Source organism: Lolium perenne, chromosome 6 (assembly GCF_019359855.2).
Source record: "Lolium perenne isolate Kyuss_39 chromosome 6, Kyuss_2.0, whole genome shotgun sequence".
Classification (NCBI taxonomy): domain Eukaryota; kingdom Viridiplantae; phylum Streptophyta; class Magnoliopsida; order Poales; family Poaceae; genus Lolium; species Lolium perenne.
This window is the reverse complement of record NC_067249.2, coordinates 263,053,302-263,125,390: the sequence shown is the minus strand read 5'-3', so window position 1 is coordinate 263,125,390 and position 72,089 is coordinate 263,053,302. Positions and strand designations below refer to the sequence as shown.

Below are 72,089 nucleotides of genomic sequence, written 5' to 3'. Positions count from 1 at the left end.
CCAGTGGCAGCGGTGGAGGGACCAAGAAGGTGTGATGATGGCGATGCTAGGGAAGAAGACTACTAGCTCGGGTAGGGCCTTGACCACTATCTTGTCCCTGTGGGCGTTGGTGGTGTAGCGGATGGAGAAGTCACACAAAAGGGGGCCCCATTTTTAGGGTGAAAATATTTGACAAAAGGACTGTTTTTTAGAGTGCTGAGAGTAAGGTTATTTAGTTTTGCTGTACTGGCAGGCCTTAACGGTCCAGTCGGTCCATCTAGTACGGTTAAATTGGGCTCTCTTTCAAAATGGGCTTGGTTAGAAAGGAGCGGAACTGTAATACTGGGACCGACATTAGGTGGGCTAGAAAGCAGTGCTGTGGGAACGATGGTCTGAACTCTGAAGGACCAATCTCGACGATCGAGATTTTTTTTCCTTTTGACATTGCCAGACGAAACCCAACTGTCTAGGATGTAAATGGTACGGATAATTTGCGCTCTGAATCCGCATCCACATCCATTTTTGAGGATATGGTATGCATTTTTAGAAATTCGCCGGATATGGATACGGATGTGGATAGTGATTAAGCGGATATCCGGCGGATATGGTAGAGGATATGGTATTGATACTATCCGATGGATACGGATTATCCGTCATTTTTTACGGATTTTCCGAGGTCTACAGAGAGGATAATCCGAGAAAATTAGCCCAATCATAAATATTTAGACAATATAGTTAGTTCATCGGCCAAAATATGTATGCTATTAGTACGCAATTTGCTTTGTTGTACGAAATAGTGTGTACATATAGCTATATTATATAATTACAAACATATTTTACATAAAAAAGCATACTTCTATTTTTCTATGTGTATATTTTCTTAATAATCCGCTTCCGATCCGAGTTCGGTCCGAATCCGCTCCATATCCGTAATCCGATATAATCCGCATCCGACCATTACCCGCTCCGATCCGAATCCGTTATAAAAATATGATAAAGGATATGGTAAGAGCAATATCCGATCCGATCCGATCCTTCCATGCCTCGATGGCAACAACCATCCTGTAAACACGAGTGCCAACTGTGCAATTCCAATTCCATCCATGCAGACAGAAAGAGTTTCTCTTGTCGGTTACACCAATTTTGCATACCTCAGTCATGGGTTTGATGCCAGGTACTACTATAATTGATTTAGCCACAGTTTGAAGTTCCTCCAGATCTAACGAGGACAGCTACTTAGTTAGCTTCCAAGATCGGACAACTACTACACTAGTATTTTCTTCACGGAGTCAATCGGATTAGGATTAATCTAGTGGTACTATTTCTTAAGCCTGACATCGATATTAATATATTCAAAAAAATCCTAAGCCTGACTGGCTGACCAGTTCAGTAAGCTTGACTATCCAGTAGGAGTACATACGCCCCATGTGGCCTACTCGCACAAACAAACAAGCTGGTCCTTGCACGCATGTGGAATGAAGCAAGCTCAAGTTGTTTAAACAGTACTAGTACCTGTAACTGTTATCTTCATCACGATCTTAGAGAAATCTTGGTGGATATAGGCAGCGATAAAGACTGATGGAGAAAAGAGATGTTTGGTTTCAATTGGTTGCAGTGGTTTGGAGACGACGTGCTCAAGTGATACGTGAGTGAGCGCGACGGACGAGACGGCGACAATGGTGTCACCGCTCGCCGGGAGCGCGATGGCCGGCCTTGGCCCGGCGTACACCGACGCCCATGACGTGTTGCTAGTAGATCTCTGCGTAAAAGCCTCGAGATGGACTGTTGGTTTGTCCACCAGCGGTGGCTTGTTGGACCTGGTTGATTTGCAACTCCCATCTCTGTCATGGTTTTCTAGGCTCCATTGCTAACTGCTAAAATATCAGACGCAGAACACGGATATCATGCGGATAAGATACGAGGAATGTGACGCGTCGACGTCAAATCCCTGTGCCCGGCCGGAAGTCTTGGTCATACACAATTCCTCGCAAAAGAAAAAAAAACCTTGTGCATACACTTTCACAGAGGCTACACGCATGTGGTGCCAGTGATGAAAACGCTCACCCGAAGTGCAGAACAATAACATGGAGTTGCCCGGTGACGAACCGGAAACTCCTAGTTGAACCGCGCGGCACGTGAACTGGCCGCATCGACGGCTGACAGCGCCGTGAGATTCGGGCATAGAGTAGTAATGGGCAGCGTATACACACATTGATACTATCAGAGCAGAGGAACAGGACCCGGAAGAGCAAGTAGCAATACGTTATAGACATCTCCAAGCCGGCCATTGCGCTCCTCCTACCGTGGCCGTCAGTGTCCGTCGCACTCACTCATGTAATCACTTCAGCTCGTCGTCGCCTCCGAATTACTGGAACCAATTAAAACCAAACATGTCCTTTCTCCATCAGTCGTTATCACGGCCTAGATCGACTAAGATTTCTCAAAGGCGAAAGGTTGGGATTAAGAAAACAAATAGTGGTATGGTTCAAACAACTCGATCGAGCTTGCTTCATTCCACATGCGTGCAAGGACCAGCTTGTTTGTTTGTGCGAGTACGCGCCTTGAGCCCCGGCCCCGGCACGCAAGGGTTTATCTCAGCAGACACATGGCCACATGAGGGTAGTAATATAGTACCAGTGCATAGTCAAGCTTACTGAACTAGTCAGCCAGTCAGGCTTAAGAAATACAGTGCTAGATTTGTTTTAAAGAAAGGTGAAAATGCATTACTCCGTGAACAAATCAATTACAGTAGTCCCTCCGTCTCAAAAGCTATGTTGCAGTGTCTAAGTTCAAATGTAATGTTAAGAACTTTAGATATATCTAAATTTAGATGAATTTTGTATATTCTTTTTGGGGCGGAGGAAGTACTAGATTAAGTCTAATCTTTTTTTACTCCGTGGGTAAAATACCAGTAGTAGTCCGATCTTGGAAGCTAGCTAGCTATCCTCGATAGATCTGGAGGAGCTTCCATTATAGTAGCACCTGGCATCTAACCCATGACTAAGGTCTACAAAATCGGTGTAACTGACAGAGAAACTATTTCTTTCTGTATCGATGAAACTGGAATTGTGCAGTTGGCATTGCCACCAAGGCATGGAAGGAAGCTGTATATATGTATGGAAAGGATATTTTTGGCGGTAGTAGCAATGGTGCTTGCTTCTCCCGATCGGTCGCTTGTTCTGTGGAACTGAGAACAGATGCATCATTGTTCAGAAAAAAGAAGATGGTTCATATTTGAGCTGGACACTAGAAAGTTGAGGCCAAAGCTAACCAGGCCATAGAAATTCCATGGGGAACAATAGGCAGTTCATCACCGAGAGTGAATATATAGAACCGGGCGGCATGTGAGCTGGGATATCTGGCCGGCCGCTGTCCATCGCGTTATGCAGCGAAATCATTGATGAGATTTCATTGTACTCAGCTCCCAGGTCGAATACAGAGGCGCGACGGCCGTAAATTGTGTGGTCCTTGTTTAGAGTGGCAGGGAAATGATAGATGGACGGGGCCTTTAGCAGGTCGGACGACCGTGCATGTCAGATGGTAAGAAAAAGTGTTTAGTGGGGTGGCTAGATCATAGGCATTTTTAATTGGGTGACGTAAAGCGGATGCCAAAATCGATCAGCTGCCGTTTGCGTCGGTCCATGGATACCGAAATAGTTATCAGGCTAAGATTATCCATTTGCATTGGAGGCAGCCCCAGAATGCCGACGCATTTTGTCCGACGAGACCAGCATGTTATATATTTGGAAAGTAGAGGGAAAAAAATTTCATCATGGTAGACACGATTGAGATATTCATATTTATAAGTAGAATCGAGGTTTTGAAATTAGTGCAACATGTTGAAATAAATTAAACATACAAACTGCGAAAAGTTATGTGCAAACTAATTTCTAAACTAGGTACTTCTTCACGAAGGCGCTTCCCGCGTCTTCTTCTTCTTCTTCTTCTTCTTCATAAAGGCGCTTCCTGCTGGTCATCTCCTCGGAAGAGCTACTAGCGGTCGACGCGTCACACGAGCTTGTGTCCCTCTCCGACGAGCAGTCATTGGTGTCTTCGTCGTTGTCCGTGCATGCATGCTACGCCTCGACAGCGTCTTCGCCTTCGCCCAGACCCTTGCCTCCTTCTTTGCCTCGGTCGCCTCCTCCGCCTCCAGTCGTTTCCACCTTGCATCTTCACCATCTTCCTTTTCCTCCTCCTCGTCCTGGCAGTCGTCGGAGCCGGCATCCCCCTCCTCATCCCAGCCGTCGTCGGCGATGGCCTCCCCCTCCTCCTCCTGGCCGTCTATCGGCGAGGAGCTACAGCTGCTCGGCGTGGCAGTTCTATCACACCAACGACGCCATCCCAGCGGCTTTCCCTCGATATCGGTGTCCAATGGCAAAGATAGGTTGCTCATAGCTCAGTCCTAGAGATGAATGGCGCAGGCGGGTTGGAAATCCTTAGCATCTATATAAGTATATCACCTCTAAAGTCCGTTAGTTAGAGTATCTCCAACAAACGTGTTAAAACGAGTCGCGCGGTCCAGTTTAGCGTGCCCGTGCATAAAAATGTCGATCTAGCAGACGCGCTGCGCACTAAATGTTTTCCAACACGCGAAATTGCGTCCCAACGCGATGTATATTTGGCGCACGCGGTACCGCGCGCGGTAAAGGAAAAGGCGGGAGCGCGAAAGGCAACCGCCCGACCATTCCCCTCATGTGCTCTTGATTTCGCCCTCTCTCGCTCACGCTCCTGCGATTCACCGGCGATGGCAAGCCGCTCCGTTCCTCTTCCGCCGAATTTTGCTGGCGTAGAAACCAATAAGTCAATTCCGTCGGCCGCAGCTTCTCCCGTGGTTGTGACGGCGAACCCTAGATCCGCGCTGGTGCAGAACCTGTTCATTGTTTGTGTTCATATGGTTGCATGTTGTATTTTATTAAGCGTCAAAATCTTGCCGCGCGCTCTGTGTTTTACCGCGCCGGGTGAAGCACTTGACCACAACGTGCTAAATTTTCCAGTGCCTCGTGAAACGACGTTGTATAATTTTTTTTAGCGTGCAGCGTTACCACGTGTCTGTTTGAGATGCTCTTATGGCTTTAACAATGTACCTTTCCCAGATTTGGACATGTTTCAAATCATGCAATGATGCAAACAACACCCAATGGAGTGCAATTTTCCTTTTTTTATAAAGAATTTGATCCATTTTACAGTGTATACTTTCAGCTGAATTACATGCCGCAAGTTGGATCCTTCGGATGAATGCAGTGTGCAAGACTGGTGGAGAAGGCGGAGACAAAAGCTCGTTGTGCTCCTGGCCAGTCGTTGAAAAGGCAACGATGGTAAAAACTCCAGAATCCATCAATGGTCATTTATTTCTGATGTGTGCAGCCGTGCAATCAGTGTATGTCTGCCGTGAACCATCTTCCGGGTCCTGTTCCTCTGCTCTGATAGTATCAATGTGTGTATACGCTGCCCATTACTACTCTATGCCCGAATCTCACGGCGCTGTCAGCCGTCGATGCGGCCAGTTCACGTGCCGCGCGGTTCAACTAGGAGTTTCCGCTAGTACTTTTTTTTTGACAGCTCAACGGTGGGGCAAAAACCCCACCTGAAGTAAACTTTATTTCATTTCAGCCAACCGAACAAGTGTCTTACAACAAGGGGAAAATACAGGAGGGCGGGGGCAGCTCGGCGCAGCGAGCAGAAGAAGAGAAGCAGACACACACGCACCCAGGAAGGGGGTCACAGGACGCTAGTACGGAGACGGGCGAGCCAGGATTCAACTGGCTGCCGCGAGAGGCGGCGGGGCAGACGATGCAGCCACGGCTCACAGTGTTCGGATAGCAGCTTGGCTAGATGGCGAGCGCGCAGCCAGACATCGTCGAAAACCTTGCGATTCCGGCTTTTCCACACCACCCAGAGTATAAGCAGCACAAGCGTGTGCCGGACAGGTGGCGCCAATTCCTGGAGCGGGGCAGCGAGTGCAGCACAAACGCCCTCTAGGTCGTGCGCCACACCAGCAGCCGGTGACGTGGGTATTACCCTTCGAGTAACCGACGTTGCCCTATCCTGTATTGACCAACTGGAGGCCCATGAAGACACCTGAAGGCTAGATGGGCCACTAGGCCGGCGCATCAGAAGATTCCTTGACAGGCAAGACAAGGAAGCGAACAAACAAGGAAAGATTGGATCTAAAACTACTGTAAACTTAGTCGTCCTCGGTTAGGACCCTTGAGACCTGGCCTCCTATATAAAGGCCAGGAGAGGGGCTGCCGAGGGACACGAACAATCTTAGCAACCTTAGCCAGGAAAAGCTTAGAGCTAGGCAACCCTAGCAACATCAATCTCGACTAGATCTCAGCCGAAGTATTCGGCACCCCATTGTAACCTGTTTTCATCATAATCAAAGAACAGACAGGCAGGACGTAAGGGTTTTACCTCATCGAGGGCCCCGAACCTGGGTAAATCGCTCTCCCCGCTTGTCTGTGAACCGATGTCTCGTGTCAGCCTACAGGATTCCATCAACCCTAAGCCCCTATCGGTGGGCATTGGCGAGGAGTACCCTCGACAATTGGCGCCGTCTGTGGGAACCCTGTTGACACAAGGCAAGGCACCGGCAGATCCGATCATGGCATCGGCAGCTTCACCGGCAAATCCGCCGGCAACGTTGCCAGCAACTTCATCAGCAACTTCGTCAGCACCATCGTCGCCCATCCTGGGAAGCTCGATTCGATTCGGCTCCTACGATTTTACTCCACACAGCGATTCCTCCCGTTCGAACTTTTCAAATCTACAAGGGAACATGGAGATGACCTTCGGCAGCGTCCACTACAACGTCAATGCAGAAGGAATCCTACGATTGCTGGAATCCCCCGCCTCTGAATCGATGAGTTCTAGCGCACCATCATCACCCGATCTGTCGACTGGACTGACAGGATCGACGTGCTCACCCGCACCTTCGACTCCCCGCTCGGTGTCCTCCATGTCGGTAGGGTCCGACGACCCCACGTCTTCGGAATTAACCTCGTACTACTGCCTGAACTGCGACACTAGACACGGGCTGGGATCGAGCGACACGCCGTTCATCTGCAACGCCCAGTATTCATCGGGAGAGGACAGTATCGACAGCACCATTCAGGGAATCACCCGAAGACCGGCACACCATCAGGTTTATGTCGCCAATAACACGGGAAACACAAGGCGTAGAGGTGACGAGGATCATACCCCCCGTTCTAGTAGAAGGGCGAGTTTTGAGAACAGCGCCAGCAACCGCGACAGCGATTACACCATCGCGGATGAGGAGTGGGCAGCAGCAAGGGCAGCAGTACTCAACAACACGTCGCTCCCTGCGGGAACTTCGGTTGGAACCCTCAATGCTTACCGCTCCATACTAGAGAAGAATCGGGAGCACCTTTCAAAAGAGCAAGCCTCCCTCGAGAGACGCTTATCTGCAGCGGATAGATCCAGCGAACGACGAAGGGGCTCACAAGGGAGTGCCTCCCGAAACACTCAGGGAGCAGGCAAGCACCGGTCAAGGATATCGAGGCTTTCGGAAGATGACGCCAGAGAGATAACATCGAATCTGACTAAATCCTTTGTGACCACGGATACTGCGGGCATGCCACGGCCGAAAACCGTTGCAGGAGCAACGGCCAACCTCGCCGCTTACCTCATCAATCAGCGCCCCGAAGGATCTATGGCTCAAGCTCACCGAGGTGCCCTCGAAAGTCTCGCGATATTGGGGAACAACCTAGTCCCGCAAAAGGAAAGGACTATGGTCCAAGGTAGTGGGTCAAAACATCACGCGAGAGACGCTCGGGACGAGATCACCCAGAGCAGGGTCGACAAAGCAAGACGGCGACGCGCCACCAGGAAAGACGACGACAGCGATTCTTCGGATGAAGACCAGGAGTACGACGGCGAACTCAGGGGAGCCGATTGTTTAAGTTACAAGATACGCGAAGCAATGCCGCCCAAAAAGTTTAAGCCTACCCCTACTGACGCTGCCAAATATGATGGGCAGCAAGAGCCAAGATCCTGGATAGATGACTACCTGCAGACAGTGATCCTGCACAAAGGAAACCAGATAGCGGCAATGCAATGCTTACAGCTTTACTTGAAGGACTCGGCACGAGCCTGGCTACGGGGGCTGCCGAAAGGTTCTGTCAAATCATGGGACGACCTAGTAGACGCCTTCGTTGCCAATTTCCAAGCAACATACAAGAGGCCCGTCGGGATCGAAGAGCTACGGAACTGTCGGCAGAAGCCGAAGGAGTCAATGCGTTCATACATCGGGAGATTCACGAAGCTCCTCAACGCCGCCGAAGACGTATCTGTCGACAGAGCAATCGACGCTTTCAACGACGGCGTTCAGCGGGAAAGTTACATAGAAGAACTCGGGCGCAAAAAGCCAAAAACCATAACCAAGCTAATGGAAATCGCCAACAGCTGGGCTGATGGTGAGGATAACGTACGAAGGCCACGGCAGCGTAGTGATGACGAAGACGATGACCAGCCGAAGCACGACTCGGGTGGCCGAAGGGATCGTCACAAGAGAAGGAAAAACCGCAACTACGATGACAACAATCTGGTAGCCGCAGGGTATTCCGATCGGCAGGACGATCGAGACGACATGCACGATGGTAACCGGAACAACTCTGGGAACCGTGGTAACTATAAACCACGACAGCAGAGAACTCCCGAACTACCTTATGCCGAACAGGTCAACGCCCCCTGTTACCTACATTCGTATGTCGATTCCAAAGATGGCAAGACGAAGTCAAGTCACCTGCTCAGGGACTGTCGGCAGTTCCTTGACATGCACAAACTTATCCAGCAGTCAGCCCAGCAACAGCTACCACCACCACCCCCACCTCCACCGAAGCATCAAGTCCAGCAAGCTCAACCCCATCAACCCAACGAGGCGTTTCCACCACCACGTGGGCAGATGAGCATGATCCACAGGACAGGTGTTTCAAAAAGGGAGATGAAGAAGCTCACCCGAGAGATCAACTTGGCAGAAAGCATCATGGCAAATATCCCTGAATACGTCGACTGGTCTTCTCAGAACATTACGTTTAGTCGAGCAGATCACCCGATGACCATACCAAAAGCAGGACACGCCGCCCTGGTAGTCGAAGCACAGATTGGGGGGTTCAAGATGAGCAAAGTCTTCATGGATGGTGGAAGCGGACTAAACCTGATATTCGTCGACACAATCAGAAGCATGGGGATCACCATGAGTATGCTGGAAGAAACAGACACCTGCTTCCACGGGATCCTTCCAACTGCACCGGGCTACTCTCTTGGCAAAGTCTACCTGAATGTTATCTTCGGTAGAGCCGACAATTTCAGGAAGGAAAAAATCGAGTTTGAAGTGGTGAACTGGGAGTCACAGTATCACGCTATACTCGGGAGACCAGCGTATGCCAAGTTCATGGCTGTGCCACATTATGCATACCTCAAGCTGAAAATGCCTGGGAACAATGGGACAAACATCACAGTCTATGGAAGTTTTTCACGCTCAGACAATTGTGATCGCGACTTTCAGAGGATTGCTGCAAAGTTCGGGCCACAGCGAGAAATCATCGACCTTCCGCCCAAGCTGTCTTTACGAAAGATCAAGGAAGAAAAAGATGGCCGGGAAATAAAGAAAAAGCCAGCCGCTCTCGCCCTTAAAGCTTCGGCAGCAGAAGCTTCGGCAGCAAAGGGTTCGGCAGTTGATGGCACAGAAGGTTTAGGAGAAAGCAAGACGCTGGCAACCACCGCTCAAACCCTTGATGAAACCAGCAACGCTGCAGCAATCACTAACGCGGAGAAGAAGCCAGAAGAAGAGAAGAACCCCTTCCTTGACTGAGCAGTTTACCAGCCTTTACTTTCTTTTTTTCCCTTCATTATAAACAGGGCCTTCCTCTTTTCGCCCTCTAGCATCGTGCTTACCTTATTAATAAGAACTTAAAGCTTCGATTCTTGTTAAGCATTGCAGTAACTACAAGCCCCATCACTATGCAAACATAGTACAGGGCGGAAGATCGTGCTCCAAAAAGCCTCTACGAGTGCTAAAATGACGTCACCTTTCCCTCTGCTTCAGATGCCTCTACGAGTGCCGTATAAAGCAAGAGTTTGGAAAAACTTACACACAACCCACGCTCGATATTTCACTTATGGAAATATCAGAGAGCAACGGGTTCATCGGCAGAACCATTACACCCGAAAAATTCGGGAATGACTGTCGAAACTTACAAACGGTTGAAACCAAAGTTGCGCATACAACAGGTTTAGCAAAACCTGCAACACGAGCTGATCACTCATAATGATTTGCTAACCAACTAGTACTCATACATCCAACGGGCAATTAAGCTTCGCTCCTTTAAATATTTGCCAACGGCATGGTAAAAGTACACATTCATGTACCAACCAGATAAGAAGTTTTTGGCCCAAAAAACCCGAACACCCGGATGAATTAGCCAATACAATTTACAAAAGTAACTTTACACCTTTACATCACCCTTGCGGGGTTTCCTTTTCCTCAGGTACCTTTGACATCTCCTCAAGCCTGTCGACAATTACATGAGCAGGAGCTAAAACCTTCGGGTACAGCTCCTCGAAATCACCAGCTGCGTTGGCAATAGATAGCAAGCAAGCTGAAGGATAACAAGCAAGCACAAGGGCAAGCGTACATTTGGCCCCTGCAAAGACTTGAGATCTTACTAGCTCCCGAACCTTCTTGGCACTTCCAAATTCAGACATCAAAGTCAAAAGGGTAGGGGGAACTGCATTGAGAGGAAACATTGTTTTCCAAACTATCCTCATGGCCTTGTAGCACTTGTCGAAGAACTGGTGGACCTGTTGCACTCGATCTTGAAATTTGACGACGGCCGAAGCCTTCGAGTGTTCCCGCCAGAAAATCTCTTCGGATGAGGAAAGCTGAGTCAAAGCATGCACCCGCTCGTGTATCCGCTTGTTCTCTTCCGCAGGATTCAACGCTATGACTGCCAAAAGAATTAGTAAAAGACTCAGATAAGAAGTTGCTAGCAAGCAGGCAAAGGGATCAAGAAACTTACAGTTTAAACTTTCGGTAGCCTTATGCAGCTCGCCAAGAATGTACCGTTCCACGTTGGCTGCAATCTCGCTCTTTTTATTAACGATGGCAGCTAAGGCATAAGTGCTGCGTAAATCCTTCTCCATCTGTGTCATCCGGTCTTTCATGCGCTGGATCCGATCGCTTTCAGGAAGCGCACCCAACGAATCGTCTGCAAACGAGGGTACTGGGAAGACCTGCAAAAAGTACTGGTTATAAAGAAGTGATGGATATGGTACAGCCCAACGTCCAAAATAACTCCCATCGGGAGAAGTGCAAGAAAGTGATATCATAGCAAAAGTGTGCCTACAACAATGCTAGTACGGAGTTTATTACAAAGCATGAGTTTGGCGGCAGAGCAATGTTTTGCATCAGCTCAAGGCACAAGTTTGTTACAAGAATCAAGAAAGCTGAGTTTGAGTCGATGAACTAGGGCCAGTCGACGATTTCCTTGATGAAACTAGTTCAAGAAGCTGACGGGCACAAGTAAGAGCAGACGCCTTAAAGGTGCTCAAATCAACAGGCTGTCCGTCTTGCCCTTTTGGAAGCCCCTTAGTCATTTCCTCGATGTCACCCTTAAAGCCGTAACCCATCATGAGCTGGAAGGCAAGGACAGCACCAAAAGTGCGCGATGTACGCTTGAATACCTCGATGACCTCCTTGGTGTCAACCGCGAAGGTATCGATCAACTGTCCCAGGGTCTTCTCTTGCTTGATCTTGGGGAAGATCATCGAGTGCATCCGCGCCAGAGCACCTTTCCCCTTCACGAGAAGCTCTTGAGTAAGCTGGTGAGAAGCGAGAATCGTTGACACAGCATTCGCTGGGGAGTTATTTGGAACTCTTTCCAGGGCATCGACAGGAATGTTTGCTGCCCCTGCAATAGGAAGGAAGGAAAAAATTCAGTCATTGACAAAAAGTTTAAATCCATAAGAACGTCACCCGACAAAAGTATGTTAGAGATTACCAAGCAAGGCCAAAGAAGATTGACGAAGGACTTCATCCTTTTCGGCTGCTCGAGCCTCAGCCGCCAGCCTGGATGCTTCTTCCTCCTTCAGCTTCCCTTTCAGTCTGGCCAGCTCCTCCTTCGGAGAATCAATCTCTTGGCGAGCCGCGGCAGCTATCTTGACTGCGCCATCCAGTTTTGAGGAGGAAGATTCGACTTCTTCTTGTAGCCGAACTTTGTCAGCTTCTAGAGAAGTGAATTGGGAGGCGAAAACCTCCAGAGAGGAGATAACGCCACGCAGGTCCTTAAAGAGAGAAAGAAAAACAATTAAACAGGGCACGCTCCAAGGAATTTGTATTAAGATCAGAAGAGGACTTACAGAAAAAGGAGCCGCATGATGGCGGTTGGAGAAATATCCTTCCCTTTGGAAAGGGAAGACGCAGTCAATGCTTGAGCCATGGGGGCAGCCTTAGGAGCCGAAGCTTTGGAAGCCACCACGACCGGCGAAACAGCATCAGATTTGGCCTTTTTAGGAGGAGGCTCGATAAAGCCCTCGTCACTGCAAAAGTAACAGTCGACTGTGATTATAACAGGAGTATGGAAGGTAAAAAAGGCACAGTATAACTTTCAGAAAGGAATTACTTACATGTCGAAGAGATCATCTTCATCGGCAAAGCCGCCGGTTGATCTCTTCGCAGGAGAAGCTCTGACCCCATCCACAGCTGCATCAACAAAAGTATCACGATCAGTGTCGACGTTACGCACTGATCCATCTGCGATACAAGTATTATCGGCTGAGGAGGGAAGATCAGCGCGGGCAACTTCAAGATTCATTGGACCATTATATTCATCCTCTAAACCTGTTTGATCGATGGTGTGGAAATCTACTGGGATTGAGGAGCCTTTCCCCTCAGAGGTATCACCCGGTGAATCACGTGTATTTTCAGAAGCTATAGGGATCTGGCAAAGAAGAATGACAAGTAAGAACAAAGGTAATCATGTCGGCTAAACAAGGAGCTATAATAGAGATGTGAAAAAAGGAAAATACCCCTGATGGTGGATGATCAACGTCAAGGGGAGCATAAGAAGAGATCAGCGGAATAGAATCTTCCTGGTTGAAGGAAGTAAGACGACGAACTTCGTCAAGCAACTCTTTTTCTGATAGATCAGCAGCATTGATCCTGGTCTCATCCTTTGGACCTGAGTACAACCACATCGGGTGAACTCTGGCCATGACTGGCTGGATTCGGCGCTTCAGGAAAACTGCTGCCACCTCGGTACCAATCATAGTTTGGCCGTCGGCCTCTTTGATTCGAAGAAATTTGGCAAACAATTCTTCGGCTGAGGCCCTTTCGTCGGCTGATAGGATGTTCTTCCAAGAGTCCTTGGGCTTGGCTTCAGTAACGTCGGCATAGCAGGGGAGTCGACATTCGGGTGACGAGGAATCTTTAACGTAAAACCATTTCAACCTCCATCCTTGCACAGACTCTCTCATTGGAAAATTAAAGTAATTAACTTCTGAGCGAGCAACAAAACCTACTCCTCCGGTGACAAAGTACCCATTACTACTGCTGTATCTTTTCACATAGAAGATCTTCTTCCACAGCCCGAAATGAGGTTCAATACCCAAAAATGCCTCGCAAAGGGTGATGAACACAGCAACATGGAGGATTGAGTTGGGGGTAAGTTGCCACAATTGGATTTCATACGTCCGCAAGAGATGGAGGAGGAATCCATGAGTGGGGAGTGAAAGGCCTCGGTGAAGAAAAGATAAGAACATCACAGAAAATCCAGCAGGAGGATCAGGCCGAGAGATCGCACCTGGAAGGATCACATCTCCCGCGTCGGAGGATATCAATCCTAAGCTTCGAGACCTCTTTTCGTCGCGCTTGGTGACGGTTGAAGCTACCCAGTCACCAGGTTTAGCCATTGAGCCCGACGGCGCTGGCGGCGCCGGAGCTGGGGGAGGGCCGTTTGGAGCGCTCCCCTTCGGAAGAGAAGAGGAGGACTTGGCAGTGGCACCTCCGCTGGTGGAGCTAGCAGCGGTGGCGGTATTCTTCTTCTTCACCATTGCGAGATCTGGGGAAGATTGAAACTGTGGCGGCGGCGCAACAATGGCGAAAGAAGGAAGAAGAGGGAGAATGAGGAGATGCTGCGGGAACCGTGGAGAAAATTGAGAATTTTTTGTCCCTTGGAGATTTTAAGGAAAAGTTGAAGTAAGCACGTGGCGCTTGAGGAAGGGAAGGAGCTGACGGCCCACTACGCCCACGATCGCGCGAAGATCGAGGAGCCACCTCGGTCGTTACGCGTATAGTGGTCAAACCCTAAAACACTGATTGAGCAGGGCTAGGGCTAGCTCTTCATGATGCGCCCGTCAAATCAGCCTGCAACAGTTACACGTCAGCAATGACGTCATAATTTGGAAGCATTCGAAGGAAACATAAAAAGTTATCGGATGAAGGATTTGAGTCCACGCACGGATTGCAAGCATCCGAACCTGGACTCGGGGGCTACTCCCATCGGGAGCGCTGACGCGCACCCGATAAAAAGGAAGACTCGACAGAATAAGCGGTCGAAGGAAAAAAGGACTGAGTCTGCTCTCGGTTATAAGCGATTACACCTAGACACTCCCATCGGGAGTGCATGATGTACATCCAATAAAAGGTCGCATGATGTACATCCAATAAAAGTTTTTTGTACTCCAGGATCATGCCCGGGGACTTGATTCTGTGTAGAGTAACGTTGTTTTGCCATCAGGCAGTTAACCAACAAAAGTTGGGCACGTTACTCATTATCCTTTGCGTAAAGAAAATGTATCGAATGGCCTACGAAGACCTGCGAAAAACTCGGCAGAGGAGAGTATTCGAGTAGTACAACTTGAGTCTACGCACAGATTGCAAGCATCTGTACCTAGACTCGGGGGCTACTCCCATCGGGAGCGCTGACGCGCACCCGATAAAAAGAAGATGGAGCAGAATCAAGATGAACAAGAACAATGAAAGAGAAGAATATCATGAGAGGACATGCATTAGTCTCTACCCGAATTATCTTCGGCTAGACACTCGGGGGCTACTGACGTGGGTATTACCCTTCGAGTAACCGACGTTGCCCTATCCTGTATTGACCAACTGGAGGCCCATGAAGACACCTGAAGGCTAGATGGGCCACTAGGCCGGCGCATCAGAAGATTCCTTGACAGGCAAGACAAGGAAGCGAACAAACAAGGAAAGATTGGATCTAAAACTACTGTAAACTTAGTCGTCCTCGGTTAGGACCCTTGAGACCTGGCCTCCTATATAAAGGCCAGGAGAGGGGCTGCCGAGGGACACGAACAATCTTAGCAACCTTAGCCAGGAAAAGCTTAGAGCTAGGCAACCCTAGCAACATCAATCTCGACTAGATCTCAGCCGAAGTATTCGGCACCCCATTGTAACCTGTTTTCATCATAATCAAAGAACAGACAGGCAGGACGTAAGGGTTTTACCTCATCGAGGGCCCCGAACCTGGGTAAATCGCTCTCCCCGCTTGTCTGTGAACCGATGTCTCGTGTCAGCCTACAGGATTCCATCAACCCTAAGCCCCTATCGGTGGGCATTGGCGAGGAGTACCCTCGACAGCCGGAGCCTCGACGAGAGCAAATAGGGGCTCAAGCCGCACGCACCGAGCAAAGAGGTGAGCCAGGTCCTCGTCGGCGTCGCAGAAGGGGCAGCGGGGTGAGGGGAGGCACCCGTGCCGGTGCAGGAGCGCGCGCGTCCTTGTGTTTCCATGATGCGCGATCCAGAAGAAGACGCGGACCTTTAGAGGAGCAAAATTCTCCCAGTTGAAATCGGACAGCGGCAACGCCACGCCGGAGGTGCACATGATGCGGTACGCGGCCGCCGTGGAGAACGCCGCGCCATGATGTCTACGCCCCCCTCCTTTTCCTGTAGACAGTGTTGGGCCTCCAAGAGCAGAGGTTTGTAGAACAGCAGCAAGTTTTCCCTTAAGTGGATCACCCAAGGTTTATCGAACTCAGGGAGGAAGAGGTCAAAGATATCCCTCTCATGCAACCCTGCAACCACAAAGCAAGAAGTCTCTTGTGTCCCCAACACACCAAATAGGTGTACTAGTTCGGCGAAGAGATAGTGAAATACAGGTGGTATGAATATATATGAGCAGTAGCAACGGTGCCAGAAAATAGCTTGCTGGCGTGTAGTTGATGGTGGTAGTATTGCAGCAGTAGTAACGATAAAAACAAGAAACAAGCAGCGATAGCAGTATTTAGGAACAAGGCCTAGGGATTACACTTTCACTAGTGGACACTCTCAACATTGATCACATAACAGAATAGATAAATGCATACTCTACACTCTTGTTGGATGATGAACACATTGCGTAGGATTACACAAACCCTCAATGCCGGAGTTAACAAGCTCCACAATTCAATGTTCATATTTAAATAACCTTAGAGTGCATGAAAGATCAATTCGACTAAACCAAGTACTAGCATAGCATGCACACTGTCACCTTCATGCTATGTAGGAGGAATAATACACATCAATACTATCATAGCAATAGTTAACTTCATAATCTACAAGAGATCATAATCATAGCATAAACCAAGTACTAACACGGATGCACACACTGTCACCATTACACCGTGCAGGAGGAATAAAACTACTTTAATAACATTGCTAAAGTAGCACATAGATAAATTGTGATACAAACACATTGCAATCATAAAGAGATATAAATAAGCACTTCACTATGCCATTCATAACAGTGAATAAGTATTCTGTGAAATATAGCCTAAGAGACCCACACGGTGCACACACTGTCACCTTTACACACGTGGGACAAGGAGTCTCCGGAGATCACATAAGTAAAATTCACTTGACTAGCATAACGACATCTAGATTACAAGCATCATCATATGAATCTCAATCATGTAAGGCAGCTCATGAGATTATTGTATTGAAGTACATAGGAGAGAGATGAACCACATAGCTACCGGTACAGCCCCGAGCCTCGATGGAGAACTACTCCCCCCTCATGGGAGCAGCAGCGGTGATGAAGATGGCGGTGGAGATGGCAGCGGTGTCGATGGAGAAGCCTTCCGGGGGCACTTCCCCGTTCCGGCGGCGTGCCGGAACAGAGACTCCTGTCCCCCAGATCTTGGCTTCGCGATGGCGGCAGCTCTGGAAGGTTTCTCGTACCGTGGCTTTTCCGTCTCGAGGTTTTAGGTCGAGGGCCCTTAAATAGGCGAAGAGGCAGCGTCAGAAGGTCGAAGGGGCGACGACACTATAGGGCGGCGCGGCCAGGGCCTGGGCCGCGCCGGCCTATGGTCTGGGGGCCCAGTGCCCCCTCCGGTCCTTCTCGTGTGTTACGGATGCTTCCGGGCAAAATAGGAACACAGGCGTTGATTTCGTCCGATTCCGAGAATATTTCGTTACTAGGATTTCTGAAACCAAAAACAGCAGAAAACAGGAACTGGCACTTCGGCATCTTGTTAATAGGTTAGTTCCAGAAAATGCACGAATATGACATAAAGTGTGCATAAAACATGTAGATATCATCAATAATGTGGCATGGAACATAAGAAATTATCGATACGTCGGAGACGTATCAGCATCCCCAAGCTTAGTTTCTGCTCGTCCCGAGCAGGTAAACGATAAACAAAGATAATTTCTGGAGTGACATGCCATCATAAACTTGATCATATTGTAAACATATGTAATGAATGCAGCAATCCAAGACAATGGTAATGACATGAGTAAACAACTGAATCATAAAGCAAAGACTTTTCATGAATAGTACTTTCAAGACAAGCATCAATAAGTCTTGCATAAGAGTTAACTCATAAAGCAATAATTCATAGTAAAAGCATTGAAGCAACACTAAGGAAGATTAAGTTTCAGCGGTTGCTTTCAACTTGTAACATGTATATCTCATGGATATTGTCATCATAGAGTAATATAATAAGTGCAATATGCAAGTATGTAGGAATCAATGCACAGTTCACACAAGTGTTTGCTTCTTGAGATGGAGAGAAATAGGTGAACTGACTCAACATTGAAAGTAAAAGAATTGTCCTCCATAGAGGAAAAGCATCGATTGCTATATTTGTGCTAGAGCTTTGATTTTGAAAACATGAAACAATTTTGTCAACGGTAGTAATAAAGCATATGAGTTATGTAAATTATATCTTACAAGTTGCAAGCCTCATGCATAGTATACTAATAGTGCCCGCACCTTGTCCTAATTAGCTTGGACTACCGGATCATCACAATGCACATGTTTTAACCAAGTGTCACAAAGGGGTACCTCTATGCCGCCTGTACAAAGGTCTAAGGAGAAAGCTCGCATTGGATTTCTCGCTATTGATTATTCTCAACTTAGACATCCATACCGGGACAACATAGACAACAGATAATGGACTCCTCTTTTATGCATAAGCATGTAACAACAATTAATAATTTTCTCATATGAGATTGAGGATGTATGTCCAAAACTGAAACTTCCACCATGGATCATGGCTTTAGTTAGCGGCCCAATGTTCTTCTCTAACAATATGCATGCTTAATCATAAGGTGGTAGATCTCTCTTACTTCAGACAAGACGAACATGCATAGCAACTCACATGAAATTCAACAAAGAGTAGTTGATGGCGTCCCCAGTGAACATGGTTATCGCACAACAAGCAACTTAATAAGAGATAAAGTGCATAAGTACATATTCAATACCACAATAGTTTTTAAGCTATTTGTCCCATGAGCTATATATTGTAAAGGTGAATGATGGAATTTTAAAGGTAGCACTCAAGCAATTTACTTTGGAATGGCGGAAAATACCATGTAGTAGGTAGGTATGGTGGACACAAATGGCATAGTGGTTGGCTCAAGTATTTGGATGCATGAGAAGTATTCCCTCTCGATACAAGGCTTAGGATAGCAAGGTTGTTTGAAACAAACACAAGGATGAACCGGTGCAGCAAAACTCACATAAAAGACATATTGAAAACATTATAAGACTCTACACCGTCTTCCTTGTTGTTCAAACTCAATACTAGAAATTATCTAGAGTTTAGAGAGACCAAATATGCAAACCAAATTTTAGCATGCTCTATGTATTTCTTCATTAATGGGTGCAAAGCATATGATGCAAGAGCTTAAACATGAGCACAACAATTGCCAAGTATCACATTACCCAAGACATTTATAGCAATTACTACATGTATCATTTTCCAATTCCAACCATATAACAATTTAACGAAGAAGAAACTTCGCCATGAATATTAAAAGCTAAGAACACATGTGTTCATATGCAACAGCGGAGCGTGTCTCTCTCCCACACAAGCATGATGTAATTCAAACACAAACAAAAATAAGAAACATACAGACGCTCCAAGCAAAGCACATAAGATGTGACCGAATAAAAATATAGTTTCAAGAGAAGGAACCTGATAATTTGTCGATGAAGAAGGGGATGCCTTGGGCATCCCCAAGCTTAGACGCTTGAGTCTTCTTGATATATGCAGGGGTGAACCACCGGGGCATCCCCAAGCTTAGAGCTTTCACTCTTCTTGATCATAGTATATCATCCTCCTCTCTTGACCCTTGAAAACTTCCTTCACACCAAACTTCTCATAAACTTCATTAGATGGGTTAGTACATAATCAAAAACTCCCATGTTGAGAGGTGACACAATCATTCTTAACACTTCTGGACATTGCTCAAAGCTACTAGAAGGTAATGGAACAAAGAAATCCACCCAACACAGCGAAAGAAGCAATGCGAAATAAAAGGCAGAATCTGTCAAAACAGAACAGTCCGTAAATACGAATTTTTAATAAATACTTCCGTTGCTCAGATCAGAAAACTCAAAACTAATGAAAGTTGCGTACATATCTGAGGAACACGCACGTAAATTGGCATATTTTTCTGATTTTTCTACAGAGAAAACAGCCCAGATTCGTGACAGATAGAAATCTGTTTCTGCGCAGAAATCCAAATATAGTATCAACCTTCGATTAGAGGCTTCACTTGGCACAACAAAACACAAAACTAAGATAAGGAGAGGTTGCTACAGTAGTAAACAACTTCCAAGACACAAATATAAAACAAAGTACTGTAGCAAAATAACACATGGGTTATCTCCCAAGAAGTTCTTTTCTTTATAGCCATTAAGATGGGCTCAGCAGTTTTAATGATGCACTCGCAAGAAATAGTATTTGAAGCAAAAGAGAGCATCAAGAGGCAAATACAAAACACATTTAAGTCTAACATGCTTCCTATGAAAAGGAATCTTGTAAATAAACAAGTTCATGAAGAGCAAAGTAACAAGCATAGGAAGATAAAACAAGTGTAGCTTCAAAAATTTCAGCACATAGAGAGGTGTTTTAGTAACATGAAAATTTCTACAACCATATTTTCCTCTCTCATAATAACTTTAAGTAGCAACATGAGCAAACTCAACAATATAACCATCACATAAAGCATTCTTATCATGAGTCTCATGCATAAAATTATTACTCTCCACATAAGCATAGTTATTCTTATTAATTGTAGTATGAGCAAATTCAACAAAGTAGCTATCATTATTATTCTCATCAAGTGTTGGAGGCATAGTATAATCACAACAAAATTTACTCTCCATAGTAGGTGGCACCAAAAGACCACTATCATTATAATCATCATATATGGGAGGCAAAGTATCATCAAAGAAAATTTTCTCCTCAATGCTTGGGGGACTAAAAAGATCATGAAAACCAGCTTCCCCAAGCTTAGAACTTTCTATATCATTATCAACAATGGTGTTCAAAGCGTTCATACTAATATTACTACCAGCATGCAAATAAGATTCCATAGGTTTTTTAATTTTCGCATCAAACAATCCATGTTTTAAATCAGGAAATAGCATAAGAAGCTCATTCATTTTTTTTGTTGTTTTCCATTATGCCTAACTAGTGAAAATAAAAACAAGAAACAAAAAGATGCAATTGCAGAATCTAAAGGAAATAGCTTCGAGTACTTACAACGGCGCCGGAAAATAGCTTAGTAGCCGAGATCCGGAGTGTGAGTACCTTTTACCTTTCCTCCCCGGCAACGGCGCCAGAAAATAGCTTGATGTCTACGCCCCCCTCCTTTTCCTGTAGACAGTGTTGGGCCTCCAAGAGCAGAGGTTTGTAGAACAGCAGCAAGTTTTCCCTTAAGTGGATCACCCAAGGTTTATCGAACTCAGGGAGGAAGATGTCAAAGATATCCCTCTCATGCAACCCTGCAACCACAAAGCAAGAAGTCTCTTGTGTCCCCAACACACCAAATAGGTGTACTAGTTCGGCGAAGAGATAGTGAAATACAGGTGGTATGAATATATATGAGCAGTAGCAACGGTGCCAGAAAATAGCTTGGTGGCGTGTAGTTGATGGTGGTAGTATTGCAGCAGTAGTAACGCAGTAAAACAGTAAACAAGCAGCGATAGCAGTATTTAGGAACAAGGCCTAGGGATTACACTTTCACTAGTGGACACTCTCAACATTGATCACATAACAGAATAGATAAATGCATACTCTACACTCTTGTTGGATGATGAACACATTGCGTAGGATTACACAAACCCTCAATGCCGGAGTTAACAAGCTCCACAATTCAATGTTCATATTTAAATAACCTTAGAGTGCATGAAAGATCAATTCGACTAAACCAAGTACTAGCATAGCATGCACACTGTCACCTTCATGCTATGTAGGAGGAATAATACACATCAATACTATCATAGCAATAGTTAACTTCATAATCTACAAGAGATCATAATCATAGCATAAACCAAGTACTAACACGGATGCACACACTGTCACCATTACACCGTGCAGGAGGAATAAAACTACTTTAATAACATTTCTAGAGTAGCACATAGATAAATTGTGATACAAACACATTGCAATCATAAAGAGATATAAATAAGCACTTCACTATGCCATTCATAACAGTGAATAAGTATTCTGTGAAATATAGCCTAAGAGACCCACACGGTGCACACACTGTCATCTTTACACACGTGGGACAAGGAGTCTCCGGAGATCACATAAGTAAAATTCACTTGACTAGCATAACGACATCTAGATTACAAGCATCATCATATGAATCTCAATCATGTAAGGCAGCTCATGAGATTATTGTATTGAAGTACATAGGAGAGAGATGAACCACATAGCTACCGGTACAGCCCCGAGCCTCGATGGAGAACTACTCCCCCCTCATGGGAGCAGCAGCGGCGATGAAGATGGCGGTGGAGATGGCAGCGGTGTCGATGGAGAAGCCTTCCGGGGGCACTTCCCCGTTCCGGCGGCGTGCCGGAACAGAGACTCCTGTCCCCCAGATCTTGGCTTCGCGATGGCGGTGGCTCTGGAAGGTTTCTCGTACCGTGGCTTTTCCGTCTCGAGGTTTTAGGTCGAGGGCCCTTAAATAGGCGAAGAGGCGGCGTCAGAAGGTCGAAGGGGCGACGACACTATAGGGCGGCGCGGCCAGGGCCTGGGCCGCGCCGGCCTATGGTCTGGGGGCCCAGTGCCCCCCCCTCTGGTCCTTCTCGTGTGTTCTGGATGCTTCCGGGCAAAATAGGAACCTGGGCGTTGATTTCGTCCGATTCCGAGAATATTTCGTTACTAGGATTTCTGAAACCAAAAACAGCAGAAAACAGGAACTGGCACTTCGGCATCTTGTTAATAGGTTAGTTCCAGAAAATGCACGAATATGACATAAAGTGTGCATAAAACATGTAGATATCATCAATAATGTGGCATGGAACATAAGAAATTATCGATACGTCGGAGACGTATCACGCCACCAGGGAGAAGCCGAGCGTTGGGGTCGGAGGAGAGTGTGGCATGCTGGAGCGAGCTCACGAGCGCCTCCATCTGCCACTGCGCAGTGACTGTGAGGCGCGGTTGGAGCGGGAGACCTAGTCGCCGATCGCGGAGAGCCTCAGCCACGGTGATGGAAGGGTTCGTGCAGTGGGACACAAGAGCAGGAGTTCGCGCATACAGGGCCCCCGCGGCGTGCCAGTTGTCAAACCAAAAGGAGGTAGTCGCGCCGTCGCCGACGCACACGTTTGTGATGCCGCGGTAGGTCGAGAAGAGACGTTTAAAAGCACGCCAAGCAGGTGTGTCGTTCGGCGACGGGGGGTCAGACATGCCGGTGGCACCGTACCAGCGGCGGACCCAACGGGTCCATGGTGTGTCGTCTCCGCTAACAAGCTTATGGATGAATTTGAGCAACAGACTTGTGTTCTGGGTGTGTAGATCACGGACACCGAGGCCACCCTCCACGCGAGAACGACAAACATCCAGCCAAGCCACTTGACAGTCGCCACCGGAGCACGCCGCCTTCCCCTTCGAGAGCATGCCACGCCGCGGACGGTTCATACGGTCGAGTGTCGTCAGTGGCAGCGGGATGACACTCATGGCGAACGATGGGAGGGCGGACAGGACGGCGTCGGTGAGCGTAAGTCGAGACCCCTGATTCAATAGTGAGCTCTTCCAACCAGGCGCTCGCTTCTCAACCTGGACGCGGAGCTTGCGCGCGGTGAGCGGCAGCCCAAGGTATGTTTGGGGGAATGCAGCCGGCGAGCACCCAAGCAAGGATGCCAGCTCCACGACGCGATCCTCCTGTACATGGATCGGCACAAAGGCGGATTTGTCGAAGTTGATATGCAGGCCAGTAGCGGCGGAGAACGATTCCAGGAGGGCTCTGGCGCGGAGAATCTGATCACTGTCCGCGCGCAGTAGGAGGAGAGTGTCGTCGGCATATTGGATCACGGGACACGGCAGATCATCGACCAAGGGGTGGAGCAGGCGGGCGGGGGAGCTATCACCGGTAATGAGCTCTTGGAGGACGTCAGCGACGATGATGAACAAATACGGTGACAAGGGGTCTCCCTGACGCAGGCCTTGCTTGCAGTCAAACCAACGCCCTGGCACGCCATTAAGAAGGACAGCCGTGCGCCCAGACTCTAGAATGGTACGAATCCAGCCACACCACTTATCACCAAAGCCACGGGCCCTGAGGATCCGATCAAGAGCAGACCAATCCACGGAGTCGAAAGCCTTACGAAAATCCAGCTTCAGGACAATCGTGGGGACGCGACGCTTGTGGCAACACTGCACCAGCTCGGCAGCATAAGCAAAGTTGTCTGTGATGTTCCGCCCCCTAATGAAACCAGATTGATCAATGGACACCAAGGAGGACATCAGGGGCTGGATCCTTCGGGTAAGCATCTTGCAGAGAATTTTGAGAGCGGTCCCTTGCAGAGAAATGGGTCTGAAACCATCCGCGGTGACCACATCATCGCGCTTAGGTAGCAGAACCATGTATGCCTGGTTGAGAGGTTGCAGCCGTGCGCTCTCGGCATGGAAAGCATCAAAGAGCTCAGCCAGGTCTTCCTTGATCACCGGCCAGAAGTGTTTGAAGAATCCCGGACTGAATCCATCGGGACCAGGGGATGCGTCAGAACGCATACGGAGCAGCGCGGCACGAGCCTCGTCCATAGTGAAGGGCAGCTCCAGAGCTGCCAGGGCAGGGATCGGTTTGTACAGGGACGCGACAGCAAAGTCGAACGAGACCTGAGATCGTGAGCCCATGAGAGCGGAGTAGTAATCCGAGAGGACCCCTCTCTTTTCCCTGGTGGGTGTAGACGGGCGCGCCCCCGTCGTGGAGCACACGGATGGTGTTTTTACGGAGACGAGCGGACGCGCAGGCATTTTTTTTTTTCGAAATGGGGGCATACCCCAGCCTCTGCATCAATCGATGCACACGGCCTTTTCATTTATTAAAATTCTAGAATTCAAAAGTTTACATTGTGAATCAAAGAAGGTTGAGACATGTGTCAACCTCCGAAAGCAAAAGCAACATATAGCTACCCATCATGTAGCCTACTAGTATGACGCCACCCAGTAGCCCGGAAAAAGAAGTCCTGAGTAACCGTTAGCAAACGGTTGCATCCAGTATCCATAACCTCCCGCTGGTCTTCCGGGAGCAGGTACGCCCATTGTTGAATCCAGTGTGTAGCTCTGCGAATAACCTGCAAAAAGTTTGTACCCTTCTGTTTGTTAAAAATCAGATCATTTCTGGTGGTCCAAATAGACCAACACAAAGCCGAGACACCAATCCGTATTCTGACTTTATCTTTCTTTTCAACACCATTTAGCCAATTACCAAACATATTAGTAATATTTGCAGGAGGTGGTATATTATATGTAAAATAAATCATACGCCAGATTATTTGGGCAAAAGGGCAAGAAAGAAACAAGTGTTGTACAGTTTCTATAGAATCACAAAAGCAACATTTTGTACATCCCTTCCAATTCCTCTTAGCAAGATTATCTTTAGTTAGCAACACTTTGCTGTTTAAGAACCACATAAAAACTTTGATCTTTAGAGGAATTTTCAACTTCCACAAATACCGATGTAAGAACCTAGTATGCCCGTTCATGAGGTCAAGGTACATGGATTTGACTGTAAAAGTTCCGGTTTCAGTAAGTTTCCACATAAATTTATCCTGGTCGTTATTTAAATGAATTGACATCAATCGCTGACATAAGTGGATCCATTGATTCCACTTATGATCATTCAAAACAGGTCTAAAACCTATATTCAACGGTGTTTGTGATAGCACATTTGCAACCAACACATTTTTCCGTTGAACAATATTGTACAGGGACGGGTATTGTTGCGCCAAAGAAGTTTTTCCAAGCCAAACATCTTCCCAAAAACGGACAGAAGAGCCATTGCCTAATCTGAAAAAATCTTTTTTAACACGCATTAAGCCTTTCCAAAAAGGAGAATCCGTGGGTTTAGCTTCAACTAGTGCTAACGTCTTATGCTTCAGGTATTTATTGTGTAAAATTTGTTGCCACATACCTTCTTCAGTTAGAAGTTTGAACAACCACTTACTCAGCAAACATTTATTTTTGAGCTCTAATACTTCAATACCGAGCCCCCCTTGATCTTTTGGTCTACAAACCATATTCCATTTAGTTAATCTATACTTTTTCTTGTTATCATCTGTTTGCCAGAAGAAACTAGACCTGAAAAAATCCAGACGTTTTCTAACTCCAACCGGTATTTTCAGAAAAGAGAGCATAAACATGGGTAAGCTTGTCAACACTGAATTGATTAATATTAAACGATCTCCATAAGAGAGCAACTTGCTACGCCAGCAACCTAGCTTAGCACCAAAACGACTCTCTACAGGGTTCCATTCTGAATTCTTTAATTTCCTGTAATGTACCGGAATACCAAGATATCGAATTGGTAAAGAACCTACTTCGCAGCCAAAAATTTGCCTATATTGAGTCTCCATCTCATTGGCTTGCCCAAAACAAAATAACTCACTTTTGTGGAAGTTGATTTTCAAACCGGATAGTTGCTCAAAAATACACAAGATTAGTTTCATGTTCACTGCTTTCTCAGTATCATGTTCCATAAAAATTATTGTATCATCTGCATATTGGAGGATTGACACACCGCCATCTACCAAATGAGGTATGAGACTACCGATCTGACCTTCATTTTTTGCACGAGCAATTAAAATAGCTAAAACATCCGCCACAATGTTGAAAAGTATAGGAGACAAAGGATCCCCTTGTCTCAATCCCTTTCTTGTTTGAAAATTATGTCCGATATCGTCATTAACCCTCACTCCAACACTACCGCCTTGCACAAAACTCTTTATCATATCACACCATTTGGGATCAAACCCCTTCATGCGCATGACTTGTTGCAAAAAAGGCCACTTCACTTTATCATATGCCTTCTCGAAATCAATTTTGAAAAGTATCCCATCCATTTTTTTCCTATGCAACTCATGTATCGTTTCATGAAGAACAACCACTCCTTCAAGGATGTGACGTCCTGGCATAAAAGCCGTTTGCGTGGGTCTAACAATTTTATGTGCGATTTGTGAAACTCGAATAGTAGCTACTTTTGTAAAGATCTTGAAGCTCACATTAAGTAAACAAATTGGTCGATATTGTTGAATTTGAACTGCATTATCTTTTTGGGAAGCAAAATAATAACACCAAAATTTAGCTTATACAGAGGAAAGTCACCATTTTGAAAATGTGTAAACATTGCCATCAAGTCATCTTTGAGCACATCCCAAAAATGTTGATAAAATTCTGCCGGGAAACCATCCGGTCCCGGTGCCTTATTATGTTCCATTTGTGATATAGCTTCGAAAATTTCTTCTTGAGTGAATTTTTTGGTTAGTATGGAATTTTCTTCCGGCGACAATTGTGGAACATCAGCCACACGCTCTTCCATCATAGAAAAAGTGTTCAGTTCAGGTGCCCCAAATAACTTTTTATAATACTCTGAGATATAATTTTTTAGGTTGTCATCACCGACAATCGTTCCCTCCTCTTGTTCTAATTGGAAAATCTTCTTCTTCCTATGCTTGCCATTTGCAATTAAGTGAAAATATTTAGTGTTATTACCTCCTTCCTGAATATGCTTAACTTTAGCTCTTTGAGACCATTTTATTTCCTCATCCCTTCTAAGTTTACTCAAGGAATCATGAGCATTTTTTAGAACCTCCCTCTCAGCATGATTCAAAGAGTTGGATTCAGCCTTAATGTCTAACATATCAATAATGTTTAACAAACGCTCTTTTTCTTTCTTATATTTTCCACTCAGGTTTTTTGCCCATCCTTTTAAAAAACGCCTCAAATGTCTAATTTTGTTCTGCCAAATTTGAATAGGTGAATTCCCTTTAGATACCTTTGCCCATTCAGCCGCTACCATATCATGGACGCGCAGGCATGGAAGAAGCGTGTGTTTTCGTCTCCGAGACGGCAGTAGCGAATCGTGTACCGTTGGCGCCAATACAACGACTTGAGTTTAAGCTGACGCTCTAGTTGCTCCTTGGCCAGGCGGCGCAGTAGCGCTTCAGCCGCCGACAGCCAGCGAATTTCTTCCAGCCGATCAAGCAAGAGCACTGCCGCACGACAGGCAGCGATGACAGCGTCCGGTTTTTTCCTTGCGCACTTGCTAGTACTGTAGTAGATCTCTGCGTAAAGGTCTGGAAGAGGACCTTTGGTTTGTTTTCTTGGAGTTGGTTGCTTGCATTTCCCAACTCTGTCATGGTTTTCTAGGATCCATAGCTAACTTGCATCACCCACTTCACCTTTTTGGGAGGGAGCTCCCCTTCCCAAATACATCTCATCCTCCTAGGTGACTAGGGTTAGTCCTCGCCGCCGCCACCCCCCTCCCGCCGCGAAGGAGGTGATGGCGGCGGCAAGGCATCCCTCCGTCACGATTTGGAGGCGCGGATGCTGCGTTGGATTTCGAGCAACCGCATCGGGTTGACATGTGTGAGTGGCCTTGGCGCCAGCCACCTACTAAGGTGGCTTGCTCTGTTGGTTGGTTATATTCCTCGTCGGTGCAAAGGATCCGGTCGGTAGTGTGTTGTCTCACGGTGGCTTCCCGGCAGCGTTGGATTGCTTGGCCCATGGGGTGTGGCGATCAAAGGTGAGGAGGAGACGGTGGTCCACCTAATGAAGTGGGTGAGATGCCACCACTGGTGGCGGCGCACGTGGGATTCGTATGCCTTGCTGGAGGCGATGGTGAGGTCGTCTCTCGCTCCATTATTTTCGGGGGAACCTCGGATTCAGGGGAGGCCACCATTGACGATGGCGCCCATAGGCTTTGTAGATCTCGTTGGAGGCGTTGAGAGGACTTCCTGGATCGGATGATAGCAACGTAATGCGTCGATATACTATTTTGCTAGTGAGAGAACTTCGGTTTGATCTTTGCGTTTTCTCAGTAAGACTTCGTTGAATGATTTAAAAAAAAACTGTTTCGGCAGAGGGCGACGGTATAACCTCCATTTAAGAAAAACTGCTGAAATACAGACGCTACAAAAAGATCAAAGATCGATCGATCCATGTCTTTATCTATCATCAAATCCCATAGATACATTTCTCTCTCGGAAAACCTCAGGTATCATGGGGCATACGAGGAACATGCCGGGTCGACGTCTAATCCGTGTGGATGGCGTGGGTTTGGACCTGGAATTACGAAAAAATATCCAGCAATGTCCGTGTCGCCATTTTAATTTTTTTTGCGGGAAATATCCCTCTCGTAATTGACAAGTCAAGGTGTACACCGCATTCGGACACCTACCATGCGCGGTCTGAACTAGTCTTTTTGGAGCCGTCGGCTTTGCCATCAGCAGCTATCATCACTTCCTTTTCCCAGCCGGGAGAACATGTTCTCTTCTACTCCCTCGTCTGCAATTCCTTTCACACAATTGTATGCACACACGGCTAAACGACGCACCATCAATTCCTTATCCGTCTTGATCTTCTAGTGAGCCCAAGTTCTTTGACGGCGACGCTGGATGACTCATCGGTATGTAAGACAGTGTTCGCCACTCGAAGTCGTATTATGCACACAGATACAGCAACAACCCCCGTATGTACAAGAGTGTTCGCCACTCAAGTCGTGCCCCCCGCTTATCTGATGAATGAATCACTTTTTAAAATAAAATAACTAAGCACAAGAGCTCGCTCGATCAGCTTAAGAGCATCTCCAGTCGCATCCCCCAAACCGTCCTCCAAACCGCGCCGGATCGAGCGTTTGGGGGACGTGTTTTGTTCGTGCCGCGTTTGGGGGACGTCGCTTCCCAGCCGCGTCCCCCAAACGCCGCCCCCAATCAGAAATTCAAATAGATGCATTCAAAAGAGATCGTTCCCGCCGATTCGTCGCGATCAGAGTAGCGGCGATCAAAGTACTGGGCGCGCGATCATATTACAGACCGGTGGTGCATGCAAATTAGAAGAAGGGGTTGGGCGACGGCGTCGTATCCTGAGTCGACGCAGGCCCGTCGAGCACGATGACCTCGTCGCGATCTGCCTGTTGTTGTGCATGGTGCGTCTGCTCCGTCGTCGACGCAGAGGCCGACGCAGGTGTAGCAGTAGAAGACGCGTCAGCCTGCTCTTGCTGCGCTGCCGCTGCCGCCGATGCCGCTGCCAGGGCCGCCGCGTCCGCCGCCGCCATTTTGGCTTCGATGTCGTCGACGATCTGGCCTTTGAAGAAGTTGTGCGCCGCTCGCGTCCGGGGAGACATTCCCTCTGTCGACGTTCTGTCGTCCCTGCGTTTCTTGAGCTCCAGCTTCTCCTCTTGCCTCTTGAGCAGCTCGGCCCACCTTTGGTCGGCCTTCTTGTCGCGGGAGATAAAGGTCGAGGAGACGTCGGCGAGGCATTTCGTGATCGACGCCTGCGTCTTCTCAGACGACGCAGCGTCAGCCAAGGCGGCCTTGGCAGCCTTGTTGCCAGTAGGACGCCCTGTCGAAGTTGCCAGCGGCGCGTCCAGATCAATGGCGTCCTTCCCCTTGGACAGCGACAAGCGCGTCAACCGCCATTTCTCATTCATTTTGAGCTTGCCATAGCAATGCATGAGCACGAAAGACTTGTGACCTTCCGAGTTCTTCGAGTACAAATCCATGGCCCTATCAAACTAACCAAAGGAAGCAGAGTCATTTCATCGAACACAATGTAGGCGCTACGGATTATGGAAGAAAGAGTCGTACCAGTTGGGCGACGTCGGCGCCGCTGTCGCCTCTGGTCTCTAAGTCCTGATGGTACCCATGGAAGGAGTTCACCGACGCCTGGATGATGGCCCATCGCGTCGACATTGCCTTCTGGCTCCTCTTCATTGCCACTTTTTGGTAGTCGCTGTTGATCAGCTTGCGCTCATCGAACTCGGCCTTGATCCTCGCCCAATACTTCCCGCTTTTTTGGTTGGCGCCGATGATGGAGTCATGGCTCACCGTCGCCCACGACTCGCACAGACAAAGATCTTGCAGAGGCGTCCACTTCGGGCCTCATGTGCCCGACGCCTTCTTCTTCTTCTTCGTCCTCACGCCGTCCGCGTCTACCTCCACGAGATCATCGTCACCGGCACCCTCATCGTCCTCTTCCTCGCCGCCCTCTTCGTCCTCATCGTCGTCCTCCTCGTCGTCCTCCACCCCGTCCTCTTCCTCGTCGTCCTCCTCCTCAACCCTGTCGTCCTCCTCAGCACCGGCGCCGTCGTATTCGAGCGGACCCCTGCGGCCGGTGAAAGGGTCGCCGTCCGGACCGGGTCCTGGCTCGCGCTGCTCGTACTCCGGGGAGTAGAGGTTGTTGGGGTTGAAGCCGCCGTGCGGCAGCGCATCCTGGTAGTGCGGCGACAAGTTAGGCGTCACGCACCCGGGAGTGGCGGAGGGGCCGTCGTTGTAGAAGGCGGCTTGCGACGGAGAGATCACTCCCGGAACGTACACCGGAACTAACGTACTCCATGGGCTCGCGTTGGTGGCGGCGATACACCTACGTGCTGGTGCTGGCGCGCCGCCTGAGCCTTCTTTTCTAGCTCCGCCGCCCTCCGTCCTTTCCTCTCCGCCGTCGATAGCTTCCGGCGCAGGCAATCTTGCTGCCATTGATCGTCGGTCCATCCTTCAGGCTTCTTCTTCGCAGCCGGCGCCTTCCGCGGCTTCGCGAACGGCGCTGTCGCCCCTTTCGTCCCATTGCCCGGCGGCTTCTTGGCCGCTTTCTTCGCCATCTTTTTGGGGGCTGTCGGCGGCGCCATGTGGAGAGGGTAGCGGCGGCGGGTGGACGGCGGGAGGGAGAAAGAAATTGGCGGGATAGGAGAAATGAATCGGCGGCGGGATATGTTTTGGGAGGCCTGTGCGCGGCGGTATAGGCGCGATTTGGCGGGAGCGGCGGGATTTGGCGGGAGTGTGAGACGAATTTTCCCTGTGCCGCTGACGGGTCGGGCCCGCGTCGGTTCGCCTCGCTTTTCGGTGTGTCCGGCGTCCCCGGTGCGTCCCTTGTGGGACGGGGACGGGCTCGGGGCGCCGGACACCGTATCGGGCCGCGCCGGACAAAAATGGGCTTTGGGGACGCGGCTGGAACGCATTTTTTGTCCGGCGCGCCCCAAATCCCTTTGGGGGACGGTTTGGGGGACGCGACTGGAGATGCTCTAAGAATAGAGTATATTGAAGTGGACGACCTCATTTAGAGCATCTCCAGTCGCGTCCCCCAAAGCGTCCCCCAAAGGGATTTGGGGCGCGCCGGACAGAAAAAGCGTTCCAGCCGCGTCCCCCAAAGCCCATTTTTGTCCGGCGTGGCCCCATACGGTGTCCGGCGCCCCGAGCCCGTCCCCGTCCCACAGGGGACGCTCCGGGGACGCCGGACACAACGAAAAGCGAGGCGGGCTCCCACATATCGGCGACTATTTGCATAAACCGTTGGTTCGCGCCTCTTTTCTCGTCGCTCCTTCCTTCCCGCGCCTCCCACTCCACCGCCGCCGCTGGATTTCCCGGCCGTTTGGGCGTCTGATTTGTGCTGGGAGTCAGCACCGTTGTCGCGGCTGGGGCTCCCGCCGGTCGTGCCGCCGCCGCCGCGTCGCCAGCGCCTCCCAGAACGCGCCGTCAAATCCGCCCCACCTCCGCGCACAGAAGGTGCTCGACGACTTGCCAGGTAGGCGCGATTGGTCGCTGTTTGTTGCGTCGTCTGCCTCGGTGCAATTTTAACCATTGATTTTGCTTTAGGCATGGACAGCGACGATGAGATGGTTGCCCTGCTGCTGGAGGACGAGCAAGCGTTCGATGACGACCTGCGGGAGCATTTGCTGATCATCGCGTCCCTCCAGGACATGCTTGACGCTGAGGCGGAGAAGAGGAAGAGGCCGCGCCGCGGAGGATCAAGGCCGGGAAGAAGGAAGTCGAAGCCCCGGCAGAGGATGGAGGGGCATGCCATGCTGCACAACGACTACTTCGCCGACGGGGCAACACATGCCGACAATTTTCGGCGCCGGTACAGGATGAGCAAGGGCCTGTTCATGAATATCCTCCACGGCGTTCGAGAGTTCGACCCCTACTTCAAGCTCAAGGTCGACGCCAGGCGTTCTCGGGTTCTCATCCATTCAGAAGTGCACCGCCGCCATGAGGATGCTTGCATACGGAGCACTGCCCGATACACAGGACGACTACCTTCGCATGAGTGAGTCTACTGCCATTGAGTGCATGTACAAGTTTTGCCGAGCTGTGGTGGGAAAGTTTGGCAAATACTACTTGAGAGGGCCAACTGAGGAAGAGACTGCAAGGATCATGGCACAAAATGCTGCCAGAGGATTTCCTGGAATGCTTGGAAGCATCGATTGCATGCACTGGGCATGGAAGAACTGCCCGTTTGCTTGGCAAGGTATATACAAAGGGCGTCATGGATATTGCAGTGTGGTGCTTGAAGCTGTGGCAGATTATGACCTGTGGATTTGGCATTCTTTCTTTGGCATGGCGGGATCACACAATGACATCAACGTGTTGCAGCGGTCTCCGGTGTTCAGCAGACTAGTGGAAGGGCATGCTCCACCATGCAACTATGAGATCAATGGCCACCAATATACCAAAGGCTATTATCTAGCCGATGGTATATATCCAAAATGGGCCACTTTTGTCAAAACAATCTCGAATCCATCAGGTCTGAAGAATTCTCACTTTTCTACACGACAGGAGGCTTGTAGGAAGGATGTCGAGCGGGCATTTGGTGTGCTTCAAGCACAATTTGCCATTGTCCGGTACCCTGTTCTAAGCTGGTCTCACGACCAAATGTGGGAGGTGATGCAGGCTTGTGTGATCATGCACAACATGATCATCGAGGATGACCGCAAGAATCATGTTAGGTCACATGTTGGTCCCTATGAGTGTCAAGGCCCTCTCGCGGAGGTTGATCATGAGTTGCCTGCAGATTTTGCTGATTTTCTCGCCATGCACGAAGAGATCCGTGACAGCAATGTGCATGAGCAACTTCAAGCTGATCTCGTTGAGCATTTGTGGAGGATCAAAGGAAATACCGTGGCACCTTGATGTATCATCTAGCCCTTTTTTTTATATTTGATTACTTGTTTTATTGTTTGTTGTAATTTAATTTGAAAACAATCCTCGAAAACATTTTTTTTTCATATGCTACATTTGATATAAATGGTTTATGTGTTAAAAATATTATTTTAAATGTTTGGGGGCGGCGTTTGGGGGACGCGGCTGGGGAGCGACGTCCCCCAAAGGCGGCACGAACAAAACACGTCCCCCAAACGCTCAATCCGGCGCGGTTTGGGGGACGGTTTGGGGGACGCGACTGGAGATGCTCTTAGTTATTTGTCAATCCTCTCTACTTATTTAATATGCGAGTGTTTTAGCAGCGATTTTCAAATTAAATTTCCGTCTAGAGTTTTAATCTACATCTATCAACAGTTTGAACAATGGATGATGCACTGAATAGCATGTTGGGGGCGAATTTCACTCAAAATCATAACTAGTACCTCACTACTAGCAGCCTACCCCGAGGTGGAGCATATATATTGCACTTTCTGTCTCTTTATGAGCTTACTTGAGATCACCAACTCATAGACTTGATTGTTTAACAATAAGAATCAGATATGTGTGTTCTTTAAAGAATGCACAGTGGGACAACACTTTTGCTAACCATAGCCAACAGAAATACCTTAAGTCATGTTGTCAACCTGTCTTACAACTTATTAGAGTTTTGCATCTTCACTTAGAAAGTGTTAAATAATACACTCCTATGTTAAACAATAGCTTGTTTTGCACATGTCGTTATTTATGGGATCTCCGGCCACAAAATTTGGGTAACTAATGTGATATAATACTCATGGATCTCAAACCTATCTCTCTCGATGCACTTTCTATCACATTGCATGATAGTTCCTTTGTGAAGAGTCTCCAGGGTCGATAACGACTGCTCTTACTTCGTTCCCAGTATAGCTTGGTATACTCCTAGGAATGTGCACTAGATGTTTGGAAAGGGGACATGATTACAATGATTCAATTGTGCTTAGTATAATACTAAGCACAATTGAATCATTGTAATCATGTCCCCTTTCAATTGGATAACCATGTGTGTATCGTTGCATGAAAAAATGTCACATCAAAAGTGGGATATGTGTTCTTTTTATCTATTCTTAAGTTAATGTTAATACATGTTCCCGTCATGTCTTAATATTGAGGTGGCATGGAACAATATATGGTCAGAGGAGCATGGACATGTCATGTTTTACACGCGTATTGGGGACTTGAAAATGTTGAAATTTGGAAGATGAAGTTAGGATCTATTACAAACTAGTAAATTAAGCCACTCTAACTAACAGATAAATTATATTGAGCATGGATATTTTTTAGTTGTAAGGAGGTTAAGTGAATATTGTTGTTTCGACAACTGGTTTGTTGTTATTTTTAGATAAGAATGATACATGCGTGGGAAGGGGATTGATGAGACCGTTAAATTTAGATTGGTCAATATAGGCAAGGGAACATATAAGTGCAACATATGAAAGTATGCTTGCTATATGTCGATGCATCGAAAAAATGATGGTGAGAAATTACGTAAGAATGGTTTTTGTTTTGCCTTTAACAAAAGAAAAACAAGCGATTCTTTTATCACCTTTAAATAGGTTCAAAATTGCATAAAAAAGGAATGCGGTGAGGGAACCGAGGGCATGTTTGACATATTTTTTGAGGAGAGAATGGAAATATAAAAATTTGATAAATGAGTTTGGTGTCTATATTCATAATAGATATAAAAATCAAGGTAACCGATAACGTAATGCGAACAGATTATCGCTGATTATAGTACAAAATAACTATGAAAGTCAAGGTAACCGATAACGGAATGCTAACAAATTATTGATGATAATAGTACAACTTGGGCATGCATGGTTTGATGACACTTGTGTGACAAGAAATATGAGTGAAAATAGCTTAATGGACTAGACCGTTAGTTTTAGATTGACTGCTCAAGACACAAGAATACACGACCCAAATTATCATAGGCAATACAATTGTGGAGCCGACGATAAACAAGACAAGGTGATATGATCGGTTTTGCAACTGGTATGGTGTTGTTGCAAGGTCGGAATGGCCTTTGGAGGCACAAGGAGTCATGCTTAGGTGGCCCTAAATTATCAACATATCCTCCTCGTGCCATATTTCATTCTATTTTGAAATAAAAGATTTTAAACAAACTATAAAGCAATAATGAAAAAATAAAGTGAAAAATCATATGGCTACTTGTCCCCATATTTTTTTATTAATCTTGCTGTTTTCCAAATTATCTTGAGAGTCTATAAAAAATATAATGAGAGGATTATAAAACAAATTGCCAAACCCATACACTTTTTCAATTAAAGGTCATATACGTATGATACATAAAAAATAACTCATACATCCTGAAAAAACAACATCTAATTCATGGGGACTGCCTTTTCACTAGTTCCCAAAATAATACAACAATCATGCATATTGATTCTTGATTACACAAACCATGAGTAGGCTATAGTATATGGCAATACACACAATTGAGAAATTTGATGGAAAGTAATGACGGCCTTGGACTATGTAAGGCTGATCATTTCTTAACATTTTGACCACATGTTAATGAATATACTGTTTCAATTCATAGGGTCGGTCAATCAATGGTGGTCTCTGATCCTGGTATTTGGAAATACATTTATTTATTTATTGTGTGTATTAATTGATGAAAATCTACTGTGTAATGATGCATTGATGATGCTAGCAATCAGCTCCTTATCGTTTGAAGGCAAAAATAAAAGTTATTAATTGACGCCAAAAAATCAGATGTGCACAATTAAGGCCACCAGCCATATCTTTAAACTTAATCTTTGATTGCAGTTGATCATTTGCTATAAATAGATTCCTCCTCCTTAGATTTCAACTCACAAAACTAGACAATTTCCTTTGATCGTGCATAACAATGGCTCGGAGGAAGGTTGCCCTCAAGTATATCCCACACGAAAAAACTCGTCGCGAGACGTTAAAGAAGCGCAGCAAGAGCCTGATGAAGAAGGCAGGTGAGGTGGCCGTCCTATGCAACATCAAGGCATGCGTCATCGTCTACCCCGAGGGTAAGCCTATGCCACAAGTCTTCTCGTCCCATGATGATGATGATGCGGTCGCTACCATGAACCGGTTAAGGACCATGAAGGATGATGATCCATTCAATAAGAAGATGGACCATGAGTGCTTCCTGGAGAAGCGCTCTAGAAAGCTCCAGGAGCAGGCTCTCAAGTCCGAGCGTGAACGCGAGGAGAACGAGACCAGGCTACTCCTACACAAGTCTATGCTAGTGGGCAATGTTGGGCTCTCAGTGGAAGAGCTTACCAATGTTGAATGCAAGGTGGATGTCTTCCTGAAGAGCATCCGCGACCGCATCACGAAGATCCAAGGGCAGCCCCCGGTATACAAGCCTTCCCAGGTACAGGCGTCGAATGCCAACTTCACCATTGGCACCATTGGAGCTCCATCGATGTATCAGCCTCAGCCGCCGACACCCTACGTCACCAACAACATGGGCGACATTAGAGCTCCAACAATGTACAATGCTCTGGTGTCGAGTCCTTCTGTCACCGCCAAAATGGACACCATTGGAGCTCCAACGTTGTACAATGCTCGTGTATCGACTCCCTATGTCAATGGAACCATGGACGCTAATGGAGCTCCAATGGTGTACCAGTCTAAGGTGCCTCCACATCAGCATGAGGAATGGCTCGAATTGATGAGGTCCGGAGGAGGGGACCTCGGTGAGCCCATTGATCTGGGCACATTGTCCAGTTGTCCATGGGGCGGTGCCGATACAGGCCCTTCTCCGAGTGCTTTCCCTCCTATGTAAGGGCGGAGAGGAGCGAAGAGCTTGCAAGGCCATCTACATGGGTCGTCCCAATCAGTTATCTATATGTTTCTTATATGTTTTCGTCACTTTTATTTGGTGCAAGGGCCCAATGTCATCTTAGTTCGCTCTTGTTGTGTCATGTCTAGTTGTGCCGGAGTCATATGTCGTCTGTTTCATTGCTACTCCCTCTGATATCTTTTAGTTAACTTGGATTTAGTATAAAGTTTTACTAAATCTGAGTCAACTAAAAAGGATCAGGGGAGTATAATATATATCTATCCATCGTGTTGGTGTAACATTTATAATGTTCATGTAACCATGGATATAAATCCTAGTGGTTGCACTTATGAGAGCATGCATAGACTACCTTTTAGTACTATTTGATATTGTAAAAATCCTCCTATTATATTTTTCAGCAATATATACAATTCCTTTAGCTCACATATTCCATCTTCCTCGCGTCATTGCCTAGAGAGCAACATGTTCATAAGTGGTATTGTGTAAGGAGACAAGTTTTCAGCATATGCAACCAATTAAATTTTCTAGTTGATCTTAAATATTTTCATGTGATACTTCCTCTTTTTATAAAATTTAAGTTGTATGTTTTCTTCAAAAATTGTGGTGGAAAAATGTGAAAATGGGAGGTGAAAACGATATGATGCAGAATATGCAAAAAATAAAGATATGTGATACACCAATTATTACATTATGACTAGAGCTTCTGGCAACAAGAGGACAAATATAATTTTTTTTAGTTTTTTTATGGTTTGTCCGTCTAGGTGGCCCTTATACTTATCAATAATTGTTTCCATGTTTTGTGGATTTTAAATGGTATTGCTTATTGGTACTCTCAATGGCCAAACTACATTTTAGTTGGGACTCCACAGAGTGTTGTATCTTGTCCTCACAGGGTAACTAGGGGTTAAATCGAACACAAATAAGGATGTATAATGCTCCATTACTTCTAGCAAATTGTAAGAACGTCTAAATGCTACCTTGCTCTTAACAACTCTGCCGAAGTAAGTGTCAATTAAATCATGGGGGAAATGGAGCGGATGAAGTCGAACAGTAGTGAAACAATATCCGTAACTATATTTCATTCCGATTCAAAGTCAGAGTGGATAGTGTAGAGGTATAAATACAGAATTGGAACCTGTCGGTTACGAATACAGAACAAATGTGGGGCGAATTCAATTTAGTTGTGGATGCACATGCCATCAGATATTACTTTGAAAATAAGACCGACAGATAGCACATATTATGCACCGACTTCTCGTGTTAAACCAATCACATAATTCCGATAGTACACATTCAATAGGTGAATGCTCAAAATTAATGTTATGTATTGTGAGTTCTTGAGAGTTTCTGAATCGGATGGATGTTGCTTTGTGGTTAGGATGCAGTTTTATATATTAGTGGGCTTGTAGATAGCTACCGGATACCGCATGGATACCATTGGAGGTTCAACAAAGTATCATGCTCAGCTGCGGACACCCTTTGCCACCAATGACATGAGCGCCATTGGAGCACTGACTCCTTATGTCACCGAAACCATGGACACTATTGGAGCTCCAGCAGTGTATCAGGCTTAGGCACGACCTCTCTATGTCACTGGAACCATGGATACTATTGGAGCTCTAGCGTTGTATCATGCTAAGGCGTTGCCCCAGCAACATGATGTGTTTGAGTACAAAGGGAAAGCAACAATCTTGGCCTTCGATGTGTTTGAGTTTTGCGAAAGAATGAGCACTATATTGATAAAAATATAATAAGAGGATTTTCACAATATCAAATACTAAAAGGTGGTCTATGCATCCTCGGATAAGTGCAAATACTGGGATTCAAATCAACAATTACATGAAGATTATAAATGTTACACTACTTCATACACCTTTATAAGCTTTATTACAAAGGGTACGAGCCGTCTGAGCCTTTGATGTGTTTGAGTTTGGGGAAGAGGGGCACATTGAAGCAAAAGTGTTATATAATTTCGTTAGATCACATATTCCATCTTTCACATGTCATTGCATTGAGAGCAACATGTTCACAAGTGGTATAGTGTAAGGAGACACATTTTTCAGTATATGCAACCAATTGCATTTTGTTGGTTGATCATAAATATTTGGCATGTGATACTTCTCATATATATCATAGTACTACTCTCATTCATAAGATTTTCCAGTGTAAGGAATAAAAAACAAAGAAGTTGTTGGCATCAGTGTGTGGCTATATATGGTAGTGGTAGTATAAGATTTTTGTAATTATGCATCGATTGATGCAAAGCCTAGGGTTTACCTCGTTTTGATAAATAATATGCTAGTCTAAGAGCATCCCACCGGCAACTCAAAAGACGTCTCAAAGGTCTATTGGACGTGCCGGTCAAAAATGCGAACCCAGCCATGCGCATCAAACTAATATTCTCTCTGGTGTGCCCCAATAGGTTGTTCGGCATCCCCAAGCTATGACCGACCCACAGGGGGCGTGGTAGGCGGTCCGGACACTAGTGGCAAGGCGGTTGCTAACCGTTGCGCCAGCTCTGTCATTGACACGGTGGACTGGTCAACTATAATTAAGGCAAGCTAGGCCCGTTGGTCACCTTTAATTTAGACGGCGTCGGTTACCTAGGCGGTGGTAGTCGCACCGGAGTAATTGTGTGGCCTCCATGCCTGCCTTCCTCTCCGGTAATAAAAACCTCATCGCCTTCTCCCTCGCTCGCAGAAACCATCGGCCACCTCCTCCCTCCCTTGTAGATTAGTTTAAGTTTAAGTTTAGTTGAATTTCATTTGTATTTGTAATACTACCTCCATTCAATAAAGGATATCTCAACTTTATAATTTAGATGTATCTAGACCCATTTTAGTATCTAGATTTATTAAAATTTGTCCAAAGCCGAGACATCATTTTATGGAAGAAGGGAGTATATAACAAAATTTGAATTAAATTCTACATTTATGCTAAATTCTGTCAAATTTAAGTTTTTTCATGAAATCGTCCGGAAGACGTTGTGGGTAGAGCCACCCCAAAATATTCAGCAAGTGATGGGGATCCGTTCCGTATATTCGGGGCATGTGCCGGACGGGGATGCGGCTAGGATGCTCTAGCTTAAGAACACCAAGATTTTAGGAAAAGGTCACCCGTTGGTAAGCAACTACTCCCTCCGGTCGGATATAATCGACACGGAGGGAGAATAGCCCATGCATGTAATTAGTGGGTGGATGCGTCAATTAATAAAGTCCAGAGGTAGTAGGCGGCATTGCTAGTTGGCACTTCAAAACAGAAAGCATGATGACATCCTGTTGAGGATTAGCAATAGCAAACTTCTAAACCACCTTACTATAATTGTCCAGCTAATCATGACGCTGTCGTCACGGCACAGCTATTTCTACGCTAAAAAGATGATTTACATAACATAATCGCCAGCGTTTTACTCCTTTCCAGCCGTGATATCGCTGCGGTGCGTGGCAGAGGATGCATGCATACAGGTGTTTTTCTGCCAACCGGCGCCTTTAGTGACAGTGCTTCTATTTCTAATGATTCATGACAGTGCTTCTATTTCTAATGATTCATTAATCCTCCTGATGCATGCTTAAACTAATCGACCTACTCATGATAGTCCTCGGGCGAACTAAAGTATTGGTCTCTAGTCTCATCCATCCAAAAAAACTACCAGAATCCGGCTCCGTGCCTGCTAGCTACCAATTGGCCGCCACATGGTCACATGCACATATTCTTAATCAGTGGTGTACTGGTTAGCTTACTATAAACGATATAGTATCTTTTCTTATGTGCATCTTGGTCAATACTAATCACATTTGTCTGGCCATGTACATGTGAAGTATCCTTCTTTCTCGAAGTACGCATTTCTTCAATTTTTCTGCGATGAAGAATTGTGTACGCTAGCCTGAAAAGACGTCACGTGGTTTACATATTTTTTGAAAGAGTGAAATACATCGGAAGCCATTAAACTGATCCTTATATTCCAGTTTGATCGTTGTATTCAGAAAAGTTAAATTTACGGTCACTCGAGACGCAGCGCTGAGTCACATACTGTCACTGCAGATGTTGGCGTTACGTATTTGGTGATGTGGCAACGTGGGATCCACCTAGAGCTAGCGTGTGGCTGCATTTCTAACCGAGAATCCCATGGATCTAATTCATTTGAGTCATCTTCTCCGTCTCCTCCACTTCCATTGTCTCTTTTGTCATGCTCGTGATCATTCCGAGGTGAGGGAAAGGAAGAGGTGCTCGCTCATGATGCTCCTCGGCAATAGAAGGTTCAAGTCGACCTTCATCGGCATGCCGGTAGAGGGCGTCGCCGCAGCTCTGCTCCGCTAGTTGGAGGCGGCGGTGATGGCTCCTACGCGCCCGCCAGAAGATGTTGCACCACTAAACTATGGTAAAGCCGAAAAATCCCCTCAATGGCATCCTTTTTTGCTATGATTTATGGTATGATCGTCGTGGAAGTCCAATTATGCGAGGTGATTTAGGTGGTGAAGCAGAGTTTTGGACAAAGGTTTCGGCAGGGGTTTAAACATCATGGGTTTGGGTAGGGTTTTAGATAGTAAAACTGAACCTTTTGCGCTTTAATCAGCAAAAAAATGGAACTTTTGTTAGTTTTGGTCATAATTAGCAGAGGTTAAAATGTTAATGTTAGATCCACGGTTTGAGCATAGGGTTTGTTGTGGTTTTGGGGTACGTAGCAAAACTGAACTTTTTTATCACTGCACACTAAACGAGCGCAAAATAATGCAATTGTGTTCATATGACTGATGTAGGATCAAGGAATGAATACTCTTTTCACCATAGTGGTTACTTTCTTGGAATTGATAGAAATAAGTCCTATGTCAATGGGTCGGCTGTTTGGTTGATTATTGTTGTCGAGGGTGCTCCTCGCCAATGTCCACCTTTTGTGGCTTAGGGTTGACAGAATCCTACAGGCTGACACGAGACATCGGATATCAAACAAACGGGGAGAGAGATTTACCTAGATTCGGGGCCCTCGATGAGGTAAAACACTTACTTCTTGTTTGTCTTATCTTGATTATCGAAATTATCGGGTTACAATGGGGTAGCTGAAGGCTAAAACTAAGATCTCATCGAGAGGCCAAGATTTCTTATGACCTAGCTCTAGACTTGCGGTGACTCTGGCTATGTTGATTGTGTGTCCCTCGGCAGACCCTCTCCTGGCCCTTATATTGTAAGCCAGGTCCCGAGAGTTCTGTCCGGGTTCGACTAGGTTACAAAGAGTTCTACGTCTAAACTTTCCTTGTTCTTCATCTTCTTGCCTTGTTCATCAAGTATCCTTCTTCGGAACCGACGTAGCGGCCCACCTTTGTCGGTGGATGATCTGCACGGGCCCCTGGTTGGTCCGCAAGAGGTAACATAATATGGGTTAATCGAAGGGTAATGCCCACATCAACTGTGATAAGGTCAATTGGACGCAATCTGCTGTGGAATCATTGATGAGGAAATGGGTTATGAGATGGATGGTAGCATAAGGGGCCATTATTGTGTACCAATACTTAGAGAGAAATGGTTTGAAGGAGATTAGGACACATAAATAATGCTTGTCTTTGTGCCACTTGGTCATATTATTTTCAATATTTATATTGATCATGATGAAAGTCTAAGGATCATGGTGAAGAGACACTATTAAAAGCACAAATATAGCATGGTATGGAAACTAAAGGCATTCACTTAAAATTTCCTTATGACAAGTATAATCAGAGTTTGAGAGCAGAAGACGGAGACATGACATAAGAATCTTGAAGCAGTCGAGAAAAAAAAGCAATTTGCACAACATAAGAAGAAAGAAACAAAACAGAAGAAGAAAAGAGATGCAAAGATAGAAAGGTCAACAGATTGTGGAGCAACAAGTGATGCGCATGCCAAGAAGAAAGTAAACATGTTTGGTGAATTCTTCTTTAAATGGTAGCTACTCTAATGTTGTTAGGCATGTAATAGCTATGTAGACCATGCTTTATATCTAGATGACATAGACCATGTTTGATACTATCCCTCTCCTCGCATATTATTTTGGAGATTATTATGGTACATGTTCGATACTACCTATGTCTTGCCATTTTATTGTTCAAAGAGTACAAATGGTCAAATTGACAATGTTTATAGAGAGAGAAAATTGGCATCTGCAATATTATGCGACAATGTGTATCTGCATCAATGTTACATATCTGGAGAAAAAATAGTATCCATTGTCATCAACAGCAAAGTGACAATGCGTATAATTATCACACATTTTTCATTACCACACAACCACGGTGCAAATTGGTCCATTTCAAACATAAAAGTCAATTACATTATAAACGATTAACTCATTAGTCCACAAACATATCACTAATCCACTTAAGAGCCCCTAGATTAAATAAAAGTAACTAGATTACATTGCCACTCTACTGCAACCATTAGTGCTACAGGCTAGAGTCACTCTAAACCACTTTTACTTATTCCCGATGAAAAAGAGAGAGACTAAAGCAATGAAACAAAGCACTACCACTCCAATCTTCAGCAACAAACTATTTATCTTCCTAGGACTAACGGTTCACTCACACTCCTCATAAACATGTCATCACCTGTGGGGTTGCTGTTGCTTCCTCTCATGCTTGATCTAGATCCTCACCCCCACTCTTTTGGTAACCTCTTCTTCTCCAATGCAAACCCAGCTCTTCCCTCCTTTCCTCATCCTAGCCGAGCGCATCCGCAGGTGCATCCCCTCTAAGTACATTGTTGTCAATCAGGCAGCAGATGTATTTACACTCCCAACACCAAATATTACATGTGATGTGTGAAGTGCACAAAACAATGAAATAGTAGAACATATACTATTTTCGCCAAAACAAAATAGAGAAATTTCGAGTTGTTGTCTTACCGAATGGTACTTGCACTTGTAGAATGTCCACCCGGGGTGCTCATTCATGCCGGAGAGGTAGACCTTGGCATGCCGACCAGTGAAGGAATGCATGGTGTGCAGTAACAAGAGGCCCACCTGAGAACCTGCTAAGGACAAAGAAAGACCAATATCATTTGGCGATCATAAACCTTTAAGGTCCATACAAATGGCGTGCGGAACAAGGACTAACCTATATTAGGGAAGCTTAACATGTAACCGACGCAAGCACGATAGACCTAACCTCCTTTATAAGGGCTAGGAGGGATCGCTGAGGAGGACAACTCTAACGATCTTGGTACATCCACAACCTAGAACACCATAGCCATCACGGTGAGATTTTAATCATTATCATCATCAGTTAAGAATATACAAGCATGAAGCATGGTTTTACCCTCCCATGGCCTAAGCTGCTTGCGGACCCGTCGAAACAAACCTGGCCTGGAGGAGCTTCTTGTGGACATGGCAATGAAATTGGAGGGAGGGCAAGCTCCGACGGCCTTGGATAGGGACAGTGGAGAAGTGGAATGAGAAGTTAGGGTATTTATCTGCATATTTAAGTGCGGGCCGTCACCGCCAAGTGGTTGCCACATCGACAAAAAAAAAAAGAATACGTAGCGCCGACGTCCGTCGTGCCTGTACCTTACACGGCGCTGCGTTTGAAATGGTCGTAAATTTAACTTTTCTAAATACAACGATCAAAATGGAATATCCATAATAGTCCAAATTAAGGCATTCGTTGTGTTTCTACTCATGTGCAGACTTGAATGCATGGACGAGGGAGCTCTGTCAACGCCACTTGGTAGATGACAGAGAGCATCGTGGATGGCAATCAGTTAAGTCAGTTCGCATTATCGTCGCAAAGAATATATGCTACTTATGTAGCTTAGGTTGTTAGCATTATCCGGCGCGCGGCGATCTACAAGAAAACCCATGTATACTGGATCAGTAGTGCTGTTCAGCTGCAAACCCGTAGGTCCACCCGCATACATCCATGGGTTCCATTATTTTCGGTGTGGCCCACTTTTCAGTGTAGTGTAGGAGTCGTTGCTTATCCCAGTTTACCCTTTGCGAGGCAATGCCTTAGTGCCCGTAGTACTTTACGTGCATTAAGTATTGACGAGGCCAGCGATCGAGTGAATGTAACAATTGATGGAGCTGCTCGGCGAGCGGCTTTGGCGGCCTCACTAGGAAGCGTTTGACGGCTGGTTTGGCGGCATGCAGCAGCAGCGTACGTGGCTGAGACGACCATCAGTCAGATCCATCCATTCATTCCGAATTAGTTACTGGACGCTGGTGAATTCTCTGCCCCCCGACGAGCCTGGTCACGGGAAATGGTCGTGGGTAACAAAGATCCGATCCGGGTGAGCGGCGCTCCTGTCCTGGCGGGGGCCAAACAAGCAAGCAAAGAAACAAACAGGAAACAGGTGGGAGCCAGCGCCTGCACTGCACGATCGCCGTGCTCCCCCTGTGCCCCAGATTTTGACCAGGAAGGAGAAGAGAAACGACCGTCTTTCCGGCGTCGCCAGTGCGCCTGCCTACCACGTTGGCCGAATTAACTCCTCTCTGTGGTCTGTGCTGAGCGCGATCTGCCCGCGCGGCACGGCGGCACATGGCCCGGACGCCGCAGCCACGACGACTCGCCCACTGGCTGTGGGCCTGTGGTGGCGGAGCATATGCATCATGTAAATTATATCTTATAAGTTGCAAGCCTCATGCATAGTGTACTAATAGTGCCCGCACCTTGTCCTAATTAGCTTGGACTACCGGATCATCACAATGCATTGTTTTTACCAAGTGTCACAAAGGGGTACCTCTATGCCGCCTGTACAAAGGTCTAAGGAGAAAGCTCGCATTGGATTTCTCGCTATTGATTATTCTTCAACTTAGACATCCATACCGGGACAACATAGACAACAGATAATGGACTCCTCTTTTATGCATAAGCATATACCAACAATTAATAATTTTCTCATTTGAGATTTGAGGATTGTGGTCCAAAACTGAAACTTCCACCATGGAGCATGGCTTTAGTTAGCGGCCCAATGTTCTTCTCTAACATATGCATGCTTAACCATATGGTGGTAGATCTCTCTTACTTCAGACAAGACGGACATGCATAGCAACTCACATGAAATTCAACAATGAATAGTTGATGGCGTCCCCAGTGAACATGGTTATCGCACAACAAGCAACTTAATAAGAGATAAAGTGCATAATTACATATTCAATACCACAATAGTTTTTAAGCTATTTGTCCCATGAGCTATATATTGCAAAGGTGAATGATGGAATTTTAAAGGTAGCACTCAAGCAATTTACTTTGGAATGGCGGAAAATACCATGTAGTAGGTAGGTATGGTGGACACAAATGGCATAGTGGTTGGCTCAAGTATTTGGATGCATGAGAAGTATTCCCTCTCGATACAAGGTTAAGGCTAGCAAGGCTTATTTGAAACAAACACAAGGATGAACCGGTGCAGCAAAACTCACATAAAAGACATATTGAAAACATTATAAGACTCTACACCGTCTTCCTTGTTGTTCAAACTCAATACTAGAAATTATCTAGACCTTAGAGAAACCAAATATGCAAACCAAATTTTAGCATGCTCTATGTATTTCTTCATTAATGGGTGCAAAGCATATGATGCAAGAGCTTAATCATGAGCACAACAATTGCCAAGTATCACATTACCCAAGACATTTATAGCAATTACTACATGTATCATTTTCCAATTCCAACCATATAACAATTTAACGAAGGAGAAACTTCGCCATGAATACTATGAGTAGAAACCAAGGACATACTTGTCCATATGCTACAGCGGAGCGTGTCTCTCTCCCATACAATGTGAATGCTAGGATCCATTTTATTCAAACAAAACAAAAAAACAAAAACAAACCGACGCTCCAAGAAAAAGCACATAAGATGTGATGGAATAAAAATATAGTTTCAGGGGAGGAACCTGATAATGTTGTCGATGAAGAAGGGGATGCCTTGGGCATCCCCAAGCTTAGACGCTTGAGTCTTCTTGATATATGCAGGGGTGAACCACCGGGTGCATCCCCAAGCTTAGAGCTTTCACTCTCCTTGATCATGTTGCATCATACTCCTCTCTTGATCCTTGAAAACTTCCTCCACACCAAACTCGAAACAACTCATTAGAGGGTTAGTGCACAATATAAATTGACATATTCAGAGGTGACACAATCATTCTTAACACTTCTGGACATTGCATAATGCTACTGGACATTAATGGATCAAAGAAATTCATCCAACATAGCGAAAGAGGCAATGCGAAATAAAAGGCAGAATCTGTCAAAACAGAACAGTTCGTATTGACGAATTTTAAAATGGCACCAGACTTGCTCAAATGAAAATGCTCAAATTGAATGAAAGTTGCGTACATATCTGAGGATCATGCACGTAAATTGGCTTAATTTTCTGAGCTACCTACAGGGAGGTGGACTCAGATTCGTGACAGCAAAGAAATCTGGAACTGTGCAGTAATCCAAATCTAGTACTTACTTTTCTATCAACGGCTTAACTTGGCACAACAAAACACAAAACTAAGATAAGGAGAGGTTGCTACAGTAGTAAACAACTTCCAAGACACAAAATAAAAACAAAGTACTGTAGGTAAAAACATGGGTTGTCTCCCATAAGCGCTTTTCTTTAACGCCTTTCAGCTAGGCGCAGAAAGTGTGTATCAAGTATTATCAAGAGACGAAGTGTCAACATCATAATTTGTTCTCATAATGGAATCAAAAGGTACCTTCATTCTCTTTCTAGGGAAGTGTTCCATACCTTTCTTGAGAGGAAATTGATATTTTATATTACCTTCCTTCATATCAATAATAGCACCAACAGTTCGAAGAAAAGGTCTTCCCAATATAATGGGACAAGATGCATTGCATTCAATATCCAAGACAACAAAATCAACGGGAACAAGGTTATTGTTAACGGTAATGCGAACATTATCAACTTTACCCAAAGGTTTCTTTGTAGAATGATCAGCAAGATTAACATCCAAATAACAATTTTTCAATGGTGGCAAGTCAAGCATATTATAAATTTTCTTAGGCATAACAGAAATACTTGCACCAAGATCACATAAAGCATTACAATCAAAATCTTTAACCTTCATCTTAATGATGGGCTCCCAACCATCCTCTAGCTTTTTAGGAATAGAGGCTTCGCGCTCTAGTTTCTCTTCTCTAGCTTTTATAAGAGCATTTGTAATATGATGTGTAAAAGCCAAATTTATAGCACTAGCATTAGGACTTTTAGCAAGTTTTTGCAAGAACTTTATAACTTCAGAGATGTGGCAATCATCAAAATTCAAACCATTATAATCTAAAGCAATGGGATCATCATCCCCAATGTTGGAAAAAATTTCATGACTTTATCAAAGGCGATTTATTGATTTTAGCGATTTAGTGCAGTTTTTCGCTTTGCATTAGAAGTGGAAACATTGCTAACACCAATTCTTTTATTAGTATGAGTAGGAGGTGCAGCAACATGTGTAGCATTAGCATTACTAGTGGTGGTAATAGTCCAAACTTTAGCTATATTCTTTTCTTTAGCTAGTTTTTCATTTTCTTCTCTATCCCACCTAGCATGCAGTTCAGCCATTAATCTTATATTCTCATTAATTCTAACTTGAATGGCATTTGCTGTAGTAGTAATTTTATTATGATGATTCTCATTAGGCAAAACTTTTGATTTCAAAAGATCAACATCAATGACAAGACTATCGCCTATAGACGCAAGGATAACAATTTTCCCAAGCTTTTCTTCAACAGCTTTGTTAAAACCAGTTTGTGTACTAATAAATTCTTTAAGCATGGCTTCAAGTCCAGGGGGTGAACTCCTATTATTGTTGTAAGAATTCCCATAAGAATTACCATAGCCGTTGCCATTATTATAAGGATATGGTCTATAGTTGTTACTAGAATTGTTAGGTAGCGTTGTTGTTGAAATTATTATTTTTAATGAAGTTTACATCAACATGTTCTTCTTGTGCAACCAATGAAGCTAACGGAACATTATTAGGATCAATATTAGTCCTATCATTCACAAGCATAGACATAATAGCATCAATCTTATCACTCAAGGAAGAGGTTTCTTCAATGAATTTACCTTCTTACCTTGTGGAGCTCTTGCCGTGTGCCATTCAGAGTAGTTGATCATCATATTATCAAGAAGCTTTGTTGCTTCACCACGAGTGATGGACATACAGGGACCTCCAGCAGCTGAATCCAATAAATTCCGCGAAGAAAAATTTAGTCATGCATAGAAGGTTTGGATGATCATCCAAGTAGTCAGTCCATGGGTTGGGCAATTTTTAACCAAAGATTTCATTCTTTCCCAAGCTTGAGCAACATGTTCAGTATCTAATTGTTTAAAATTCATTATGCTACTTCTCAAAGATATAATTTTAGCAGGGGGATAATATCTACCAATAAAAGCATCCTTGCATTTAGTCCATGAATCAATACTATTCTTAGGCAGAGATAGCAACCAATCTTTAGCTCTTCCTCTTAATGAGAAAGGGAACAATTTTAGTTTAATAATATCACCATCTACATCTTTATATTTTTGCATTTCACATAATTCAACAAAATTATTAAGATGGGCAGCGACATCATCGTAACTAACACTGAGAAAATTGCTCTCGCATAACAAGATTCAAGAAAGCGAGGTTTAATTTCAAAGAATTCTCTTTGTAGTAGCGAGTGGAGCAATAGGTGTGCATAAGAAATCATTATTATTTGTGGTTGTGAAGTCACACAACTTAGTGTTTTCGGCGTTGGCCATTTTAGCAACAAGAAATAAAGCAAACTAGATAAAGTAAATGCAAGTAAACTAATTTTTTTGTGTTTTAGATATAGCAAACAGGATAGCAAATAAAGTAAAACTAGCAACTAATTTTTTTGTATTTTGATTTAGTGCAGCAAACAAAGTAGTAAATAAAACTAAGCAAGACAAAAACAAAGTAAAGAGATTGAGAAGTGGAGACTTCCCTTGCAGCGTGTCTTGATCTCCCAGACAACGGCGCCGAGAAATTTGCTTGATGCGTGTGGTTGGCACGTCCGTTGGGAACCCCAAGAGGAAGGTGTGATGCGCACAGCGGCAAGTTTCCCTCGATAAGAAACCAAGGTTTAATCGGACCAGTAGGAGTCAAGAAGCACGTTGAAGGTTGATGGCGGCGAGATGTAGTGCGGCGCAACACCGATGATTCCGGCGCCAACGTGGAACCCGCACAACACAACCAAAGTACTTTGCCCCAACGAAACAAGTGAGGTTGTCAATCTCACCGGCTTGCTGTAACAAAGAGTTAACCGTATTGTGTGGAAGATGATTGTTTGCAGAAAATAGTAGAACAAGTATTGCAGTAGATTGTATTTCAGTAAAGAGAATTGGACCGGGGTCCACAGTTCACTAGAGGTGTCTCTCCCATAAGACGAACAGCATGTTGGGTGAACAAATTACAGTTGGGCAATTGACAAATAAAGAGAGCATGGCCATGCACATACATATCATGATGAGTATAGTGAGATTTAATTGGGCATTACGACAAAGTACATAGACCGTCATCCAACCGCATCTATGCCTAAAAAGTCCACCTTCAGTTATCATCCGAACCCCTTCCGGTATTAAGTTGCAAACAACAGAGACAATTGCATTAAGTATGGTGCGTAATGTAACTAGTGACTACATCCTTGAACATAGCACTAATGTTTTATCCCTAGTGGCAACAAGACAACACAACCTTAGAACTTTCACATCCTTTGTCCCGGTGTCAATGCGAGCATGAACCCACTATCGAGCATAAGTACTCCCTCTTGGAGTTAATAGCAAAAACTTGGCCAGAGTATCTACTAGTAACGGAGAGCATGCAAGATCATAAACAACACATAGATATAACTTTGATAATCAACATAACAAGTATTCTCTATTCATCGGATCCCAACAAACGCAACATATAGAATTACAGATAGATGATCTTGATCATGTTAGGCAGCTCACAAGATCCGACAATGATAGCACAATGGGGAGAAGACAACCATCTAGCTACTGCTATGGACCCATAGTCCAGGGGTAGACTACTCACACATCACACCGGAGGCGACCATGGCGGCGTAGAGTCCTCCGGGAGATGATTCCCCTCTCCGGCAGGTGCGGAGGCGATCTCTGGATCCCCCGAGATGGGATCGGCGTTGGCGGCGTCTCTCGGAAGGTTTTCCGTATCGTGGCTCTCGGTACTGGGGGTTTCGTCACGGAGACTTTTTATAGGCGGAAGGGCAGGTCAAGAGGCGGCACGGGGGCCCCACACCACAGGGCCGCGCGGCCAAGGGGGGGGCCGCGCCGCCCTAGGGTGTGGCCCCTCCGTGGCCCCTCTTCGTCTCTCCTTCGGACTTCTGGAAGCTTCGTGGGAAAATAGGCCCCTGGGCTTTGATTTCGTCCAATTCCGAGAATATTTCCTTACTAGGATTTCTGAAACCAAAAACAGCAGAAAAACAAAGAATCGGCACTTCGGCATCTTGTTAATAGGTTAGTTCCAGAAAATGCACGAATATGACATAAAGTGTGCATAAAACATGTAGATAACATCAATAATGTGGCATGGAACATAAGAAATTATCGATACGTCGGAGACGTATCACTGCCATATTTATTTCAGATTACAGTTACTGCTTACAATCATCCATATTACTTGTATTTCACTATCTCTTCGCCGAACTAATGCACCTATACATATGATAAGTGTATTAGGTGTGTTGGGGACACAAGAGACTTCTTGTATCGTAATTGCAGGGTTTCTTGAGAGGGATATCTTTGACCTCTACCTCCCTAAGTTCGATAAACCTTGGGTGATTCACTTAAAGGAAACTTGCTGCTGTTCTACAAACCTCTGATCTTGGAGGCCCAACACTGTCTACAGGAATAGAAGCGTGCGTAGACATCACCCGCCGTCTTCTCATCTCGGTGGCCGGCATTGAAGACGAAGTCCAAGGTGGCCTTATCTGTAATTTCTCTGTTTCTTTGGGCTTTTCTGTAAGTTCACAACAGTAATATCACTATCCTTTCCGCAAAAAAAAAACTAGTTTGTCCAATTAGGCCAGGCTTACCTCAACGCATAAAAAATTGCAATAATATTTTTATTCATAGAAAATAAATTACAAAGAACGAAAAAATAAAAAAATATCAAAATTTTAAAACCATATGCTAACTTGTTTTCATTATTGTCATGGCCTCCCTCATCGTCAAAGGGGCCGCGGCTAACCTTGCGGTTGAAGAAGCCGGTGTCGCCAAGGTAACCCGCGCGCTAGCGCGGGTCGAACTTCCAGGACCCAAAGATGATCTAGTCCACCGAGTTCAATCATATCCGGCCACAACCCACATACTCATGCGGTCGGGCGAGTGTGCCTTGTCGGTAGGAGGCGGAGCTGTGGGTTGTGGGTAGCTGAGTGCACCCCCCCCAAAGGAAACGCTCCAAAGTACTAATACCTCTCGTGTCGTTTGATGTCAACAAGATCATAGCAGGGTGCCAACGTTGAGGGGTGCGGCGAGGAATGGGAGAGTTGGCACGGTGGGCGCGGCCGAAAGATGCGTCCAGGGCTCTGTTGGTGACTTCGCGTGCTTCCATCCATCCCTACTAGATGCGCCCGAGCAGGACAATGGTTTACTTAGTATTTTGTTATGTCCCGACTTCTCCGCCGTGATCTTTTCATAATTAGTAAACCACAAGTGTGGCAAAAGACTATACCTTGCAACCATCCCACGGCAACACACGTATTTTCTTAACAATGGGTTGTTAATACTGTGTTTTTTTCTCTTATTTTAGTGGTATCTTAATCTTCCATATTTTCTTAATATTATCGACTACTGCCTCTGAACTTGCACTTCATACATGAATACAAGAGAAAATAAAGTAAATATGAAGTGCAAAGTATTTTTGATTTTTTATAATTAAGCTTTAACAAATTCCATATGAGGACATCTTTTTTTCTTTCCACTAAACCTATGACGACAAGCCAATTTAACTTGTTCATGGTCTAGCTCAAGTTGTTCAGTCAAGGGTAGGTATTGAAAAGATGTTTGGTGATGAATGGAAAATTGATTTGTTCATACTTGCAAACAAGCGTAAATTTTACACTATTTTTACTATTTTTTGGATTTTATAACAAGCAAACAAAGAAAAGAAAAGAAAGCAAGAGCAAGAACAAGAACAGAACTAAGAACAAAAATAAAAGCACATCTTGTCATTATGGGGAAACAACAGATGCCATAGGATGACTTAAGTTAGGGCCGAATGTGCGCTAGAGGATCCGGGGGAGGGTTTTGTTAACAGGGAAAGAGAGAAAAGAAACCGGTATGTATTGCTTAACTTAGCCCTTGGCCAGATGTTGAAGATGTCCAGTACAAGATTTCTCCTACTTGCTACTGAACCGCCTAACTCCTCTCTGGATCGATCTCTATCTCTCGTGAACCTCTCCGGGCAAGGGTGTGTCCCCTCTCCTTATATAGGGGAGACAGTGGCTTACAAGGGAAGAAACCCTAATGGAATCTAGGATGAGCTAAGCTACTTTATAAAGCTACGCCAATTCTGTCTTTAATCAGGGAGCGATGACCTCGATCGGTATCTTTTATGTCATCATCTGCTTTGACGCTTGGGCTTCGATTAAAGCTGAAGTGCTTCGCTCATCCTTGTCCTCTAGTCCTTCGTGGAATCTTTGACCAAAGTGCCGACAGGCTACAGTGACCCTGGTACCGGTTTCCCGGTACCTAATCTTCTGAACTCCGGTACCTTTGCACTTAGTGATACGAAGCCTTAGAACCAGTACTTCGGTATACCCCTCCAGGGATACCGGTTCGTACCAACTCCGGTTAGCTGAACTTAACTCTAGAATCCAGATTACTCTTTGATCCGGTTTGCCTCTACCATATTATGATTTATTTGCCATAATCTTGGCCTACCGGGGCCATCCCCCCGACACATCTAAAGGACAAAGATATATTACAAACTAAGCAAAGATAGAGTGGAGACCATCCCAAGCTTAGATGGTTGCAAGATTTTGACACTTCTTCCCCGGCAACGGCACTAGCTAAGTTATATTGATGGCAATAAAACTACAGATGTTTACCTACTCGTTGGAATTTCAAGCACATGGTGATGCATCAAGCGTCATTTTTCCGTCACAAGGGTAACTCTACGATTTATATCGAGTGTTTACACATATTGTACCATCTATGTGTTGGTCTATGATAAATGCCCTCTTGACCTCAATCTTGGATGATTATCGAAGTCAACTTTGCCATACTGGTTGTGAGTGGCCTGAAACGCGTAATCCAAAATTTTGTAGACATATAGTGCGGCTAGCTAACGACACGATCCACGTCCTTGTCTACTTCCCGACGAGACGCCTGGTCATTCACAAATGCATCAACCATCGACGAAACATATTTGAAAGTACTAAAAATAAGTTAATAGAGATGCTTCTCACAATAGGGGCACCCACAAGGATTAGGGTGCAGGTGGGACCATTAGAAGGAGGCCCGCATCTACCCCACAACAACCGCGTGGTAGACTTGGTAAAGCCCACAAATGGTTTATGCTGGTTTGTTTGTTTAGTGGGTTACCCACATAATTATGTGAACTAGGCATAAATTGATTCGATGCCGAGCCCCGACGAGCGCCTTGAGGCACTTAACTAGCCTATCATGGTGTCGCTAGCGTTTATGTGAGCTTGGGTATGCGTCGCCACGGGCTGCCCACTCCCACCTGCAGCCTTACACGGGGATGTTCTGACGGCGATCTTCGCAAGTCTATGCGTCCAAGATCATGGATACACCTAGGGGCATCGATAACGCAAATTCCAACAATAATCATGTAGAGAGGGATCTCCCTATATTCGGAACACAATATTGGCAATACATATGAATCATGAACTTGGCAAATAATTGAACCACTTGATCCTCAAAGAAGAAAACCATCCATACCTGAAAATAGAGAAGAAACCGATCCCAACCCCAATGGAGACACCACGCAACGCAACTGTGGGTGAACCCCAGCGGCCAGCGCTTCCCATGCCAGCGGAGGGAAAAAGATGATAGTCCTAGAAAAAGAAACGTAGAAACCGTAAAGCAGCGAAAAGCGGCAGGGCCGGGCCCACCGCACCAGCACACGCATTCGCGGCCGCAGCGGGCGAGCGAGAGCCGGGCCCAGTCAACACGAGTCCCTCCAAAACCGGGCCCGTTTCCACTAATCCCTAATCTGCAGATTACGAGCCACCCGCGCCGCACCTACCTTATAATCCCTCCATTCTCCCCCATTCCCCCAGCCTCCGCCCGCCACCAACCCTAGCCGCCCGCGCGCGCGCCGCCATGGCCGACTCCGGCGACTCCTCCCCGCTCTCCGCCGCCGCCACCGACGACGCGCACCACGACAACAACCCCAACCCCTCCGACCCCGCCGCGGCGGCCGCGCAGCCGGCCGCAGCGGCCCCGCCCCCCTCGCTCCCGCCGCCGCCGCCGCCCAAGGTGCGCCTCATGGTCAGCTACGGCGGCCGCATCCAGCCGCGGCCCCACGACAACCAGCTCTCCTACGTCAACGGCGACACCAAGATCCTCTCCATCGACCGCCCGCTCCGCTACCCCGACTTCCTCGCCCGCCTCGCCGCGCTCGCCCGCGCCGCCGCCACTTCCGAAATCTGCGTCAAGTACCAGCTCCCCGGCGAGGACCTCGACGCGCTCGTCTCCGTCACCAACGACGAGGACCTCGAGCACCTCGTCATCGAGTACGACCGCCTCCACCTCTTCCGCGGATCTGGCAGCGGCTCCTCCCGCGGCGGCGGCGGAGGCTCCACCCCAAGGCTCAGGGTCTTCCTCTTCCCCGTCCTCCCCCAGGCGCCCGCGCCCCCGCTCCCGCCGCCGCCCGCGTCCGCCTCGCCCTCACCGATGCGCCAGCCCAACGCCGCCGTCGTCGAGCCGCCCAAGCACGAGTGGTACCTCGCCGACGTCAGGGCCGCCAGCCCGACCCCGCAGCACCAGCAGCCGCAGCCGCAGGAGACGGTCCTCGTCCACTCGCCTCCTCACCACGCGGTGCCCCACGCGGTGCCCATGGCGGCCGTGCCGCAGTCGGTGATGCTCACATCGCGGAACAACCTCGACGCCCTCTACGGCCTCGAATACGCCTACGTCCCGCCACCGGCGGTCAAGGTCAGGGACCCCGCCGCTGCGGGCGAGCCCCCCATGTTCAGGGACAACGTCCCCGTCGAGATCCCGCCCAAAGCTGAAGACAACCGCGGCATCCCCAACCCCGCCACCGACAACGCCATGCTCGCTCCCCCCATCTCCCCACCCACCGAGTTCCACCGCCAGATCCACGACAAGCTGCAGCTCGCCGACAGCAACACCCTGCAGGCACCACCAACTCCTAATCCGCTCGCCGCCCAGCAGCCACCACAAGCTCCCGCTCCCATTGCAGCACAGCAGGCACCGCCACCTCCTGTTCAGGTTGCAGCCCAGCAGGCACCACCACCAGCTCCTGTTCAGGTTGCAGCTCAGCAGCCAACACCAGCTCCTGCTCCTGCTCCGGTTGCCTCCCAGCAGCCAGCTCCAGCTCCGGCTACCCCTGCTACTCAGGTTGCCCCAGCCGCAGCCGCCTTAACCAGGAACGGCAGCAACGACTCCCTCACCCGCGCCTACCCTCCCGCCACCACCACCGCCCCACCAGAGTACTACGTTCCCAAGTTCCCGGAAAAGCCCCAAGTCATTCCTCAGTCGTCCGCTCCACCCGCCGCCTACCTGCCAGTGCCGCCGGGCAGGTATGCATCTGTCGCCCCTGGCTCCGCCGCCGACCATGGTCCTTTCTTCTACATCCATGGGCCGCCGCCCCACGGCTACTACGCCAGCACCAACCCCGCCGGCAACTCCTACTACGCCGTCGCCGCGCCGCACAACGGCAATGGCAACGGGAACGGCACCGCTCCTGCCCCTGCCATGTCCAACGCCTACCCGCAGGTGGCCTACGACAGCAACGGCCGCGCGGTCTACTACACCGGCATCCTCCCCCAGCAGTACCCTTCGCCCGTCAACGGCATGTCGGCGTCCGCAGCAGTTCTCGGCAGTGAGCCCTCCAAGCCCGTGGCCGTCAAGCCCACCGTCTCCTGATCGCCTGTCCAGCAATGGGCTAAAACTGAAATAGTTCGCCAATTTTCCTTCGTTCGTTCGTCAATATTATTATGGGGTTAATATGTCAGTCAGTTGGATGGATTCGTTATTGTGTCTAGTATTATTCACCTATAATTTTTTTTTATCTTTTTCTTTAGAGTTTTGGTTTTGGAACTAATGGGTTCGGTCATATGCAACTAGTTCTTGGTGTGCTTAGATGTACATACAGTCTTCCGTGGACATAATGGATAATTATATTAGCATGCTGGAGAGTTATTTATTTAATTCTTGATATGTTTCTACCGCTCTTTGTTAATTCTTTCAGTTCATTATGCTGCTATTCTCGATATCAGCATTCCAATGTGGCTCAGTTGGGCCATATGATCTTTGTATTCTTCCAAAGCTAAATGTGATGATGCAAATGGATAAGAGTTTAGTGTGTATCTTGTTGCAATTCGAGTTGGTATATTTCTTAATGGAGTAACTTGTCAGGATGGAAGCTCTCTTGTGAAGAGCCACAGGTTTTTGTCTGAGATGTTACTACTGCGTTTTGTTAATTCTTCTAATTCATCTCAATGTCAGCTTTCCAATGTGGCTCAGTTTGGCCATGTGATCTCTGTATTCTTCCAAAGCTAAATGTGAGGATGCAAATGGATAGAGTACCTTGTTGCAAGTCAAGCTGGTATTTGTTAATAGAGCAATCTATCAGGATGTAAGCTCTCTTGTGAAGAGCCACCTGTTTCTGTCTGACATGTTACGACTGCTTTTTTTTTTTGTTAATTTTTGCAATTCATTGTGCTATTCTCAATGCCAGTAGTCAAATGTGGCTCAGCTGGGCCATTTTGTGTTTGTATTATTCCGAAGCTAAATATGAGGATGCAGCTGCATGGTGTATGCTGTTGTTGGTTTGTTTTGTTGATGCAGTAATTTATCAGGATGTAAGCTCTCCTGTGAAGAGCTACAGCTTTCCCATCTGTTGCTCACGGGAAGCCACTCTGCTGCATTGATGTATGTATGAGCAGCAGCAAATTTTGGTTACTGGAACATGAGTACATACTTGCTAGTCCTTCTGGTCCTTTTAATTGACTCAAATTTAGCATAAAGTTATACCAAATTCGAGTCAATTAAAAGAGACCGGAGAGAGTAGTTCGTACTGTTGATGCAGTGGAGATTTTGTGTGGTTTGAAGCCAGGAAATACGAAATGTGGTTTTGTGATCGGATGGATGGGGGCACTGAATTTTACTGAACTTGTGTATCATATGAATGATCCAGCAGCTTTGGTTGGATCTTGTTTCATGCTTATTTATTTCAGTTATTGGATGCAGACGGTGTAGCAAAAACTGTAGGCGTTGTGTTTGCTGTCATGACAATCAAAACTGTAGGTGCTGTGTTTGCTGTTCTGACAATCAAACGAAAACTGAAAGTGCTGGTTCAGTGTAGGTTATGTTAGATTCTGTCAGATTGTTTGATGCTGGATTTAGATAAAAGACATCTCTGTTTCCTATTTATCGCCTGTTTCATCGATGTTCTTTGAAAGCCAGCATTGTTCAGCACAGCCTGTCTGGCTGTTGCCACCATTACTGGCAAAGTGCATCTGCAAATCTTATCCACCCTGAACCTCCACCGCTTTGGTGGAAACGGAGTTGAGAAACGCGGGAAGCTGCATAGCAAAGAGGATCTTTCATTCTTCCTCGAGGTACCATCTGTCCACCACAACCATCATCATCACGCTGATCCTCATGCTCACGCTCGCTTTGGGCAAAGATGTTTTGCTGCTGCGAGGGATGGAGCGAGATGGCTTTTTGACTGACCAAAATATGTAATGTGCTGGATTATCTGACTGATGCCGCTTTTGCTAACCTGGCTCTGGCTGTCAGTCAGTCAGCAGCCTAGAGGGCTTGAGATGTTGGTCTCGGTTCGGCGCTGGAGCCGGAGTCATTTCCCAGCTGCCAGTAGTACACTGGTGTGGTAGCTTGGACCTGAAGATGGTAGCACGACAGGAGAACAGCTCTGGTGCAGCCTCCTTCCCTTCCATGTGCCTTGTTGGCTGCGCAGTGCAGCTCCAGTGGAAGAACTGAAGATGAGTCGCGGCACAATCAGCAGAGGCTGCACTGCATCTATGTGCAGCCATGGCGTCGTGGCACATGGAGCCTGGCATGGCTGCCCATGCCGCCGGCTTGGGAGCCGGAGATGGTCAGCGAGCGATAGCTTTCAATGCTCGCCTCACCACACACCACACCGGTTGTCGCCCGTTGAGCGGTACCAGAGCATCTTCACTCGCATCTCCCAAAGCGATTCTCCGTCAAGCTCCCCAAAGACCGATTCAGTATGGCACGGTCTAATAAACTATTTGGTGTCCTGAGACCATCCCCGCTACACAGAGTTCGCTGCGGGGGCATTTTTTTTTTTTGAACAAGAGCTAGATGCTGCTTTATATACCAGCGGTCGGATTACAAGTTACAGAAAGGTCCAGAAAGAAAAGAAAAATACAAACAAGACCTTCACATTTGCAGCAAGGACCCTGCAGAGAAAACAGAAAACGCAATCGGGTCCCTAGGATCCTTCTCCACCGCACCACCATGGAAAACTCGGCAGCCGGAGCAGCGATGCCAACACCGGGGACGAACCACTTGATGCAGCACCTCTGTGGAATCTTCGGCCGGAGTTGATCATCCTCCGAAGTGGCCTGCAGCCTGGAGGTTGAGCAGCCACCAGATCGTGGCTGAGGAGGGCCGCCAACCGGCCATAAGAAGCGAAGGCAAGACGGACACCGCCGTCGCACGTCCCCCGCTGAGGAACTCCTGAAGAAAGCAGCATACGAACCTCGATGTGCAAGTCGACCAGGAGCTTGTCGCTCCCTCTCCGCTTCGCCATCACCTCGGTGGTTGAAGAGAAGAAGAAGGGAATCCACAACCAGGCGACCTGCAGCACCAGCAGCCTTATTCATGGAGATGCCGGCGGTGCCGCCCCTCTCCGCCTCCGTCTCCAACCACTGGAGCACCACGAAGAAGAGGACGACCACCGGAAACCGCCGGACGAGGCCAAGCTCCGGCGAACTACTCCAAACAAACGGCATAGCGCCGACCACACAGCAAAAAGCCACAACACAGCATAAAGCTAATCCTATTCTACTGCTATACAGGGAGGGGACCCTCGCCCTACTCATCGCCGGCCGCCACCGGAGAGGAGAGGGGAGGGGCCAGCCGGCCCTAGATCTGGGGAGAGCAGGTGGGGGCGGGGCGGAGGGGAAAGGGGAAAGGGGAGAAAGGCAACCGATCTAAAACTGAAAGTTCTGTGCCGCTAGTTGAAGGTGTCTCTGCTGCGGGGGCATCAGACGCAACATTCAAGTGACGTGGTGATTGGTGGGCTATCCGTGTCATCAACATAGAACCGAAGTGCCATAGCTTTTTCTTAATGGGACGATGGTTTATGACGCGGAAGCAAGCGAGGCGTCCTATCGGCGCTAGCGCTCCTCCACGCATGGCCGCACGCAACACCGCTTGTTACCTCCCTTTCCCTCGCCGCTTCCCTCCATTTGCCCGGCTCTTCCCGCGCCGCCTCAACCTATAAAAACTCGCCGTTCCTCTCTGGCGGTACCACAGTCGCTGCCGTAGTTCTTCGCCATCATCCTGCACAAAAAAAGCCACGCCGCCTTGCCTCAACCTACGCCATGCTCGGCCTCGACGGCCACGGCAGGCTGGCACCTCCACCTCCTTCAACACCTGCGCTCCACCTACCTTAGCCGAAGAACCCGTGCCGCCCCTTGAGCCTGAGTTCGATGAGCCCGGGTTCAACGAGTACACCACCGACGATGATGACCTGGACGAGGAGGATGCGGAGATGCATGCACATTTCTTGGCTGATGCAGAGGAGGAGGGAGCCGCCGATATGGTGATGGAAGCAACGGAGGACGCGGAAATGCCGGCGGCGAAAGCGATGAGGAGGAGGGGGACGACGACAACCTGGAGAGTTGGAGCGACGAGCCAGACCCGGAGGAAAAGGCGGCGGAGCAGAGGACCATTATTGAGTCTTACGGACTCTAAAGAAGGGGAAGGATGCTTGCGCCGCGATGAGGCCTTCGAGGAGCAGTGGCAGCACATCGTCGGCATCTCCGTCAAACGGGCACCCATGGAGGAGGGGGCGCCTCATGGCGGACGAACAGCAACGGCTCCACGAGGAGACGTGCGGACGCCGGGCTCTTGCATCGGCGATGTGAAAGTAGTGGAGGGCATATGAGAACCGGAGGAGGGAGGGCGGTGACGACCGAGTGGGGCCGTCGAGCGGCCGAAGGATGGCGAGTAGGATATGGGCTACTTGTATTTGTAATAATATGTAATCAAACTTTGAATGAAACAAATTATAATTTCGGTCATATTTCAGTGTTTTGGGGCCGCATTTGGGAGACGCGGCTAGGAATGAGCGCCCACACAAAGGCGGCACCACCAAGTGGTGTCCCCCATTCAGTCGATCAGGCATTTTTACCGGACGCCGTTTAGGGGAAGCGACTGGAGATGCTCCCAGAGCATCCCTAGCCACGTCTTTCAAACGTCGGACAAGCCGTTGGGGGTGGGGGCGCAAGGTGCCACCTTTGGGTACGTCGTCTCTGCCTAACGATGTCCTCCATAATGGCCGTTGGGATAGGGTTATCATTTTTTTTTCAATTTTAACCGTGTTAGCATAATAAATAGTGTACCACAATGATAAATAGTCTGCCACAAAAATAAATACCGTAGCACACTAATAAATAGTTTTACAATAAGGAACGACATAAATAAAATAAGTAAAATCGTCTAGTTATCTTCTTTGAGCCTCCATAGATGTTCGACAAGATCATTTTGAAGTTGCCCATGAGTACCTCCATCGCCAATTTCTGCATGCATAACAAGAAAATATGCAAAATCTACGGGCAGCTCATAATCAAGCTAGGCAAGGGAACCCTTGCCATCATACAGATGATCATCTATTGGTGGGTCCTTGCGCTCACAATCGATGATCATGTTGTCCAAAATCACACAATACTCCTCCTGAGACCAAGTAAGATCAGGATACCTAACAATGGTAAATCAAGCTTGTAGCACACCAAAAATACGATCCACATCCTTCCCGCAACTCTCTTACTGCGAAGCAATGTGAGACTTTCTATTCACAAATGTCAACTATTTAAGATAGATGCCATTGGCATAGATAGTACACTTTGTTGTATTGATGACCATTGATCTCATAATTTGCAGAGTGGAGCGTGCCCTTCAACTAGTTTTGCAAATACCGTGGAGCGCTGAAGCACGTTGATGTAATTGTGAGAACCCGCCATGCCAAAAAAGACATGCCAAATCTAGAAGTCATGGTCGTCGACAGCTAATCACACTACAATGTACATGATGTCCTTTGTACAAACCTTGCCACAAAATGAACAATTCTTCCATAACCAACACATGCAATCGATACTTCCGAGCATCTCGGGATCTCCTATCGCTTCATTCTGTGCCATGATACGAGCTGTCTCTTCTTAGGTTGGCCCTCTCAAATAGGTTGGCCCAAACTTCCCAACCACTCCCCTGCAGAATCTCTACATGGCTTCCCGAGTAGTGGATTCAGTCATCCATAGGTACTCATCTTTGAAATCTCTAGGAACTTCATACGCTAGCATCCTCATTGTCGCAATGCATTTCTGACTTGATGAGAAGTTTGGGAGTCCGACTGCGTCTTTCTTCATCAAGAATTAGGTATCGAACTTTCTCACACCATGCACTATGGTCCTAAATACCTCCTTGTTCACCCTGAATTGCCGGCGAAATCCTTAGGGGTATATGTAGAATCTTTAGGTAGTCGATGTAGAGCATGACATGGCCCTTCATTCTCTGCCTTGGCTTTGATTTTTTTCTCCCGCACTTTGAACCTCCATGCTTGGGAAAGCCTTCTCCTCCTTCTCTTCTAGCTTCAGAAGACCGGCGAGTATCATGAAATGCCCCCTTTCGCCTGCCGCAACCGTGGCTTCCTTCTCCATCAACATATGAATCATCATCTCATCATCGCTATCATATTCTACATATAAAGAAGTAAATGATAAAATGGACTGAACGGCGACGTAGGCGTGTCGAACCGGTTGTCCCTATCCAGTGTGTTAAGCGACGCGGTTCGTGTCCGGCGCCCCCAGGCCGTCTCCTGTGGGTCGGGATGGCCTGAGAACGCCGGACAGATTATTGGCCCGCGCCGGACACAAAAATAATTTGGGAAAAACTTCTGTCCAGCGTGCCCAAAAAAACTTTAGAGAGCGTTTTAAAGACGCGGTTTAGGATGCTTTTAGTTCTGTTGATAGAGATGGCTTCTCATGAGCACGGTGTGACACGGCAACTAGATGCAGTGTGCTCGCGGCGTGCGGGGCTGTGTGGGTAGCAGCAGCTGCTAGTGCTGGGGTGCCAAAGAGCATGGGTGACATAAAAGGTTTTGGTGGCAGTTAGAGGAGCTTGAGCCGAGCGGCTGCTCTCACTCGCTTCATCCGAAAGCGACCATGGCGCTCAGATTTCAGCCTAAAACAATAGCGCTATTACTGTACAGATTGTTGATGTGAGTTGCAGCATAATTGGATGCAAAAGCTCCTACCCGGGCACTGATTAGGGCGGCCTACCTGCGACAAGGATTGAATACAGAAAGGAAAGCGAGATTGCTTTAGAGCTGGACCGCGTCCTCTTCGGCGAGTTGTCACCAATCATGATAATCACCTGCATAGCCCACTGGCCTGACGCTGCAATCGTGCCTTGACCACTGCTGCCATGTTCACTAACCATTGTTCATAGGAGTATAGGTTTTGCTCAGGTTATTTTCAGATTGGGTTTGCTGTGCTATGACAATGCGGTGCTCCATGGTTGACTACTCTACGTGACTGCCAGATGCTTTGGGAAAAAAACATAGAACTAATATATTAAATAATCTGAGTAGTCGACGCTTTGCCGATTTTTTTCTGAGAGAAATCGACAGATGCTTTGCAGTTGAATGGAGATATTGACTGTCTACATACCCGGCCCACGGCCTGTAATTTTGCACGTAGAGGATACAAGTATGTACATATGGGCAATTTTTCATACCCAAATTCGAAAGCATGTAGTTTAGGCAAAAATGACCGAATGAACAGTGTGAAGAAAACTCCCCCTTCCGAAAATTCTATAACTTAGAGGCCGAGCAACTATGTAACTTAAGGTTATATCGGGTCGAGTAGTACCCGTATCCAGAAAATTCCCTTTAATGTTGGAGAGTTCTTTATCGATGTCTTGATATGTTTCTACCGCTCTTTGTTAATTCTTTCAATTCATTCTACTTCTATTCTCAATATCAGCATTCCAATGTGGCTCAAATTGGCCATGTGATCTTTGTGTTCTTCCAAAGCTATGCAAATGGATAGAGTGTATCTTGTTGCAAGTCAAGCTGGTATTTGTAAATGGAGTAACTTGTCAGGATGGAAGCTCTCTTGTGAAGAGCCATTGGTTTTGTCCGAGATGTTACTACTGCTCTTTGTTAATTCTTTCAGTTCATCTCAATATCAGCAACCCAATGTCTCAATTATGCAGTGTTAACTTTGTATTCTTCCAAAGCTAAATATGAGGTTGCTAATGGATAGTGTACCTTCTTGCAAGTCAAGTTGGTGTTTGTTAAATGGCGTAATTTATCAGGATGTAAGCTCTCTTGTGAAGAGCTACAGGGCTTTCCTGTGTTGTTCACGGGAAAGCCACGCTGCTGCATTGATGTATGTATGAGGCGCAGCAAGTTCTGCTCGCTGTGCTACATCAGTACGTACCTACTATTGCGTACTGTTGACGCAGAGAAAATTTTCTGTGGTTTTCAAGTCTCAAAATACGAAATGTGGTTTCAGCTTGTGTTAATTTCTGCTCTGATGTGTGCACTGAATTTACTGGAACTTGGTGTGACATATGAAAGATTCAGCAGCTTTTAGGTTAGTATTCGATGTAGATGGCGAAGCAAAAAAACCTTGGGTGTTCGTTTGCTGAAAATGAAGCGAAAAAACTGGAAATGCTGGTTCTGCAAGTAATGTCATGTTATCTCGTGTCAGATTGTTCACTTGCATAATCCGTTACAGCTGCTTCTGCAAGTAACATCAGTGTCTTCTCTCTGGGCCAGCCTGAATCCTGAATGTTCACTGAAGGGCAGCATTGTTCAGCTTCAGCACAGCCTGTCTGGCTGTTGCCTCTATTACCGGGCAAAGTGCAGCTGCATATTAGTGGCACTGCGCATCCTATCCACACTGAACTTCCAGTGCTTTTCTTGGTGGAAACGGAGCTGCGAAACGCGGGAAGCAGCATAGCAAAGCGGATATTTTGATGCTCGCTCAAGGTACCATCAGTCCTGTACACCATCATCATGCTGACCCTCATGCTCACGCTCCTTTGGGCAAAGATGTTTTGCTGCTCCGAGGGACGGATATGGCTTTTTGACCAAAGTATGTAATGTGCCCTCCCCTCATATTATCTGCTGCCGCTTCTGCTAACCTGGCTCTGGATTTCCAGTGGAAGCAGACTAGGGAGCATGTTGGTCTCAGTTCGGCGCTCGAGACGGAGTCATTTCCCACTCACATTTGTGAGCGCTACACTAAAATTAATAGTTAGCTTATGAAATCGTCTCGGATCTCCATGGGTTAAAAGGAAATCCTGTGCCTAGTGGCGGAGCTACAAAAGAAATCTTGGACGGGCCAAGGAAATAACAAAGCACAAAAAAATGCAATTCTAAAACCACATGTACTTGAGTATTCAGTAGACAACAAGGATTAGTCAATATATACCAACGGAAGCAGAATCTCTGTACGGTCGTACCAAACCGCCACAAAGACCTTGAGCACGCTCAAAACGACCCACGAGCCCAGATCGATGGACGTACGGTAATTAGCCCCCTACAAATACCTTCCGGTTTGCACAAACATTGATCGGCAGTTCGTCATCAACACATCTACGAATTCAAGTAAGTAGAAAAAGCATCGATCGATCGAGCAGCAACAATGGCAACCACCAATGTCATGTCGTCCTCCCGCGTCCTGCTCCTCCTCCTCGCCGCCACGCTTGCGGCTGTGGCCTCCGTCCGGGGCCAGAGTTCACCGGCAATGGCACCGGCACCTCCACCTTCTGCGGTCGCGCAGTGCACGACGGACTACCTAAAGGGCCTCGGACTCTGCGTCGACTTCCGGCTGGGCAGAGCCGACCTCCGCGGGAAGAACCTGGCTTTGGAGAGGGAGCGGTGCTGCCGGGAGGTCCGAGGGAAGCCGAGCGCCACGGAATGCCTGTGCGCCGCCTTCGGGCGTGCCGGCGTCACTGACCCCACCGAGTTGGCCGGCAATGTCAACGCCGTGCGCACAGTCTGCGACCTGTCTGAGGTCTCGGGCCTCGTTTGCCCCGCCTCTACATCGGACTGAAGACGAGCGCGGCCTTGCCGTCCGGTGACGGTTACGGCCGGATATAGTGGTGCGTAACACAAAGCGTCGTCATGTCTGCTACTCTATCTACGCCTAAATAATGTGTCGTGTGTCGTGCCACCAGCTAGCTTGTGCTGGTTTGGACCCAGCTTAGCGATGTATACACGTTGACCAGGGCTGCTGGAAGTCTTCTCAATAAAAGTTCTACTTATGTTCAACTTAAGCCCATGATGAGATGATTATCTTGTGCTCTCATCGTTTGCATATAAATGATACAAAGACATGTGTTTATTTATACGGTTTTGCTAATTCTCAGGTTCACTAGAATGAACTTATTCTTAGTTGACACTGAGGAGGTACTGCAGTGGCGCTGTGTGGTAACTTGGACCTGAAGATGCTAGCACGACATGAGGAGTGCAGTCTCCTTGAGTTAATTACAAAAAACTCACCACAATTGTGACTAGGGTTTCAAAAAATCACCACTTTTCAACTTTTTGAAAAAAACCCACCAGTCTGGTGTAACATCATGACAAACAACCACCACTTCTTTGTAAGACTTGTGTATAGTGAGTTAACAGAAATTATGACATGTGGAGCCTCCTTATCAGGCTGATGTGGCAGTCAACCCCTTCGGCGACTCCTTCTCCGACTCTACCACCCCCAACGCTGCCGTCCTCCATGCCGTCTCCATCGCCGACCACGTCCCCATCAAGCTCTTCCACGACTCCGCCAACTACCACGTCTGGAAGACGTACTTCTACCTGCTCTTCCGCGAGTACAACCTCCGCGACCACGTTGATGGCTCCGCCGACCTCCTCATCATGGGACGCGACTCCGAGTGGATGGCGATCGACACCACCATCATCTACTGGCTCTTCCTCACCGTCTCGCCGGACATCTTCAGGACCGTCGTTCGTGAGGGCGATGACGCCCACATGGTGTGGACAAAGATCAACGGCCTCTTCACTAACAATAAACTTTAGCATGCTGTTTTCTTGCAGCAGGAGTTTTTCGGCACTCCGCAGGGCGATCAGACCTTAGACGCCTACTGCCTGCATCTCAAGGCCATCTCTGATGAGCTTCACGACCTCGGGTTCCGCATCAGCGACAAGCTCCTCCTCTCCACCCTCACCGCCGGCCTCAGCGAGGACCTCGGCAACGCCGCCTCCAACCTCACCCTCATGGCCAACCCCACCTTAGAGCGCGTCGTCGACTATCTCCACCTTGAGGAACGGCGCCTCAAGGGTGTTCGCGCCCGCGCCGTCCACTCCGCCCTCATTGCCGGGTTCAGCCACGGCACCCCGCAGCCACCTCGACATCCCGCGCCCACCGCGCCTACCGCGCCTCCCCAGCCGCTGCAGCAAGGTGGTGGCGGTGGTGGTCGCAACCGCCACCGCGGCCGTGGAGTGGCGGCTACAATCCCTGGACCGGGGTCATCCACGCCTACACCATGCCAGTGCCCCACCCCCCGCCCCCGGCATCATGGGTCCACGTCCGCCGATGCATCAGGCCCTCTTCGCCGCGCTGCAGCCGGCCCCTGGCGCCCTTCCCTACGGTGGCTTCGCGCCGTATGCTGCTCCACCGCCGACCGCGACGGCTCCCTGGGACCCTGCACTCTACACCACCCTACAGTACGCGCCCTCTCCAGGCTCCTACACCGGCGGCAGTGACTGGTTCATGGACACCGGCGCTTCCGCCCACATGGCTGCTCAACCGGGTAATCTCTCCACCTCCTCGCCAACTTCCACTTCCTCTCGCATTATTGTCGGTAACGGTGCTGGTCTCCCCATCTCCCACATAGGTTCAATTAATTTTCTGTCTAATTCTAAACCTTTATCTCTCAATAATGTCATTGTTTCACCTCAACTTGTCCAAAATTTAGTCTCTGTTAAAACTCTCTCTCGTGACAACTCTGTAACTGTGGAATTTGACGCGTTTGGTTTTTCTGTAAAGGACGCCCGTACCCGGATGGTTCTGCACCGCTGTGAGAGTCCAGGCGATTTCTATCCCGTCCAGCCGGCTCCTTCCTCTCACGCTGCACCTCGGGCTCTTGCCGCCGGCGTCGATCTTTGGCATGCTCGCCTGGGACACCCTAGCTCCTCCACACTCCGTCAAATCATGAAGGGTTTTTCTTTTTCTTGTAATAAACTTGATAATCACACCTATGAGGCTTGTCGTGTTGGCAAGCACGTACGTCTCCCTTTTAGTAGCTCTTCTACAGTTGCGTCGTTCCCTTTTCAGTTAATTCATAGCGATGTATGGACTTCTCCTATTACTAGTAATTCCGGTTTTCTATACTACCTTGTTCTGTTAGATGATTTCTCTCACTTTGTGTGGACATTCCCTCTCCGTAAGAAATCCGATGTAGCTCAGACCCTCACCACCTTCTATGCCTATGTCTCCACCCAATTCGGCCGCCCCATCTGTGCCCTCCAAACCGATAATGGTAAGGAGTTTGACAACACCATCCACAACCTTCTTGCTTCCCACGGCACCATCTTTCGTCTAACCTGCCCATATACATCCCAGCAGAAGGGCCGAGCCGAGCGCGTCCTCCGCACCCTCAACGACTACGTCCAAACCCTCATCTTCCACGCCCATATACCCCCTTCGTTTTGGCCAGACTCCCTAGCCACCGCCTCCCTCCTAGTTAATATCTGCCCGTGTCGTCCTCGCTAGAACTACGCGCCACACCATCTTCTTTTCGGGTCTCCCCCGTCCTATGATGTCCTCCGCATTTTTGGTTGTCGCTGCTATCCTAGTACCGCCGCCGCCGCCCCTCACAAACTCGCCCCGCGCTCCGTTCCTTGTGTCTTCCTTGGTTACACGACTAACACCAAAGGCTACCGCTGCTATGATCCGGTCTCTAACCGTGTCATCATCTCCCGACAGTGTACTTTGATGAGCATTACTTTCCTATTGCACAGAGACAGCGGAGTTGACCCCCTGCCCCGGTAGGCCCGCAGGCTGCAGTGCCCTCGAGCTCGGACTCGGGCACTGCCTCATCATCCCCAGCAGCCCCCTTGAGCTCCGGCTCGGGCGCTGCCACGATGCTCTCTATGTCACCCTCGAGCCATGTCTCGGGTGACCCCGCCCCGACGCCTGCGCCGACGCCGCCTACATTGCCCTTGAGCCCCAGCTCGGGCGCCGTGTCGTCTTCGCCGTGCGATGCCCCGTCTCCGCCGTCTTCGTCGGGCGATGCCCCGTCTCCGCCGTCTTCGTCGAGCGATGCCCCGTCTCCGCCCGCCGGCGCCCCCTCACCGTCGCCCCCGCCACCAGCAGCGGGACCCCTGACTCGCGCACGCGCGGGCATCTCTCGCCCGAGTACGCGGTATCTGATACGTCCAAAACGTATCAACTTTCCCGAACACTTTTGCTATTGTTTTGCCTCTAATTTGTGCACTTTGGATGCAACTAACACGGACTAACGCTGTTTTCAGCAGAATTGCTCTGGTGTCTCGTTTTTGTGCAGAAATCCAACTTTCGGGAAAATCCTCGGAATTTATGCAGAAGGCCCTATTTTCCCAGAATAATGACGGAGCCAGAAGGACAATTAAGGTGGAGGCCCGAGGGCCCCACACCATAGGGCGGCGCGGCCCAGGGGGGCCCGCGCGGCCCTGTGGTGTGGCCCCCTCGGCCGGCTCCGACGCCCTCCTTCGGACTATTTATCGGCCTCGACCTAAAAACGCGCAGAGAGAAGTCGAAGTCGCCAGAAACCCTCCAGAACGCCGCCACATCGCAAAACTCCGTCGCGGGAGTCAGAAGTCTCCGTTCTGGCACTCCGCCGGGACGGGGAATTGGAGGAGATCATCGCCGCCATCACCGCCAACGCCTCTACATCAACCAGCCATGTTTCCCCCATCCATGTGTGAGTAATTCCCCCGCTGTAGGCCGAAGGGGATGGTAGGGATTGGATGAGATTGGTCATGTAATAGCATAAGATTGTTAGGGCATAGTGCCTAGTGTCCGTAATTGGTACTTTGATGATATTGTTGCAACTTGTTATGCTTAATGCTTGTCACTAGGGCCCGAGTGCCATGATCTCAGATCTGAACATGTTATTTTTTCATCAAGATATTCATTGTTTATGGTCTTACCTATAAGTTGTATACACATGTTGCTATCCGGAACCAATGGCCCCGAAGTGACAAGAATTGGGACAACCGGAGGGGATGGTAGTGATGTGAGGATCACATGTGTTCACGGAGTGTTAATGCTTTGCTCCGGTACTTTATTAAAAGGAGTACCTTAATATCCAGTAGTTTCCCTTGAGGCCCGGCTGCCACCGGCTGGTAGGACAAAAGATGTTGTGCAAGTTTCTCATTGCGAGCACGCACGACTATATATGGAACACATGCCTATTGATTGCTTTGTACTTGGACACCGTTTTATTATTATCTGCAAATGCCCTGCTATGATTGTTACATGAGTTTCTCTCATCCATGCAACGCCCGTTATCCATCCCCGTGCCTACAGTATTTTAATCCTGCTGTTTACTAAAATCACTACTGCTGTCTCTGTTACTCTGCTGCTGTTATTTCACTACTGCTACTGTTATAAAACTGTTACTACTGATAAACCCTTGCGAGCAAGTCTGTTTCCAGGTGCAGCTGAATTGACAACTCCGCTGTTAAGGCTTCCAAGTGTTCTTTGTCTCCCCTTGTGTCGAATCAATAAATTGGGTTATACTACTCTCGAAGACTGTTGCGATCCCCTATACTTGTGGGTCATCAAGACTATTTTCTGGCGCCGTTGCCGGGGAGCATAGCTTTATTTGGAAGTTCACTTGGATTAATATTGTTCGCTGCAAATTCTCCATCATGGGTAAACCTCGCGATACTAAGATCGCCATATTACCATCCACTACAAGAAAAGGTACAATTCTGAATACCTCTGCTGC

General features: G+C 47.2%; 2 protein-coding genes across 2 annotated transcripts; both read left to right on the top strand.

Moving 5' to 3' along the window:
• Nucleotides 1-28,520: 28,520 nt before the first annotated feature.
• On the top strand, nt 28,521-36,489 carry LOC139832727 (uncharacterized). Its single transcript, XM_071822549.1, has 4 exons — nt 28,521-28,575; nt 32,035-32,469; nt 32,541-32,902; nt 36,463-36,489. Exons 1-4 carry the CDS (start codon nt 28,521-28,523, stop codon nt 36,487-36,489), a joined length of 879 nt encoding a protein of 292 aa, XP_071678650.1.
• Nucleotides 36,490-55,925: 19,436 nt separating this feature from the next.
• LOC127305421 (uncharacterized) lies at nt 55,926-58,061 on the top strand. Its single transcript, XM_051335840.1, has one exon. The coding sequence runs from the start codon at nt 55,989-55,991 to the stop codon at nt 57,774-57,776; it is 1,788 nt and encodes a 595-aa protein (XP_051191800.1). The 5' UTR covers nt 55,926-55,988; the 3' UTR covers nt 57,777-58,061.
• Nucleotides 58,062-72,089: the final 14,028 nt, after the last annotated feature.

Coding starts and splice junctions, on each gene's coding strand:
- LOC139832727 (XM_071822549.1), top strand. CDS start 28,521: ATGCCACCACTGGTGGCGGCGCACGTGGGATTCGTATGCCTTGCTGGA. Junction 32,470..32,540: donor GGTGCTCGACGACTTGCCAG/GTAGGCGCGATT, acceptor ATTTTGCTTTAG/GCATGGACAGCGACGATGAG. Junction 32,903..36,462: donor TCGACGCCAGGCGTTCTCGG/GTTCTCATCCAT, acceptor TTCAATTCATAG/GGTCGGTCAATCAATGGTGG.
- LOC127305421 (XM_051335840.1), top strand. CDS start 55,989: ATGGCCGACTCCGGCGACTCCTCCCCGCTCTCCGCCGCCGCCACCGAC.